Here is a 72,089-nt window from a genome sequence, read left to right on the forward strand (position 1 = left end):
TCTCCACCTCGCAAATGCTCCACAGTGTTCCCAGAAGCCACTTCACCTCATTTGGTGTCATCTGCAAATTTAGAAACTGTGTCTTTGATTCTAAAGGCCGAATTATCATGATTTTCTTGCTTCTCTTTTTGAAGTATCACAACTCAAAAGATTAAAGAGGTGAAGCAGATCAATAGTAAAAAATGCTGTAGCCCCTGTTTTACAAATAATCAAAAAGCTATTGCAGGTAGTTTCTCTGGAACCCACAGAAATTGGGCATCTTGAACAATTGCCAACAATGTTGGATAAACCTTCAAGTGTCCCAACTGATTGATATTGTGCCACAGTTTACATGTAATACATATATATGTCCCATTACTCATGCAGGAATGAGAAAAGGCCATTGAACATGGATATATTGACCCGAAGATTCAATTTCATCTGAATGTATCAAGCCTTCTAAATGATAAAACTCAAAAGAAGTGATGAGGGAATTGGAAAAATTTATTTATCTGTTGTGTCCTCAGTCTCTACTTTGGAACCATTACCTTTTTTATGTTTATTAATGATCAATGCAAAGGAATTCAGGAACAAGAGTAAGCTGTTAATCCCTTCAAGCTGTTAGAGCGCGTATGATCTTGATCTTAATTCTGTCGACCTACTTTGCTTCCATAATCCTTCATGCTCACGAGCATCAAGAATCTAGCGGTCTCAATAGTGAAATTATCAACTGACCTCATCTTCAGCAGTTCTTTAAGGAGAAACTTCCAGACATCACTTTAGGTGCAGAAATGTTTTCTAATGTTAGTCCCTGAAGACTTTATCCCTTATTTTGCTTTTCGCTCACAAGAATTAGACTCCCACCTCTTAATCTTTTATACTGAATACACAGAACAAATTAATACATCACTTTTCATTTAAACTCTTCAGGGTTTGCTTAAAGAAAAATCATTCAGGGGTTGTGGACTGTGCTGACTGGATCAGCATTTGAGAAGGTTGCCTTTGAGAAGGTGAACTGCCTTCAGATTAATTATTCTCGTCAGTTAATGCTATATCCTTTCACAGCTGATATTCTTCCTGAGGATTAGGACCCAGACTGAATGTACATTTGTTACTATTTGTTACTATAACTTCTACCTTTGTTGTATTGAGGTTAACATTTCATTAACCTTTCAAATTATTCTTTTGTACATGTGATTTCTGTGTGTGAACCCCTAAATGTCTGCTGCTCCAGACTCCTAGCTGGGCTTGGTTATTGGGACAATGATTTTACAGTTCATAGGTGGCACTAATCTCAGAACTATAGAAAGCAGTGAGTAGGATAGTATCAGAAACAAACAGAAAAAAAGACCTCAGCAGGTCTGGCAGCATCTGTAGAGAAAGCAGAGTTAACATTTTGACTCCTATGATCCTCCTTCAGAATTTTAAGAAGGGGTCACAGGACTCAAAATGTTAGCTCTGTTTTTCTGTCTCTCCACAGATACTGCCAGACCTGTTGAGATTCTCCAGAACTTTGTTTTTGTTTGTTTCAGATTTCCAGCATCTGCAATTATGTTTTATCTTATCAGACTTTAGTAAGATGAACAAACTGGTGAAATAAGCAGTCATATGGAATATACTCACAAGAAGTCTGAAGTGATACTTCTGGATTTCTATTTCATATGATTCAAACCAACATCATTAAAAACAAATAAATTTCTCATATTTCAGCCCCGCCCAAGCCCCTTTATAGACTCAAATCATTTAATTATCTCAACATTTATTCCATTTTTGCCTGTTCACATTGTTGGCAACACTGAAGATCCTTTGCTATTCTCAACTAGACACCACAATCTGATCAAGTTGCTCTTGATTTCTCACAATATAATCTAACTCTATGTTGTTATTGATATACAGACAAAAACTATACAAAAGAGCAATTATTTGAAAGTGGGACGATGTGGATGACAAAGTGTTTGAGGTATTTGAACAGTGACTATCCAGCATTCTGACAACTCTAACCACTGCTGCAGCCCGGCTATCAACATTCTATGCTTAACTTCCTTATTGTCAATCTCCTACATAGCACTACATCAACAAGCTTGGGTGATAGCTAAGTAAAAAAGAAAACCATGGGGTGCCCTTCAGCCATAAGCTTTGATATTTCCTAATAGCTTAGTTTCTTCACTTTTGCCAGGAGTCATGAATAGGTATAGACAATTGGGATCATGTGAATTTCTTGAAGAATATAAAGGGTGTAGGGGCTTTCTTAGGAGGGCAAAAAGGAACTATGAGATAGTCTTGGCAGATAAGGTTAAGGATAATCCAAAGAGATTCTACAAGTACATTAAGAGCAAAAGAGCATCTAGGGAGAGAATAGAATCCTTTAAAAATCAACAAGGTCATCTATGCATGGAACTATAGGAGGTAGGAGAGATACAAAACAAATATTTCACATCAATTTTTACAGTGGACAAAGAAATGGAGGCTAGGGAACTGGGAAAAATAAATATTTATGTCTTGAAAACAGTCCATATTACAGAAGATGAAGAGCTGGAGATCTTAGAAAAACATGAAGGTGAGTAAATCTCCAGTACCTGATCAAGTGTATCCCAAGATGTTTTGGGAAGTTAGGTAACAAATTGCAGGCTCCAGCAGAGATATTTGTATCATCTACAGTCACAGATGAGGTGCCAGAGGATTGGAAGGTGGCTGATGTTTTGCTTTTATTTAAGAAAGGCTATAAAGGAAAACCTGGAAACTGTAGACTTGTGAGACTGACATCAAGGACAGGCAAGGTGTTGGAGGGATCCTGAGAGAAAGGATTTGCATGCATTTGGAGAGGCAAGGATTAGGGATAGTCAGCAAGTCTTTGTGTGCAGGATATCATGTCTCACAATTTTGATTGAGTTATTTGAGGATGCAACCAAAAAGATTGATGAGGACAAAGTGGTAGATGTTGTCTTCATGGATTTTAGTAAAGCCTTGGACAAGGTTCCGCATGGTAGACTAATTAGTAAAGTTAAATCACATGGGATTTAGGGAAAGCTTGCCAAATGGATGCAAAATTGGCTTGACGGTAGAAACAGAGGCTGGTAGTTGAGGGTTGTTTTCCCGCCTGGAGGTCTTTGACCAGCAGTGTTTTACAGGAATTGGTGATGGGGCAACTTTTGTTTCTAATTTATATAAAGATTTAGATGAGAATTTGGGAGGCATAGTCAGTAAGTTTACAGATGACAGCAACATCGGTGGTACAGTTGACAGTGAAGAAGGTTATCAAAGATTAAAAAGTTAAAAATCACACAACACCAGGTTATAGTCCAATAGGTTTATTTGGAAGCACTAGCTTTCAGAGCATCACTCCTTCATCAGGTGGTTGTGGAGAATAATGTCACTATCACAGAATTTATAGCCAAAGGAGTTCAGTGTCATGGAGATGTGATACATTAAACAATTTCAAATTAAATCTTTCACCTTTTAGAATGTTTCTAAATATTAGAATCTTTTAGAATGTGAATCACCATGCAACAATCACCAGGCAGGAGTGTTCCCTCCCACTCGGGGAACACTTCAGCGGTCCAGGACATTCGTCCTCGGACTTTCGGGTGACCAACCTCCAAGGTGGTCTTTGGGACAAGCAACAACGCAGAGTGGCTGAGTGGAAGCTGATAGCAAAGTTCAGTACCTATGGGAATCGCCTCAATCAGGACTTTCATCCCACTGCACAATACACTCACAAACACACACGCTCCTACGTACTCACACACCCATGCATAAACAAGCTCTCTCATATGCACACACATACACACACCCTCTCAGACACATACCCCATCACACTATCACGTGCACTCACTCTGCCACTCTTAAATGCGCGCATATATATATTTATGTGATGAATTTGTTTTGCAGAATTACATTTATTTTGCTCAAGAACTGCATGAATCCATGTTAAACTATGCAGAGGACTTGTCAGTCTGACTCAACATCGAGACACAGACAGACTTCACACCCATTGTAAGAAAAGCTGAGCTATCTTGAGAATGTAATTTAAAAGAAGCTCTGGGATTTACATATCAAAGAACAGAAAACAGCATATCCTATTCTAAAAGATGAAAGAGTTAATCTGCAATTGTTTAATGTATCACCTCTCCATGACACTGAACTCCTTTGGCTATAAATTCTGTGATCATGAACTTATTCACCACAACCACCTGATGAAGGAGCGGCACTCCGAAAGCTAGTTCCAAATAAATCTGTTGAACTATAACCTGGTCCTGTGTAATTTTTAACTTTGTCCATCCCAATCCAACACTGACTATGTCCTGTGTAATTTTTAACTTTGTCCATCCCAATCCAACACATCCCAATCCAAGTCATAAAGATTACAAAGGAATCTTGATCAATTGGGCCATTGGGCTGTGGAGTGGCGGATGGAGTTTAACTTGGATAAATGCAAGGTTTTGCATTTTGGTAAAACAAACTAGGGCATGACATATATGGTTAATGGTAGAGCCACAGGCAGTGTTGTCGAACAGAGAAACCCAGAGTTCTGGTACATAATTCTTTGAAAATTGATTCACAGATAGAGTAGTTAAAAGAAGACATTTAGCACACTTGCCTTCATTGCTCAGACTAGTATTGGAGTTGGGACATGATGTTGAGGTGGTATAGGATGTTGGTGAGGCCACTTTTGCAGTACTGTGTGCAGTTTTGGTTGCCCTGCCATCAGAAGGATAGTATTGGAGAGGATTCAGAAAGGTTTACCAAGATGTTGCCAGGACTACAGGGATAGAGTTATAAGAATTAGCTGGGACTTTTTTTAACAGGAGTGTAGGAAGTTGGGAGGTGACCTTATAGTGGTTTATAAAATCATAAGGGGCATAGATAAGGTGAATAGCAAAGATCTTTTTCCCAGAGTGGGGGTTCAAAACTTGTGGGCATATTTTTAAGGTGAAAAGAAAAAAATGTAAAAGGAACCTGAGGGGCAATTTGTATGTGGAATGAACCAACAGTGGAAGTAGTAGATGCAGGTACAGTTAAACATTTAAAAGACATTTGGATAGGTGCATGAATAGGAAAGGTTTAGAGGGATATGGGCCAAACATAGGCAAGTGGGACTAGTTTAATTTGGGAAATTTGGTCAGCATCAACAAGTTGGATCAAAGGGTCTGCTTCCGTGCTGTGTGACTCTACAGAATGCCTTTTCTGCAGCCCTCTCACAACCTTTACTAGTGGGACCTTTGACTCTGATTCTGGATCTGATTTAAACTCAGGCTGTCATCCTGGTTACAGCCGGAAATCAGCAAGTTTTAGAAATACCGTCTCCATGATTTCAATACAAACATACGAATTAGGTGCAGGAGTAGGGCATTCGACCTGTCCGGCCTTTCCACTATTCCACATGATCATGGCTGATCTGATTGTGGTCTCAGCATATTCTCGTGTCTCCTTACCCTTAAATTCTTTTTGTGGACAGTCACACAGAACACCAGGTTCTGTCCAACAGGTTTATTTGAAATCATGAGCATTTAGAGCGCTGGTCCTTCGTCAGGTGAAGTGTTATTCTTGACAAAGGAATCAATCTACCTGCACTTTAAAAATATTCATTTTTTTTAATGTCCCTCTCTCTGGGATAGAGTTCAACACCTCCCATTCCTGAGAGATCACTTCTTATACAGGACCTTTTAATTTTAAATTGTACTTCCTGACGAGGAAAAGATCCTCTCAGAATTCACCCAATTAACATCCATCTGAACTGCGACAGATATAGACCCAAGCTTTCCTCATAAAATAACCCCTTCATCCAAAAATCAAGTTAGGTAAAGTTTGTCTGAACCTGCAGTGGCATCTTTCATAGAGTACACAATACTCCAAAAGTGGTTGCACCAGCGCCCTGTAAGTTTCCTATATTTATATTCCATTCCCCTTACAATAAGCGACCTTTGTATTAGCCTTCCAGTACTAAGCTGTGACATCGCTTTCCAATGCCTTTGGAAAAATATGAGGTGGTATTTAATGTACACACAGTGTTCAGCTTTTAGTAAACTAAAATTACATAACGTGAGGTCAGAACTAGGGAGTTAACAGCGGGTTTTGATAAACAAGGCCTTATTTTGCAAGCCGTCCTCGGATTGCTGCACGCGAGCGGGGATGTGACGTCACTGTTGCTAGGCAGACCTTGACCGGTGGGGAGGAGCGGCTGTTCCCGACAGGGGCCTGGCGGGAGGGACTGTCGCCGAGAGGAAGTCGGCAGGGGTCCGGCGGAAGGGGTTGGGGTAACGGTAACTGTTCTTGACAGGGGTCCGGAGGGGCGTCTGCTTCGGGAGTCAGCAGGAGGTAAAGCAGGGCTGTTCACGACCGAGATCCGGCGGGAGGCGGGGCGAAGGGCCGCCGTTTTGGAATCCGGCGGGAGGCGGCTGTTCCCAAGCAGCATCCGGCGGGAGGGACGGCTCTTCCGGCAGCTTGCTGTTGATCCTATCGCAGTCACTGCGGCTTTTCTTTGTTCGCCGACGCTGAGAATCGAACGAAAATGAGAGGATTCGGTGGAGACCGTGACCGCGGTAGAGACCGAGGGAGGTAAGAGGCTGACCAGGACCGCATACTTAACGTGCCGGGTGAAAGGAAGCAATTCACAAGGACCGGTTTGTCAAGGAAAAGGCCTCGCACTTCGGCCAGGCCTGTTTTTCCAGGCCCGTGGCCCCTCCCAGGCCAGGCGGTGAATCGTAGCTTTGCCCGGGTTGCGTGAGCCGCGATCTGTGGCGAGGAAGCATACGACCCTAGCCCGTTTGGCAGCTCCGGGTTTCTTAGAGACCTGGGGTTTGGGATCGGTGATATTCCGGGGCTCTGACCGCCCCTCTGTTGACCGGGGCGCAGAGAGTCTGGGGTTGTGTGCCGTTCCTCAGGGTATGAGGGGACTCTGAGCCCCGGGAGTGGGGGTGGGATGAGTCCGGGAGGGTCTGCGTGACCGGGTAAGGATTTAGGTGCGATGCTTCCGGGGCTGTGCGTCAGGGAGGGGGAGGTGGTGATGACTGTGTGCCGTGGCGGGGGAGAATAAAATGGAGGATTCCGTATGATTGGGAGATGGAGGGGGCCGGGAATGAGGGCGTCGGGGTTGGAAGTGGAGGGGGCCGGGAATGGAGGTGGAGGTTCGCTTCACGCCGGTCGGATTGAGATTCGGTCCCGCCTTCCGGTGGTACTGCGCGCTTATTGGTCGGTGCATGTTTTCTCCACATTTGATTGGGTGGTCTTGGTGTCTGTTTGTGGGCCCAAAGGGTCTTGTGTGACAGATGGTCTGTCCAATCAGTGTGAGTCTGGGAGCGGCCCCGCCTTCCCGTTAGCTAACGTCACTGACCGTGTCCAGTGAGGGGCAGACCTACTGTACTGTGTCTCTCTCCATTACTGTCTGCTTTTGGTTCAGCCATTTTATTGTCAGAGACATAACGCAACCATCCCTGATCTCCCTGAGTCCTCCAATCCCTGTACATCACATCTTTTCAAGCCCCTTTCAGGATCTTACACCTTGGCAATATTTTTTAAAAATGGTTTATATGACATTACTCAGGGTGGCCCAAAGTATTTACCAACTGTACTCATAATAAAATAAATGTCACGTCGGATGTGGGCTTCAAATGCAGACTGCCCTCTGACCTGCAGTTATACCTATTTCTGACTAACCCTCAACCTCCTTTCATAGCAATGGCCCACGGTTTGGTGGAGGGCCGAGCCGTGGGGGTCCTTCCCTTGGGAAAAAATTTGGACAGCCCGGAGAACGCTTGAGGAAGAAGAAGTGGGACCTGGACGAGTTGCCTAAATTTGAGAAAAACTTCTACGTGGAGCACCCCGAAGTGGTTCGATTAAGCCCGGTGGGTATCTGAATATATCTAGTTGAGAAAGGTAATAGTTAACTAAGGTGTCACTAACTTAATTTAATATCAGAATTTTGCTGTAATCCAGGACTTTACAGCAGTGGCCCTATGTTGTATCCAAAAACGCAGAGGGCTGAACGACCTCCTCTAATCATTCTGTAGTGGCTTTGACATTAACCCTGATGCTCCAGAGCTTTCCACAGACACTGGGTTATTTTGAGATAAAGTTGTAATTTTGACTTAATTTGAAAGTACTCCATTTGTGGATGCACATGGAAGTTGAAATTATCTATTAAATGAAAATGGGAGTTGGTTAGGAGGGGAGCACCGAGTAGAGATACATGGCAGAATTTGTTTTGTTGTGAAGATCATGTCAATTGCTCCTGTTAGTAGACTGAACCTGCATTGTGACTCCAAAAGGACAGAGGGCTGAACAATTTTGCTGACATTGCAGAGTTAAGCACAGTAAATCTTCTCAGGCAGTCCTTAAGGACCAATGATAACTTTCTTCTGGTGTGAATGCTGCAATAACTAAACAATCTGAATTATCTGCACACCCTGCCACAAGTGGTGTATGTACCTTCTAATGTTTGTATTTGTCTCGACCTATCTGAGATGGTTGCAACAATTGGCATCTTAGCTGCTTTTCCAGTTCGAGGGGTCTGGGGCCTTGGGCTTGAGATTTCCACAAGTCAGTTGGGATATTGCATTTTTTTTCAGAGAAGCTTCGAAGAAGTACAAATTTTCGTGCATGATTACTTCAATTTTAGTATCTTGGTGGTAATTTCATCTGCACCAAGGTATGGGGTGCTTGGGTTACAGTAGGTCTTAACTGAAGAATCCACATACTGTGAGTGTCAGTTGATGGATTTCCTACAGACTTGCCATTCACCACCTTTTTTTAAAATGCATTGTGTTTATTGTTTGTAGAGCTGCTTTCTCTCCTATTAGTTTTGGTTGTACTTAGAGCTCAGAATCGCTTTGTGTTTGTAATTTAGTAGCTCCTGGTTATTCTCATCGAACCAATCTTGATGTTTCTTGATAGAGTGGCCATGAATGTCATAATCAGTCATTATTACAATTTGATAAATTAATAGCAGAGACTTTGTGAATATGGTAATAGTAATCATTGCAGTATTGTGACTACAGGATGGTCAGAATTGGTAGTTAAATATACCAGATTAGAAGATCTACAGGCAACCAAAGAAGAAAATGAGTAAACATAGTTGAAGAATAAAATTTTAACTGGCTCTTTGAATAAAAACATTGCTGATAAAGTCTGAGATTACTTCCCAACTGTGATTGCTCAAGAAAGTGGTGGTGAGTCAGCTTCCTAGAGCTATTGCTGGCCATTGCGTGGAGTTACATCCAGATAGAACCAGGATTTTAACACTGCAGTCATTGGAGGAACAAATTAAGATAGTCCATATCTTGAAAAGGGACAAAATGCTGAATTTATATGCACTTTGTATGATTACTGAACATCGCAAAGTGCCTTACAACCAATTAAGCACTTCAAAGTGTAGTTACTATTGTATAGTGTAGGAGATGTGGCAGTCCATTTGCACACAGCAAACTCCCACAAACTGCATTAATGACCAGTTCATCTGAGTATTTCCAGCTAAGATAGAATGGAATGTGGTAGAGGTCATAGTTTGAATGGAATCTTAGCAAGTTGCAGTGGTGCCTCTTGCAGTTAGTAAACACTGCAGTTCTGATGAGTCTATACTTGGGGTTCTGAACCTTTTTAAAGTGGTGGATTGAGCAGGTGATGATCATGCTGTGCCCTGATATTGAGATTCTTGAACGTTGTTGGAGCAGCTGTCTTTCAGGTACCTATTACTTGTGCCTCATGGATGGTGGACAGCCACTGGGGAGTTAGGAGATGGGTTGCTCCCTTCAGAATTCCCAGTCTGAGATCTGCTTTTGTCGCCATAATATTTATGGTGTATTCAGTTTGTCAATGGTAAGCCCCAGAATGTTGCTAATGGGGATTTTGAGGATTGTAATGTAATTGAATGTCTGATGCAGTTGTTTAGATTCTCTCTTGTTGGGAGTGCTTATTTTCTAGCTCTTTTGTGGCATAAATTTTACTTTAATCACTTTGGCGATTAAAGTGATTAAAGACTCGAGCAGGCATTGGCAATTTAATTGACAGAATTAAGGAATTGAAAAAGATTCCGCACTATAGGAAATCATCTACAGTACCAATAGTGGAAGAGGTTGCTTGAGTAGGTAGAGATTAGACAAAGACAATGTGCTTAGAATAAGGTTTTTTTAACAGTACCTTATGTGCTGACACTTCTGATAAACTGGCAAAAATTATATACGTCAAACACTCTGAAGATTACTGTAATATTCTGACTATTTATTATAGTTTTATTTACCCTAGTGTAAATGTACTTGTTGAATACAAAAGACCACATGAAATATCAGCTATTTAATTCAATTTTTGAGTCAATTTCTCATCAAATACCACAGTTTTCCACAATGTCTAAGTAGTGCAAGTGAGAAGGCTCTCTGCTGGTAAGTTTTATATATTTAAGGCAAAGTTGCATTAATATTTGAGTTGTGTCTCTAAATAAATTAAAACAGTGATTTATACACCCCCTGCATTAAGTTTCCATTATTTAGTGTATTTTTTCATCTATAATGTGGACATCCTGATTATCCAGAATATTTGATCAATCAGCACACTTTTAGTCTCAAGTGCTAGATAATAAAAGTTAACTGTATTTAAATAAGGAGAAAGTGAGGTCTGCAGATGCTGGAGATCAAAGTTGAAACTTTATTGCTGGAACAGCACAGCAGGTCAGGCAGCATCCAGGGAACAGGAGATTCGACGTTTCGGGCACAGGCCTTTCTTCAGGAATCAAATTCCTGAAGAAGGGCCTGTGCCCGAAACGTCGAATCTCCTGTTCCCTGGATGCTGCCTGACCTGCTGTGGTGTTCCAGCAATAAAGTTTCAACCTGTATTTAAATAAGCAACAAACAGTAGCACGTATTGGAAAGGTAGAGACTTTCCTGTGCTTGGGATTGTTTTCTATAGCAGTATGTACTAGAGCAAACAAGAAGTGATCAATGAGTCCTGATTTAGTTAACGATCGATATTTATCTAATCGTGATCATGATGTGATTGAGTTCAACATGGTTTTAGAAAGGGAAGAATGTAAAATCAGCACTAAGTTTCCAGATTTTATCGTGGTCAGACAGTTTCCCTTGTGAACTGGATAAAATGACAAGTGAGATATTCGGAAGCAAATCTGTTGTGATACGCAACCAAACCCTAAGAAGCAGTAGCTCTGCTAACCAAAATGGATACATACAATTGAAGAAATAAGAGAATATAAAAAAACATAAATGTAGTGAAAAACAACACACACTGGCAAGTGGAAATGATGTGAAAAGTAGTGAGGGGTGTCAAAATAGATAATAAGGAGGAGTGTGAAAAAGAGGGCAACAAGGTTAACTTTGCTTCTTATTTCCCTAATGTGGTTATAATGTGAGCCATTTGAACTGCTGCTCGGCGGATGCTGCCTGAATTGTTGTGCTCTTCCAGCACCACTGATCCAGAATAAAGAGGAACCTCGATTATCCGTATGAGATGGGTGGGCACTATTTTGTTCGGGTAATTAATTGATTTCCTCTGGGGCTCTGAGTTTTATGTGAAGTCTGCTGTTCAGGAGACTAGGCAAAAGCATAATGTGCACGAGACCCCGCTTGCTCGCACGCCCGCAGCCCCAACCCCACCCCTGGCCGACCCATGTTGTTCTTGCCCCCCACAAAATCCCGGGGCAACCGGGCTGTACGGCAACAATAAGACTGCTGCTGCCTTTGTGTGGTAAGTCTCCAAACAGTGCACATAAGTGCGCGCACACAATCTTTTGACAAGTTCCACCTCTGCCCTGTACAGGACAATGTTGGAGAGATTGGGGGGTGGTTAGGGTTCACTCTTTTGTAGAACTCCAGGAAAAGTGTGGTGGGTTGGGGGGTTGAGAGAGAGGGTGAGAGGTCAGTGATTTAGAAACAGTGCCTGGATTGTTCAGAACTGTTCTCGGCAGTATTTCAGTGAGCGGAGTTTGTTTTCAATCATTGTACCTGTAAACAAAAGACACAGTCAGGTTGAAACAGCTCTTTGACATAATGTTTCTATCAAGACCTTGACTTCCCCTTTGGAATCTGATATCTGGATAATTGATATTCAGGAATAATTGAGGTTCCCCTGTATTGTGATTTTGACAGTGAAAATCAGGAAATTAAAGAAAAATACTGGTATACTGGAAATTGCATGTGTTGAATTGGTGTTATGATTAAGAAAACTTGGGAAAACAGCAGTAATGAGAAACTAATGATCAAAGGGAGTGATAAATCCCAGGACCAGTTGGTTTTCAAGTTTTGGTTAACTGACAATGTTGTGTGTCTCTAACTGACGTTTTACAGCTCATAGAATTCCCATGGTGTGGAAACAGGCAATTCGGCTGAACAAGTCCACACCGAGCCTCCAAAGAGCATCCCACCCAGACTCACCACCAAATCAAACCTTTAAATCTTTGGACTGTGGGAGGAAACTGGAGCACCCGGAGAAAACCCATGCTGACATGGGGACAATGTGCAAACTCCACACAGACAGTCACCCGAAGTGGAATTGAATCCGTGTCCCTGGTGCTGCGAGGCAGCAGTGCTAACCACTGAGCTCCCATGCCGTCCCTCTCTTGTTTCAGAACCTTCACTTAAATTGAAAAATTAATGTAGATCACTCTGAAGCTGAAAGGAAAGCCAGAGAATTCTGGACCAGTTAGCCCAACCTTCTATTTGGGAAATTCACAAGAGTTTATTTTTTAAACAATAACAACTTTAAAGCTTTCTGCTGTTCAAATAAGGTCACAAGTGAACAATCATTCATGACTAATGAATATAGGCTGAGTTAAAAGTCAGTTACCTGATGAAGGAGCAGGACTCTGAAAGCTAGTACTTCCACATAAACCTGTTGGACTATAACCTGGTGGTGTGATTTTTAACTTTGTCCACCTCAGTCCAAAACCAGCACTTCCACATCATGAATCACCTACCTTTGTTCATCTTGAGCTTGCTTTGTAGTTCAGACAGATCATGTCCACTCAGTTCTCTCTCTCTGCAATTTTTTTCTCCTTGATATCATCAGTATGCTGAAACCTACCAATTTCTGTCTTGGGTATGTCAGTTGACTGAGTTTCTACTGCCCTCTGGAGTTGGTGATTTGAACTTTTTGAAGAGGTAGTTCAAGTAATGGAAAGGATGTCATTTCCTGTGGGTGTTTATGTGGACTTAAGGCATTTGGTCAAAGTTCTTCAAAACACAGCTAAAGTTGCAGCTTGTGGAATAGAAGAAGATTATTGACCTGGTTAGGAAATGGATTGAGCAGTAAGAGACAAGAGAGTAGGGATAATGGGCAGGATTAATGATATTTTGTAGGAGTGTTGCAGCCTCAGCTATTCACCATCATTGTTAGTGACTCATAATGGGGCAGAAAGTCATATCAGATTTTGCTGATGATGCAGATGTTATGTAAACTGTGTAGATAGTATTACAAAGTAATATAAAAAGGTTAATTGAATAGTCAGAACTAAATTCAATCAAATAAAATTTAATCAAGTGTGAAGTGATTCAATTTGGCCCTAAAATATTTAAATGGGTCACTTTCTCTGGAAGTGGAAAGCTAGAAGCAATGGGATCTAGATCACTAAAATGTCCTGAACAGATCAAGAAAAGCTGATGGGATGTTGACTTTTCTGACTAGAATATAAGGGTTAAAGTGGCACTTCAACTGTACAAAACATGCTTAGACTGCAGCCAAATGCAATGGGCAGTTCTCGGCACTATTTTGGGAAAGTTATCTTCGTGTTCAAGAATGCAGAGAAGAGAGTTACCAAAGTAACATTTTTTTTAAATTAAAAGGCAGAATTACACAGCTTACCTGAAACTAGAGTACAATTACTTACACTCTTAGGAATTTTTAAGTACAGAAATCTGTTTTGTACTTTCTCCCAACCTGGGACTGAAAGTCAGATAAATTTTTAAAATGGTCAATTTTGGTGACAACACCAGGAAAAGCAATGTTTACAGTATGTTACCCCAGTGAATTGTGACAGTATCTAATCCCCTTATAAACTCTCCCTTACATACACTCTGTCACCCATAGGCAGCACGGTGGCTCAGTGATTAGCACTACTGCCTCACAGCGCGAGGGACCCTGGTTTGATTCCAGCCTTGGGCGACTTGTGGAGTTTACACATTCTCCCCGTGTCTGTGTGGGTTTCTTCCCATAGTCCAAAGATATGCAGGTTAGGTGAATTGGCCATACTAAATTGCCCGTAGTCTTCAAGTGCATCAGTCAGGGGTAAATGTAGAGTAATTGGGTGGGTTCCTCTTCGGAGGGTTGGTGTGGACTTGTTGGGCCAAAGGGCTTGTTTCCACACTGTAGGGATTCTATGATTTACATGCACACACGTGTGTGGGATTGGGGAGGGGGAGCCATGGAAAGATGCGAAAGCAGTTCAGTAGTCTCTATTCACAAGATCTGTTGAGTTTGTGCTGGTCAGAAGGTTTCATCTTGATCATCCTTTTCCAAATTGCTTCTGCTGGTTTGCAAGAGGCACAGGATGACTGATTCACTTATAAATAGTCTCTGACTTCCCAATTAAAAGTCGATTTACAGTAACTACTGAATGAAAGGTAAACCAGATTTCTTCAGAGAGCAGAGAGACAGCTCCTGAGCTAGTAGAGATCTGATCACTTCTCTATGTTGTTCACAGCCTTCAAGTACTCAGTTATCCAAGAACCAATCACACAGTTGCGAGTAAGCAAAAGGCCTTTGTCATCAGTCACTGGTCACTAGTCCATAGACCAAAGTTGAATACAGAACTGATTGGATTCAGTTCATCAAAGTCAGCATGGCTTTATGTATGGGAAATCGTGTCTCACTAACTTGGTTTGTTTTTTGAAAAAAGTGATGAAGATGATTGAAGAAGGCAGAGGGGTGGACATTGCCTATATGGATTTGAGTAAGGTATTCAACAAGCTTCCACATGGTAAGCTGATTAGCATGGTTAGATCACATGCAATACAAGGAGAGCTAGCCACTTGGATACAAAATTAGCTCGAAGGTAGGAAACAGAGGGTGGTGACGGAGGGTTGCTTTTCAAACTAGAGGCCTGTGAACAATGGTGTGCTGCAAAAGTTGGTACTGGGTCCACTGCTTTTTGTCATTCATATGAATGATTTGGATGTGAATGTAGGAGGCATTATCAGTAACTTTGCAGATGACACCAAAATTAGAAGGGTGTAGTAGAAGGGCATCTCAGAGTACAAAGAGTCCATGGGCTGTTGAACCAAGGAATGGCAGATGTAGTTTAATTTAAATAAATGTGAGGTGTTGCAGTTTGGTGACACAAATTAGGGTAGGACTTGTATACCTTAATGGTAAGGTCCAAAGAAGTGTCATATTGCCAAACAGAGATGTTAGGATGCAGGTTCATAATTCCTTGAAAGTGGAATCGCAGATTGAAGAAGACATTTGGTGTGCTTGTCTTTATTAGTCAATGCATTGAGTATCAGAGTTGGGAAGTCATGTTGCAGCTATACAGGACATTTTTGAGGCCACTTCTGGAATACTGTGTTCAATTCTGGTCTCCCCGTGACAGGAAGAGTGTTGTGAAATGTGAAAGGGTTCAGAAAAGATAGGATGTTGCTAGGGTTGGAGAAGTTGAGCTTTAAGGGAGTGGCTGAATAGGCTGTTGGCTATTTTCCCTGGAGCATCGGAGGCTTACAAAATCATGTGGGTCATGGGTAGGTGAGAAGCCAAGGTGTTTTCACTGGGGTGGAGTAGTCTGAAACTAGAGGGCATAGAGTCATAACGATGTACAGCATGGAAACAGACCCTTCAGTGCAACTTATCCATGTTGACCTGACCTGACAGAATTAAAAGGGACCTAAGGGCCAACTTTTTCATCCAGGCAGTGGTGCATATATGGAATGAGCTGCCAATGAAGGTGCTGGAGGCTGGTACAAGTACAACATTTAAAAGGCATTTGGATGGGTACATGAATAGGAAGGATTTAGAGGAACATGCTGGATTGATTTATAATATCTGGCCACCTTAGACAAGTTGGACCCAAGTTTCTGTTTCCATGCTGTACATCTCCCTGGTTATCTGTAGCCTTATCTTCAATTACTGCTTCTTCAAGCATGCTTGCAATGTGTGTCAGATTACTTGCTTTTCAAAGTATGCAGCAACTGGGGTTTTTAAAATCGTTTTGTAGTTTGGTCCACAATTCTAAAAAATTAAACTAAAAAGCCTTAGGATAGGGAACCTAGAGCTAGGAGCATAACCTGGAAATTAGATGTGGACCCATGAGAAATTGGAAAATGCTTCTACCCAAAATCTGGTCGAAATTTCTCAGGGTGCAGAATGTTCTCAAAGCGGGGAGAGGCCAGCAGGTCATTGTACACGTTAGAACCAACGACATCTGAAGGGAAAAGGTTGAAATTCTGAAGGGAGATTAGAGAGTTAGGAAGTAATATATCTGGATTCCTCTTGGTGCTACGAACTAGTGAGGGCAGGAATAGGAGGATAGAGGAGATGAATGCATCGGAGGAGGAGCTGGTGTATGGGAGGAGGATTCACATTTTTGGATCATTGGAAGATCTTGGGGTGGAAGTGACCTATACAAGAAGGACAGATTGCACCTAAATTAGAAGAGGACTAACATACTGGCTGGGAGATTTGCTTGAGCTGCTTGAGGATTTAAACAAGTAAGGTGTAGGGGTGTGACCTAGAGAGATAGTAAAAGAGGTCAATCTGACACTGGTACCGTTGAGAAAAGAGACGAGTCAAACAGGCAGGGATAAAGCAGAGAACAAGGTAGGAAAGATCACTTAAACTGCATTTATTTCACTGCAAGAGGCCTAACTGGGAAGGCAGATGAACTCAGGGCATGGTTAGGAACATGGGACTGAGATATCATAGCAATTACAGAAACATGGCTCAGGGATGGACAGCACTGGCAGCTTAATGTTCCAGGATGCAGATGTTACAGGAAGGACAGAAAGAGAGGCGAGAGCAGAGAGAGTTACGTTTTATGATTATGGATAATATTACAGCTGTACTGTGGGAAGATATTCCTGGAAATACATCCAGGGAAGTTATTTGAGTGGCACTGAGAAATAAGAAAAGGATGGTCACCTCATTGGGATTGCATTATAGACACCCCTAATAGTCAGAGAGAAATTGAGTAACAAATTTGTAAGGGTATTTCACTTATCTTACGAATAAAAGGGTGGTTATGTAGGGGTTTTTAACTTTCCAAACATATACTGGGACTGCCATAGTGTTAAGGGTTTAGATTAGATTAGATTACTTAGTGTGGAAACAGGCCTTTCGGCCCAACAAGTCCACACCGCCCCGCCGATGCGCAACCCACCCATACCCCTACATTTACCCCTTACCTAACACTACGGGCAACTTAGCATGGCCAATTCACCTGACCTGCACAGCTTTGTGACTGTGGGAGGAAACCGGAGCACCCGGAGGAAACCCACGCAGACACGGGGAGAATGTGCAAACTCCACACAGTCAGTCGCCTAAGGCGGGAATTGAACCCGGGTCTCTGGCGCTGTGAGGCAGCAGTGCTAACCACTGTGCCACCGTGCCGTTTAGATGGAGATGAATTTGTTAAGCATGTACAAGAAAGTTTTCTGTATGTAAATGTACCTACCAGAGAAGGTGCAAAACTTGACCTACTCTTGTAAAATAAAGCAGGGCAGGTGAATAGTTGCATTTTAAAGTTGTTACTCAGGTGCTGGGTGTAAACCTCACCCATGGTATTGTTATGACACACTGGGATAGCCTGCCTGGAAAAGAAGCTCTGTATTTTGGAGATGTTGCAAAAGTTTAGAGGGTGCTGCTCATGTGGTGGTTTTTGAGCCTGGAAACCTGTATTCACCGGAGTTCCTCCCTTATTGTTTGTAGTTTATAGAACTGACTTTAATGTAGGGGGTTGATCAGTAAGTTTGTGGATGATGCAAAGATGGGTGAGGTGGTAAACAGTGAGAAGGGTAGCCTTTACATTTACAGGAGGATATAGACCTGGTCAAGTGGACTGATCAGTGGCAAATGGAATTCAATCTAAGCATGCGATGATGCACTTGGATAGGACAATCCACACAAGTGAGACTGGAAGGCACTGAGGATCAGTAAGCCTTTGGTATACATGTCCCTTAAGTAGCAGGATAGGTAGATAAAGTAGTCAAGAAAGTATATGGGACTCTTGTCTTTATTCATGGAGACATAGAGTTTAAGAACTGAACTGGAATATGTGCTGGAACTATAAGTAGCATTGGTTAGACCACTGCTAGAGTTTTGCAATGCTAGAATCCATATTAAAGAAGGGATGTGATAGCACTAGTAAGGGTGCAAGGAAGATTTACCACGATGTTGCCCGAGTTGAAGAGTTTCAGTTATGCAGAGATTAGACAGCCCAGGAGCAGAGAAATTTGAGAAAGGGATGTGATTGAGATGCATAACGTTGAGTGGCATAGATAGGAGGAGATTTTCGCCTTGGTGGACAGATCAGTGACCAGGGGCTGTAGATTTAAGGTAAGGGACAGGAGGTTTAGAAAGGATATCAAGATAAGACATTTCACCCAGAGGGTGTTGGGAATCTGGAACTCACTGCTTTATGGGTGTTAGAGGCAGAAACCTTCAAACCATTTGAGTGTTTAAATGTGTACTTGCAGTGCCAAGAGAAACAAGGCTATGAGCCAAGTGCTGGGAAATGGGTTAAGAATATTTAGGTGTTTTCTGACTGGCGCAGACTTGGTGGGCCAAAGGGCCTTTTGTCGGTGTTGTAGTTCTGACACTTCTTTGTCATTTATGTCACATTTAAAACACAAAAATGCATGGTCCTTACAGTATGTTAATTTGAGAGTTTAGCTAGACATTGGCAAACTTTAGAATTTATTTGAAGTGGTAAGTGGGTAATCCAAGATGGAGGATGGGGAACATTTCTGGCTGTAACGGGCTGCTCCTTTTTTTTTTGAGGTAGTTTGTGTTGGAGGTGATTTCCTCAAAATCCAGGAGCAGCAATTACTGTTTTATATGGTGTTGCAATTGTTATGGAACTTTGGGGAAAAAAAGTCAAAACAACAGCACTTTTAAAAGGGGGAAAGACAGACAAAGGCAGCAAGCACATGGTCTGTAAGGGAAAGAGAGAAAGAAATCCGCACTGCTACCTGACACAACAGTGATTCTGCGCAGTTTACGGCCTTTGCTGTTTGAATTCATGTATCGCTGAACATTGGAGTGCGTCTCTGAAGACTTAACAAACAGTGAAATTCACAATTGATCTTGGAGAGATCAGCCAAGTTTCCAGTATCAAGACTGGCTCTAATGTAGTGAGGGGTACTTTTAGATTACATTACAGTGTGGAAACAGGCCCTTCGGCCCAACAAGTCCACACCAACCCGCCGAAGCATAACCCACCCATACCCCTACATTTACCCCTTCACCTAACACTATGGGCAATTTAGCATGGCCAATTCACCTGACCTGCACATCTTTGGACTGTGGGAGGAAACCAGAGCACCCGGAGGAAACTCACGCAGACACTGGGAGAATGTGCAAACTCCACAGTCAGTCGCCTGAGGTGGGAATTGAACCCAGATCTCTGGTACGTTGGGTTCCAAGAGATCAGTTGTGATAGGGGACTCTGTAGTCAGTAGCTCAGACAAATGTTTCTGCAGCCAGCAGTGAAAAATCAGAATAGTATGCTGCCTCCCTGGTGCCAGGATCAAGGATGTCTCCGAGGGTGCAGAACGTTCTCAAGGGGGAGAGAACCCAGCGGGAAGTCATTGTACACATTGGTATCAACGACATAGGAAGGGAAAAGGATGAGATTCTGAAGGGAGAATGTAGAAAGTTAGGCAGGAATTTAAAAAGGAGGTCCTCGAGGGTAGTAATATCTGGATTACTCCCGGTACTACGAGCTAGTGAAGGCAGAAATAGGAGGATAGAGCAGATTAATGCATGGCTGAGGAGCTGGTATATGGGAGGAGGGTTCACATTTTTGGATCATTGGAATCTCTTCTGGGGTAGAAGTGACCTATACCAGAAGGACGGATTGCAACTGAATTGGAAGGTAACTAATATACTGGCTAGGAGATTTGCTAGACCTGTTTGAGATGATTTAAAATAGTGGGGTAGTGAGGGGGGACCCAGAGTGATACTGAGGGAAATGATCAATCTCTGACTGGTACAGTTGAGAAAAGGAGCGAGTCAAACAGGCAGGGACAAAGCAGAAAAGAAGGTAGGACTGATAGATTAAACTGCATTTATTTTGATGCAAGAGGTCGAACAGGGGAAACAGATGAACTCAGGGCATGGTTAGGAACATGGGACTGGGATATCATAGCAGCTACAGAAACATGGCTCAATGATGGACAGCACTAGCAGCTTTATGTTCGAGGATACAAATGCTACAGCAAGGACAGAAAGGGAGGCGGGGGGGTGGCATTTTTGAAAGGGAATAGTATTATAACTGTAATGAGGGAGGATATTCCTGGAAATACATCCAGAGAAGTTAGGTTGAACTCAGAAATAAGAAAGGGATGATTGCCTCATTGGGATTGTATTTTAGACCCCCTAATAGTGAGAGGGAAATTGAGAAACAAGTTTGTAAGGAGATTTCAGTTATCTGTAAGAATAATAGGGTGTTTATGGTAGGAGATTTTAACTTTCCAAATATAGACTGGGACTCCCATAGTTGTTAAGGGTTTAGAAAAAAAATTACAAGAATGTTGCCACGGTTGGAGGATTTGAGCCATAGGGTGAGGCTGAATAGGCTGGAGCTGTGTTCCCTCGAGGGTTGAATTCAGAGGTTTATAAAATCATGAGGGGCGTGGATAGGATAAATAGACCAAGTCTTTCCTAGGGTGGGGGATTCCAGAACTAGTGGGCATAGGTTTAGGGTGAGAGGGGAAAGATGTAAAAGTGACCTAAGGGCAACGTTTTCACGCAGAGTTTAAGAATGTGTATGGAATGAGCTGCAGAGGAAGTAGTGGAGACTGATACAATTGCAACATTTAAAAGGCATCTGGATGGGTAAATGAATAGGAAGGGTTTAGAGGAATATGGGCCAAGTGCTGGCAAATGGGACTAGATGAGGTTGGGATATCTGTTTGGCATGGACGAGTTAGACTGATGGGTCTGTTTCCATGCTGTACATCTCTAATTGGCTAAATTACAGAGGTTTTACCACTGAAAGCTAGGATCTCTCTCTCGCTGCTTGCCATGCGTCTGGGGAACTTGTTAGTAAATCTGAGCTATTTTAATTGAAACTGCTTTTTGACTTTGTTGACAGTATGATGTCGAAGACTTCCGCAGAAAGAAAGAAATTACAACAAAAGGAACAGACTGCCCAAAACCAGTGTTCCAGTTTCACCAAGCAAACTTCCCTTGTGAGTGTCTGTGCGTGCAATGAAGTTTTTCCTCATTGAGGTTTTTCTTGACTGTGATCTTTTGCTTCCTGCTTTATTTTAGTATATTTAAAGTGTGTGTGATATGTGCTTACATATAAAATCTAAATATGTTTGAAGGGAGGCTTTGGACTCTGGATTTAGAATCATGAGTTATCTGTTGTGTCTGACCTTGAAACAGATGAATTATGTAATTAAGATTGTCAGCAAGTGTACAACAATGAGATCACATTAGGTAATGGATTCCACACAGGTGTATTTAAATATTGTGGTTCTAGTTTACTGGAGATCCAAAATCACCATAGATTTGGGGCTTGCTGGGACCCTTTTGTTCACATTATTCCTATAAGACTAATGAATTGCATTCTTTCAAATGGTCACTGGCTGTAATGTTGCACAGACCTAATAGCTATAGTTAAGTGATTTACTAAAGACTGCCTGTGATGGGCTTTTAAACACCAAAATTAGGAAATACAGGCCAGATTTAGCAGCTCTGCATCCCATATTGAACTTCTTCAGAGCTGGAAAGAAATTACAACAGAATTATTTAAAAAGGACTAGAACGCAGAAAGGAGAATAAAACACAGATATACATGTTATCAGAAATATGGTGGAAAATAGGCAATTGTTATATATTTGAAGTGGTATTAATTAGAAAAATAATAACACTTTACGAGGTCTCACAACCACTTGTGTGTTCCCTCTTGTCTGTTCCATTCTTTTTAAGTACTGTTAATCTATAATTATTATCTTCTGACAAAGCTGCCTGAGGGTTTGATTTCCAAGACCTACACTTTTGATGATTGAAAATGTCCTTGTGAATGGTTTTCTTTTCCTAGCCTATGTGATGGATGTTCTGTGTTCACTGAATTTTGTGGAGCCGACACCAATCCAGTGCCAGGGCTTTCCAGTGGCACTTAGTGGGCGTGACATGGTCGGAATTGCACAGACTGGATCTGGCAAAACGCTGGCTGTAAGTATTTGCAATTTTCTTCCATTAAAATGTAATGATTCTTGGGTAGGTTAATTATAACCTATTTAAATTACATCAAGAAAATGTGTTCATTTGAAGTTATTCAGCTTTCATATATATGTTGCCATCTGTGAGAAAACTCCTATTTGGGTATAAAATCCTGCTGGTATTTCTTTCAACATCACTAACTGCCGAAAAGACCAATCTTTTTCTTTTCTCATCAAATTGATCAGATGTGCCAAGGTGTGGCAGATGGAGTTTAATTTAGATAAATGTGAGGTGCTGCATTTTGGGAAGGCAAGTCAGGGCAGAACTTTCATAGGCTTAATGGTGAGGTCCTGGGGAATGTTGCTGAACAAAGAGACCTTGGAGTGCAAGTTCATAGTTTCTTGAAAGTGGAGTTGCAGGTAGATAGGATAGTGAAGAAGGCGTTAGGTATGCTTTCCATTATAGCTTAGTGCATTGAGAATAGGAGTTGAGGGGTCATGTTGCGGCCACTGGTGAGGACATTGGTGAGGCCACTTCTGGAATACTATGTGCAGTTCTCGTCTCCTTCCTATCGAAAAGATTTTGAGAGACTTGAAAGGGTTCAGAAAAGATTTACAAGGATGTTGCCACGGTTGGAAGATTTGAGCAATAGGAAGAGATGAATAGGCTGGGGCTGTTTTCTCTGGAGCATGGGGCATGGATAAGGTAAATAGGCAAACTCTTTTCCCTAGACTGGGGGAGTCTTGAACTAGAGGGCATAGGTTTACGGTGAGGGGAAAGATATAAAAGGGACCTAAGGGGAAAGTTTTTCACGCAGAGGATGGTGCATCTGTGGTTTCAGCTGCCAGAGGAAGTGGTGGAGGCTGGTACAATTACAACATTTAAAAGGTAGCTTGATTGGTATGTGAATAGGAAGGGTTTAGAGGGATATGGGCCAAGTGCTGGCAAATGGGGCTAGGTTAATTTCGGATATCTGTTCGGCATAGATGAGTTCAACCAAAGGGTCTGTTTCTGTGCTGTACATCTCTATGACTTGATAAATGTGTTATTGGCACAGCCAAGGAGAGGTTTTGTTACTCTGGATCTTTGAATTTTTCATTCATGCTTGTCTTTCAGAAGTTTATGCAAGGTTTATACAACTGTATATATATCTGGATTCAGAAAGCGTAGATTCTTTTTAGATATTAATCAGCAAGGCTGTTGGGGAATTAAATGGACAGTTCCCATTTAGGCCAATGCAAGATTTGGGTTAGACATTAAAACTGCCTCCAGAATCGCATTCTTTTCTGACACTTACGTAATTGTCAGAGATTCAGTTTTTCGATCAAGACATTAAAACAGAGTTTTGATTGTTGTCTCAGTATATGTAAAATATGTTATAGTTATTTATAAAGAAAGGCAGGGAATTTTTGGCTGACATTTGTCCCATAACTAAAAATAATTAACTGATCACTCAATTGAGTGCTGCTTATAAAACTGAGACACTGAATAAATACTCACGTTCTCTTTGCTAGTCCAGAATGATCATGTTAGTATAGTTTCACTGGATAATGAAAGGTCCACTGCTGCAAAATGTCATGTGCTGCTGTTGTGCTGGGAGCATTAATTCAGTTAACTGCTTAGATAAAATCACAATGCAGTTTCAGTCCAACTCCCCACAATCATCTTGAGTCTCTGACTAATAGTGCACTCAAATGTTATCAAGAGTTTTTGAGTCATTCATCAAAGGTGTAAAGTAGGACTTAACTCCTGGGCCCTAATAATCTCTCTTGATGCTGCTGCTGTCTCAAAATTCTTTTGCATTCTCATGATGCCACCTTTGCAAGAAATCTCAAATGAATCTAGTGTATTTATCTATTTTGCTTTACTTACAACACAAAATTGAACTTGTTCAGATTGCTTTTGGATAAAGACTCACACATCGGCTGTTGATGAGTAATGAAGCAGATTTATTTAAATAAAACCAAGAACTGCTGATGCTGGAAATCCGAAACAAAAACCAAAATTGCTGGAGAAACTCAGCAGATCTGGCAACATCTGTGGAGAAAACAAAGGGTTAATGTTTTGGGTCCAGTGACCACCTTCAGAACGAAAACTAGTGAGAAAAGGTGTGTGTATGTATGTATATACTGAAGATGAGGGGTAGGCAGGCTAAGGGAGTAAGAGGATGGGTGGAGATAGAACCCAAAGGAAGAGAAAGACAGGCAAACAAAGAGATGGGTATTGGAGGCCAGGAAAGGAGAAAAATTGAAAATGGGGCTCATAAGTGAGAATGGGTTGGCTGTGCTGTGCTGAAATGATGACAAGGCCTGGGCTGTGGGGGTGGGTATAGAACAAGGAAGAAGGTCTTCAGGCCCTAAAGGTATTGAACTCAGTGTTGAGTTATGAAGGTTGCGGGGTCGCCAACGGAAAAGGAGAGCTGTTTTTCCACCTTGCTCTCCCAACACCTCCTCACAATACCTACCCATGCAGTCGTAGAAGGTGTGATACCTGCATGTTTACCCACCTATCCAAAGCAGCAAGACATACCATTCAGATGAAGCAGCAATTTGCCTGCATTTCAATCAGTCTTGTCTACTCTATTTGCTGATCACAATGTGGTCTCCTGCATCAGTGGGATGAAACACAGTTTGGGTGACTTTTTGGAACATCTGCGTTTCTGTCTGCAAAAATGACCGAGGTTGCAGTTACACGTCACTTCAACACAGTGTTCCCTGGCCAACGTTTTTGTCTTGGGCCTGCTGCAGTATTCCATTTGAGGCTTAGCACATAGCACACTCTCTCCATAAATACTGCCATACCTGAGTTTTTCCAGCAATTTCTTACTTTGTTTCTATTCTCACCTACTAATGGTCCCCATTATCAGATTTTCTCCTTCCCTAGCATACCATTATCCATTTCTGGTATGTCTTTCTTTCCCTCTCCTCCTATCACCTTACTCCTTCCCCCACCTTGCTGTCTTCAACATATCTACCACTTTTTCCCAGCTACTACTAGTCTGATGAAGGGTCACTGGATCAAAATATGAATCTTCATTCTCTGCCGAATGCTGCAAGACCTGCTGAGTTTCTCCAGCAATTCCTGTTTTTATTTAAATCTAATATGGCCTGTTCAGTATTGCCCATGTGACTCCAGTATAGGTACTAAGCGATTGTGCTAGAATATCTGAAACATATGGAAGGTGAATCCCATAGTCTATAGAGAAAGAAAACAATGTGGGTGAAAATGGCCAGACGATGGTAAAGGACTTGTTTCAATGCCACCTATTTTCCTTCAGCCTTCTTGACCCCTTCACTACCTAACATCTCACTTCTGCACTTCCCAGTTTCCCACTAGACATGATAGGAATAGTTTAACTTAATATATCTGACAAAGTTGCTGCCTTGCCCTGAACTCCTACTTAGGTGAGACTAACTATGCATCTGCAACTCAGTTTGCCCTCTTTCTTCCAATTTCTTTTAAATGTCCTTCACTGTGTTGAATATCGAATATTGTGAAATGAATACTTGTCTTCGGTCTTCATCCTGGTAAAGGAGACTGTAGGTTTGGAACTCAGTAGAAGGGACTGTGAGGAACTTGCATATTTTGATATAGGAAATAAGGTATTGGAAGTTCTGATGGACTTAAAAATGGACAAATCCTCTGGCCCAGATAAATTGTGTCCCAGGCTGCTGTAGCAGGCGAGGCAAGAAATTAGAGGCTCTGACACAGGGAGATCATGCCTACCAAATCTGTTAGAAATTTTTGAAAAAGTGAGTAAGTGTATGGATGAGGGAATTCAGTTGATGTAAAAGCAAAGCTTTTGACAGAGTATCACATGGATGTTAAAAGCACATGGAATTCAGGGAAACATGAGATGGATCTGAAACCGGCTTAATAATAGGACACAAAGGGTGGTAGTAGAAGGCTGTCTGCATGGCTGGAGACTAGTGTCCAGCAGTGCCACAAGGATCGGTACAGGGATCCTTATTGTTTGTTATATGTGTAAATCATACAGATGAAAATGTGGGAGGAATGTTAAGCAAATTTGAGGATGACACCAAGTTTGTGGTTAATTGTAAAGAAGATGGTTGTAAGTTACAGGAAACTGTAGATGGGTTGGTTGGATGGGCAGATGATAAGTGCAAGGTGATGCAGTTTGGAAGAAGAAACAAGATGAGTGAGTATTTAATGAGTGCCTGGACACTGGGTATCTCAAAGGAATAGAGCGATAGAGTCATAGAGATGTACAACATGGAAACAGACCCTTCGGTCCAACCCATCTATGCCGACCAGCTATCCCAACCCACCACAGATTACTGAAGTCAGCCGAGCACATAAATAGGATAGTTAAGATATGAGACGTGCTTTCATCAGTCATGCCATAAAGTATAACAGCAAAGATGTAATGTTGGGAGTTGTACAGGAAGGATGTTACAGCACTAGAGAGAGTACAGAGGAGGTTCATCAAAATGTTGCATGGGTTGGAGCAATTGAGCGAAAAGGTGAGATGAGATAGTCTTGAATTATTTTCTTTATAGTAGAGAAGGCTGAGGGGGGAGCATGATTAAGGTGTATAAAATTGAGGGTATCATTAGGGATAGTAGGGAGCAGCTGTTACCCTTGGTTGAGGGCTCAGTCAGGAGGGGACATAGTTTTATGGTGAAGGGCAAGAGATTCAGAGGGGATTCAAGAAAACAATTTGCACTCCGAAGATGGTAGGAATCTTAAAGGCACTGTCTGGAAAGGTAATGACGGCTAGAAACTTCACTTTTTAAAAAAAAAAATTTGGATGAACATTTAAAATATCATAACATTCAAGGATCTGGAACAAATGTAGGAAATTGGGATTATCGCACATTTAGTTGTAGTTATTGTCGGTGCATACTTGATGGGCTAAAGGACCTTTCTGCAATAAATAACTCGATGACTCCACTGGAATCTTGGGTTGCTGGCATTTTTTTCATTGTTAGCTGCCTTTGGCATTAATTTGGGCCTCTCTAGCTAACCCACCGTAGGTCTGTGGTCCTGTTTCCCTATCCCCGTATCAGGTTGAAGCAAACACTCAAAGACAGTATGGCTTTACCTCCTCCATCTTTATTCTGGACCCTGGAGGGAGAGAGAACAATCGCCTATGTGCAGAGAGACATGAGTTCTCAGTCTTCTCTTGAACAGCAGATTCTTGAGGAATTATATGGTCACTTACAGGGACCAGCTTCCAAATAAGGCAACATCTATGTTGACTAGGTGACCGTTACAATCAGCGACCATCAACAGTAATGATTAAGCCATCTGGCATTATACAGTGGATGTTCTTAACCTTGTTAACTGGCATTACATAATTGATGATTTTCACCTTTTTAACTGGCTTTACATAATGGATGCCTTTCACCTTGTTAACCAACTAGGAGGAGAAAGTGAGGTCTGCAGATGCTGGAGATCAGAGCTGAAAATGTGTTGCTGGAAAAGCGCAGCAGGTCAGGCAGCATCCACGGAGCAGGAGAATCGAGGTTTCGGGCATAAGTCCTTCTTCCTGAAGAAGGGCTTATGCCCGAAACGTCGATTCTCCTGTTCCCTGGATGCTGCCTGACCTGCTGCGCTTTTCCAGCAACACATTTTCAGCTCTTGTTAACCAACTACCCTTGCCTTCAGCACCTTATTGTTTACTGCAAGTCCTTATCTGGTCAAAGTCATGCTAGCTGAGCCTTTTGTTATACAACTCAAAACTTAACTCTTTCCCTACCTGCTCATACCTTACACACTTTCTCAGGTCAACTGGTTGCACTCTTACCTTGAGTCACAGTTTGAGTCCTAATCCATTCCAGAAACTGAGTGAAGCAGCTACAGATGGTTGCATACACTGCATAGTACTGAGGAAATCAGTGATATCACGTTGTATCAGTAGGCACAGAGCTCTTGATGCCATATGCATTTAAAGTTGCAATGCATCAGTATTAATTAGAAAACCCAACAAATTTATCAATAAAATTGTAAGAAAGGTTGGTTACAGGAATGGACACTGCTAATATATTGTGATCTAAATCTAGATTGTAGCTGCAGAAGTGGGAAAAGAAAACATCAAGACGTTTGTTGTTCATCTGAGTGTTTAACAGTTTTATGAGCAAATGTGTAACATGGTTAGATTGTTGCAAAGAATTGTAACTGAGTTTTTATTTTCCAGTACTTACTGCCAGCCATTGTGCACATCAACCACCAGCCATTCCTGGAGCGTGGCGATGGTCCCATTGTGAGTGCTTTACTTTAAACTCATTAATGTCAAGCCCCACTTTTGTGTTTGAACACATAATCTAGTTTGACAGTGCAGAAGAGCCCTGGGGGAATGTTAGATGTTAAAAGTGTGGTTTTTATCAATGAGAGGTTAATCCAAGATACAGTCCATCTGTTCAAGTGAGGTGAAAGGATTTATCCATTCCTCAATTCAATATTTCCTCGACCAAATCTACAGAAAACAACTTTAGAGGCCATTCTGATTATTTTTTTTTCCCCCTGTAATCTTACACACTTTCTCAGGTCAACTGGTTGCACTCTTACCTTGAGTCACAGTTTGAGTCCTAATCCACTCCAGAAACTGAGTAATCACAGTCACCAAAAAAACAAAAGCTGCACGTTTTTGGATGTGAATGCTTTGCCATTGGAAGCATTGAAAATTCGAAGTATTTTGTTTCAAAAGTGAAAATTAGCTAAATGTTTGAGCCAGAAAATCTAGAACTGCAGGAGATGTTGGTAGAAGACACATTAAGAATTACATTTACAATTAAATTTATTTTTCTTAATGCTGTTTCCCACATCTGTCCTCAACATCCAAATGGCTGATCCCAGTTTAATAGGTGGCCTCCATAATTAATAACATAGAGGAGAAATTACAAAGCTAAAAAGGGTTAATAAAAGTTTTGAGTTTTGAAGGAAAAAATGTTTTAATTTGAATATTATAGAAAAGAAAATGAAATCACTGACACTTACACTTGTTCTATTATTCTGTGCTAAGCCCATCTTTTATCATGTTCTGATTGCTGGGTTTCACTTTTCACAGTGCTTGGTATTGGCACCAACTCGAGAACTAGCACAACAGGTTCAGCTGGTTGCAGAAGACTATGGAAAATCTTCACGTATAAAGAGCACTTGTATTTATGGAGGGGCACCTAAAGGCCCTCAGATTAGGGACCTAGAGAGAGGTATGTGCTAACCCCTTTATTGTGAAAAAAAGTCATAATTGTTGAGAATTTTGAGGTCTCCTCTGTATGTTTACACTGCTAAGATGACTACCCAGTAGATCTTTTTAAAATTTATGAAAATAAATTTTCTGTAGCTAAAGCTTCTCCTGGACATACACGGCTCAGTAGGTTTAAGCAATAAGTAGCTGAGTCATTCAAACAAAGATGATCTCAAATTCTGTCTCTAATCTGTCCTATTTGAACTTAACTGGTATAGTGGTATGGAGTTTTTTAAATCTTGGAAGGAGTGCCTTGACCTGATTTAAGTCCTTTTAGAATTTAGCATATGCAAATACAAGGATTGAGCTCAGCTATTCTACATATCACAAAGCAATAGTCTGCAACTGACAAAAGTAAACAATGTGCTGTTTGTGCCACTAAGGTACTAGGACTGTTTCAGGAACTTGATGCTTCTACATTTCGTCAATCCATATGTACAGACTGCTAATGCAGTGTATTTCTGGCCCAAGAGATTAAAGCACTACCCAAGATTCTAGTGTATTTGTACTCTGCTTCACCCTAGATAGATCAGGTTTACTTGCATTTAGAACTCTGTTACTGTGTTCATCATTTTCCTTTTGTCGCTGCAAAGCTCATTTAAAGTAATCTTGTACTCATTTAATCATGCAAAATAAAACCATAGTTTATTTTTCCTTGTTTTGCAAATATCAAATTCTGTTTGCACAATTTTTATGCAAGTTGGATAGTAATCTTCAAATAACACTTCCATCCTCTCACCCAGTTCACTCCATTTTAATTTTACATGCAAATTTGAACAGCTTAATGTAGGTTTCTGAACCTGGGTTGGAGGTAGGAATTCAAATAAGCATCCGTCTTTCCCACCTATCACTGACTCTTAGATCCCAGAGCAAGCCTCTGAACTGTATTTTCTTCATCAGCTGTTTCTCTGTTTTAGGAGTAGAAGTCTGTATTGCAACCCCAGGCCGTCTAATTGACTTTCTAGAAGCTGGGAAGACAAATCTGCGTCGATGTACTTACCTGGTCCTGGACGAAGCTGACCGCATGTTAGATATGGGGTTTGAACCTCAGATCCGGAAGATTGTGGAGCAGATCCGGGTAAGAATAGTGTCAGTTGAAAGCATTGTGAAAATTGCACTGTCTCTATAAGGCAGTGTAATGCTATTAAAATCAGGCACTAGTTCACACAGCTTGAGAATAAATGCCCTTCATTCTGAACAAAGTAATGCCATCAGTATTTTCATAGTCTGAAACTGAAGTAATTGAAATTGACACTTTGTGGAGATGCATGGTGTGAGAAACTGAATAACTTCTCTTTTGTTCAGCCGGACCGACAAACCCTGATGTGGAGTGCTACTTGGCCTAAAGAGGTGCGGCAGCTAGCAGAGGATTTCCTGCGTGATTATATCCAGATCAATGTTGGAGCCCTGGAGCTGAGTGCGAACCACAATATTCTCCAAATTGTTGATGTGTGTCAGGAGACTGAGAAGGATCTGAAGTGAGTGTGCCTTGATACTTTGTCAGGTGGTACCTCACTCTGTGAGGTGGAGGACTTCTCATAATGATGTCTGTATTTATAGACTCATAGGAAATTTGCACAGAGTGGAACTGCTCAGCCCATTTCAATATCTGTCTAACTCATTCTTAATATTTCTGCAATCAGCTTCCACCATCTTTTGAAGCAGAACAATCCATGTGCCGACCACTCCCAGTGGTTGAATGAGAGTTGAGCATTCTTATCTCCTATATAATAATTTACCAACAATCTTGAATGTTTTTGGTCAGTGGTATAATGTCTTTTTGGAGATGTTCATTACCTGTATTTATGTAGCACTGTTATTTCCAACTGATCAGAACTACTCTAAATACTGCTTGAAATGTTTTTATCTCCTGCTGTCTACTACTTTGTGAAGTTTCATTGCACAACCTATTTCCTACACTAGCATCTAAGAGTAAAATGCCTAAAACTGACTCATTAAAAACACCACCTCTCAGTCTTGAATGTGTGTATTCAATTGTAGATTGCTACATCTGATGGAGGAAATCATGGCAGAGAAAGAAAATAAGACCATCATCTTTGTAGAGACCAAACGTCGCTGTGACGATCTGACTCGGAGAATGCGGAGAGACGGGTAGGTGTTGTTACGGTCCCCAACCCTCAGATTTGAAGGAAGCATTTTTTATTTATAGCTATATCAGGTATATGAAACTTGAATTTTTGATATTTTAGTGAGAGGTTATTAATTGACGCACAGCACTGTAACTTGGATGAATGGATAAGACATACCAGGGTATAGAGACTGTGGAGCAGTTCAACTGTTGTGCTTTCCAGACTGAGTAGCATTTGTGCCAGGGAAACCCAAGAGGGCAAGTGCAGACCTGCTTTCAGAAGGAATTGACTTGTGGGTGGTTCCAGAATATGGTGACAACCTTGTTTTTTGCCTTTTTAAAGCCTTGCTCCTTTTCTTCATTCTTGTAGGTGGCCAGCAATGTGCATTCATGGAGATAAAAGTCAGCCTGAGAGAGACTGGGTCCTAAATGGTAAAAATGGATGTCTTTTTCATGTTACAAGCAAGAGTTTTTTTATGTAATTAATAACTTAGTGTTGTTTTAGTATTATGAATTTCAGTTACTCAAATGAATTGTAGAATTTGGGTTTGTAACCATTTTCGAGCGTTATTAATGAATCCCATTTTCAAGACAGATGGGAACTCCCTAAAGACCATTATAAGAACCGATAACACAAAAAAAGACCTTTGGTTCAACCCATTCTTTCCACAGTTGATTTAGTTTCTTTAACTCCTTGAAGCTACTGTGTAAACACTCCTCAGTCCCTAAAAGGTGGCCAGCAGAGTTTTGAAAGTGCAATCAGCAGCCTCTGGATCTGCTGAATGAAGTTAAGTCATGATTTGCTTGCATTCACTGGCAACAGAGAGTGAGATTGGGGGGGTCGAAGGAGAAAGATACTTTGTGAGTGCAGTGGGGTGGAGGAGGGTTTTATAGATGATCGATTGTATTGTTGCCCAACCTCGTCATCTACTGTAAACTGACTTTCCGTTTTACTTATCCAAATTGTATTCTTTCACACTTTGCCATGCTGATCTCCAGAGGCTATGCTTCTCCCCCCTCAGCATTCAGCCTGTCATCCAAAAGGCCATAACTAAGCATTTTAAGTTTTGTAGAACATAGAACGGTACAGCACAGAACAGGCCCTTCAGCCCACGATGTTGTGCCGACCATTGATCCTCATATGAGGTAAACCTAATGTACAAACTGTCAAATTTCTGTGACCATATACATGTCCAGCAGTCTCTTAAATATCCCCCAATGACCTCGTTTCCACAACTGCTGCTGGCAACGCATTCCATGGCGCTCTCAACTCTGCGTAAAGAACCTGCCTCTGACATCCCCTCTATACTTTCCACCAAGATGCCTGCCTTGAAGAAGTTTTCCTCCTCTCTCTACAAGAATCTCAGGGAGTCCCCCTCCCACTGCAACTCCCAGGTCAAACTTCCAGCGCCGCACTGTCCCCTTGACTTGTCTGCACTTGTCCGACCTGCCTAGCTCCTTTTCCACCTATCCACTCCACCCTCTCCTCCCTGACCTATCACCTTCATCTCCTCCCCCATTCACCTATAGTACTTTCTCCTCTCCCCACCCCCACCCTCCTCTAGCTTATCTTTCCACGCTTCAGGCCCTCTGCCTTTATTCCTGATGAAGGGCTTTTGCCCGAAATGTCGATTTTGCTGCTCGTCGGATGCTGCCTGAATTGCTGTGCTCTTCCAGCACCACTGATCCAGAATCGGGTTTCCAGCATCTGCAGTCATTGTTTTTACCCAGCTTAAAACTATGACCCCTCATGTTAACAATTTCTGCCCTAGGAAAAGTTTCTCGCTATCAACTCTATCTATGCCTCCCATTATCTTGTACACCTCAATTAGGCCCCCTGTCTTGCTGTTTTTTTCCAATGAAAAAAGTCCGAGCTCAGTCAATCTCTCTTCGTAAGAGAGATCTCTCTTCGTAAGTTTACCAGCATCCTGGTAAACCTCCTCTGAACCCTCTCCAAAGCATCCATCTCTTTCCTATAATAGGGCGACCAGAACTGGACACAGTATTCCAAGTGCGGTCTAACCAAAGTTTTATAGAGTTGCAACAAGATCTCACGGCTCTTAAACTGTTAATGAAAACCAAAACACCATATGTTTTCTTAACAACCCTGTCCACCTGGGTGGCAATTTTAAGGGATCTATGTACCTGCACACCAAGATCCCGCTGTTCCTCCACACTGCCAAGAATCCTGTCTTTAATCCTGTACTCAACTTTCAAGTTCGACCTTCCAAAATGCATCACTTTGCATTTATTCAGGTTGAACTCCATCTTCCACCTCTCAGCCCATCTCTGCATCCTGTCAATGTCACGCTGCAGCCGACAACAGTCCTCTATACTGTCAACGACACCTCCAACCTTTGTGTCGTCTGCAAACTTGCTAACCCATCCTTCAATCTCCTCATCCAAGTCATTAATAAAAATTACAAAGAGTAGAGGACAAGGAACAGAGCCCTGTGGAACACCACTCACCACTGACTTCCAGGCAGAATATTTTCCTTCCACTACCACATGCTGTCTTCTGTCGACCAGCCAATTCTTTATCCAGACAGCTAAATTTCCCTGTATCCCATTCCTCCTGACCTTCTGAACGAGCCTACCATGGGGAACCTTATCAAATGCCTTACTGAAGTTCATATACACAACATCCACTACTCGATCCTCATCAACTTGTCTAGTAACTACTTGTTTGTAGTATCTACAAACTTCATAATGCTACTTCCTGCATAATAGTCTACTTCATTTACAAAAGTTGAGAAGAATATGAACTGAAAACTATTCCTTGCATAACACCTTACTATCTGGGGGAAAAAAATTATCCATCTATTTCAATTACTCTACCACTTTCTGATTAACTCCATGTACCTCCATCTATTAATTTCTCGTATGACGTTTTGTTAGATACCTCCTTGAAATCCTATATGTATTTGTACAGCACTGGTCTTTCCTCGACTGTTTTCCCACAAATTGCTAAAGTAGCTGCTGCTTGTAGCTCCCCTATACCAAGAGATCTATTATGCTATGCCACACTCCTCTGTCTTGTGCCATCCTATCATATCTGCAACTGCTTTTTGACATCCATTATCCCAACTATGCTTAGGTTGACACTCTTTCTGCACCCCTTCACGTCCTCTAGAAGAGATTTCTATAGCTTTTTAACTTTGATCAAATGGTCAAACTGGTGACATTTTCTTCTTTGGGTATCACTCTTTTTAAAGTTCTTTTTGCTCTTGCAATTCCTCTTTTGTGAAATTATTTTTGATATGTGTTTTTGAGCTCGTATGGCAGCATACAAGTATTTAACGTTTTCAATTGCTTGTAAATAATTTACACATAAAATGAATTGAGTTAAGCTTCCTGTATATTGAAGGAATGAGAAGAGATGATATGGTTTTACACATAGTGTTTGTAATGAAGTGCTTTTCTCCTATTCCTGCAGAATTCCGATCCGGAAAGGCACCAATCCTTATTGCAACTGATGTTGCATCTCGAGGTCTAGGTTTGTACTCAACTTGTTTGCAGGAAAAAGTATTACAGATCAAGCTATGAAATTGCCTAAACTGAAAGAGGAAAGCGATATTTAAAGTGACGTAGTGTGATTTCCCCACCATCTTGAGCTTTTTAAATAAGTGACTTATTTTTGTTTTTTAAAATGTCTCTTTGTTTTTGTATTAAGGTACAGGCCTGCGGCAAGGCCTAGGCATGACAAAACGAGCACCAAGAGGGAGAGGAGATATCCATCTACCGCCACCTACATAAACCAAGCTTAGCCTTACCGTGTGGGGTCTTAACCCCTATGCACTGGGCTGGCTGTCCCAAATTTGGGGTCTTCGGATAATGTTTACCCCGACTTCTGTTATCCAGCTCGCCCTGGCACTGTCTGGTTCAACCTCTGCAGCGGACTGGTTCGTTAAATAAATAGGGTCTTCAGATAATGTTTTTTCCAACTGACTGAATATCCAGCTTGTCCTGGCCTTGTGGGGTTCAAGCCCTGCTCCAAGCCATCTTATTGGAGAGAATACTTAGGGGACTTCATAGATATTGACTTGCCCATCAAACCAGCATAGCCTAGCAATGAGGCAATAAGGCTCTGTACTACCCGAGTTCACCTATCAACCAGGATACTATACAGGTTCCAGGTAATCTTACCCATCTTAGTCAGATGGTGTACAGTGGGGTCCAGCTGAATTTATGGCTCTGTGCACAGTCTGGGCACATTTAGTTGAGATTTCTGGATACATGTTAAATGTTGCCCCTTACTTGATGAGAGATATTCCAAAAATGGGAACATGTATTCAAGTGTACTTCTGAGAGGTCAGTAGACATAGTACACTTAACCATAAGGCTGTTTAATAGCTGGTGTAAATTTGTTCTGTGACTCCAGAATTCCTTTTGAAAGTGGAGCACTGAACCTTTTGGATACTTTATTTATCAGTATTCACTCTATGAAATCTGGACTTCAATTACAGAAACTTCTATTACTGCTATATTCTGGATTCCACTTGCATAACATCAGCTGTTGCCCTCAGTTATGCTAGAGTTGTTGATGAGGTTTGAGTCATTATTATGATCCAAACAGAAACTATTGTTTTGTGTAATATATGTGAAAGATTGCATGGGTACCTGTTAGAAGTTTGGACCCTGCAGTTGCGTGATCCAGATGCAGGAAAGCCTTGCCTTTTGAAGTATTTTTTTAATGGCAATTGTGTTGTTCAGGTGCTGCATTTGTTTTCCTGGCACATCTAACACTGTGTTAGATTAATAACAAGGGGCAATAGAAATTGTGCTAATGTGCTCCCTGATTGTGCACATGTAGAGTACCCTTATTGCACTAGAAGCACTTAAAGAACCCACACTTGAAAGAGATTAATGTAAACTGCTTTTGAATGTAGCAGTGAGGCAGGCTGAACCCTTGATTTGTGGGCATCCTGATGGCTAATGGGCTTTGAAATCAGTTACAAATAGATTTGTTGTCTAAGGGATACAACTTAATTTTGTGTATCCCCAGCTTGGTCTGAAAGAGCCTGTTTAGCAATTTATCTCTTCAGTTTTCTAACAGCTGGAATTCAGTATAATTTCAGTATTTTACTGACAAAAGTGGCTTTATCTGAAACCCTGTTCATTGAAAACCAGCACAAAAGCCAGTTCCAAGATCAGAAAATTGAAAGCAGAACCAAAATTCCCTGTTAAATTCTGACATTTCCCTTGTATGATCCAAATTTGATTTACTTATAATTGGTTTACTGCTGAAACTAAGGGGCGTGTGGAATTGTCTGCTGATTAGGGGTTTCACACCAAGCACTACATTTACATGGCCGGCCAGTTCTGCACTCAAACTGTTAAGTGCCTCAGAGCTAGAAACAAATCTTTCTAGCTACTAATGGGAACACCATGCATGCACTGACAGTGGCCCACTGTTTCACACTGAGATGGACAGACTGTTCCGAAGTAACTTCCCCTTTAACGGGCACTGGTAATAAACTAGGAATTAATGGCGTATATGTTCTTGGTCTCTTTACTTTAAAGGGTTAGAAGGTTTGTTAAGTATGGCTGTTACAAAATTAGGGCCCCTTAATGGGGAAACTCCAGATGGAACAGTTTGCTCATTCTTAGTTCATACTGCAAAAAGAAACTACTGAATCCCCGCTGGTTAGCAACAATTGCAGCCAACTGATCCATCTGCTGGATTTGTGGCTCTATTGCAATCCCTGGGGTCTGGTTTCTGATGAGAACTGGAGTAACGTGGTGCAAACAGTTTACTCTCAACTACTGTGAAACCCCTACTGCCAAGCATGCCAAGTATCTCCCTCACCTTCACAGGACGTCATGTCGGGGCTTGTCCGGTAACATCTTGGGCCTGTCTGAGTTGCGCTGCCCGAAAAGCGGGTTGCAAAAAAAGTTTTTAAGGTAGGAATGAGTAGATTGCTGTTTCTGCATCTTGCCTAGCCATTGTAGAATTTACTACAAAACGAAGAACTATTTCATGTAGGTTACAGTCTGTTTCTTGTTACCGACTGATTCTACCAGGGTGGGAAAAGTTTTGTTTTGAAACATAATATTGTGGAGAGCCAGTAGACAATAGTTTATAAGGCCAGCTGTGAATATTGTGTTAGGGGCTTGAGGTTTTCTGGTGCAAAGCAAACTTTCTCTGTGGGGAAGTGCTAGTTGCAAGAGAATGAAATATCTGCCATGTGTTTTGATCAAATCATAGGAGCAGCAACATTTCTTAATATTTTTCCCAGTCTGCCATTAATAATGGGCTCTGAGTTTTAAAATCTGCAGTCTATAGTGCACAGCAATCATAGCAGGGTAATATTAAAAAGCAATCAAAATAATTTTAAAGAATTTGGAAAGTCTCAATTTTTATGCTCCACACTTTGTTTCTCTGTCCCTTATTCCTTAACATAGCTTTTCCTGTCTTTTGTTGCCAACTGGGAAAGAATTATCGGAGCTTCTCCATAACTTCAATGTCAGGGACATCACTTAGATCTTTCACTTGGTAATAATTTAAAAGATATAGTACACGAGCCCCTTGCATTGCTTCACATAATGTTAACCTTTTGTCATGGTTTGGGTTTATCATTCTAATACCTTTTACTTCTCCACAATAAAAGGCTGCTGGAAAAAATGCTCCCTCTGGTTAGTTGAGTATGTGCAAGTTATCTGAAAAATACCAACCAACTAGCAGAATACCCTATACGACACTAGAGCTGATAGCTAAGTGTTGGTCATAACTGAGCTCATCCTAGCACACTGTAATACAGTACTGGTGCGGTGCGTAAGATCACTCAGCTTCTTTTCAGTTCAGTTTGCAGTACCTCTAGTGTATAGTTGCAGGCAGCTCACTGACTGGCATTTGGTTATTCAGTAAACCTGTCTTGTGGCTTGCTATTGGTGTTAAGGTGCCCATTTTGGTGATCCACATTCTCCAAGCTATGGAAATAAATGTTAACATTGAAAAGTACTGTCGTCTTGTCACCTGAAGCTGGCAAGTAAGTTTGGCTTCATAAATGCAGCTTTCTGAGATGCAGACCTTTTACAGTTAAACAATGAGATTATAAAATATGGAAAGGTGGCTGTCATTTGTCAATAACTATGGATAGTAGGACACAGGTGATATAAGCTTTTGGCTTTCACTATTGTAATAGATTTTTGTCCTTTAGGATGGGCTGTCATTTAAACCTTGCTACTTGAGATCCATATCTCTGCTGTTTGTCTGCTTCCGTCTCTATTTGATATCAATATGTGCTATAATGATTTGTTTTTCATTTTTCATGTACATTTTTCATATCTGTTTATCTCTTTACTTCTGACTGTCTATTGGGGTGAGTAGTTCAGTCACTGTAATGTTCATCCTTTTTATTTAAAATAGGAAGAGATAGCATAGTGAAACTTGAGCCCATTCTTGTAATGAGAAACAGACTTCAATAATAGTTTGTCAGTAAATTTCAAAGAAAAATATTCTGAAATGTTTAAAAGTAAGTCTGGGATTGGGATACAGCATGGGTTGGGAGTTGCCTTGTTTTTGGAGAGTGGGTTGGAGGACCTAATTTAATGACAAACTGCAGCCCTTTGGTGCCCCCTGAAAGTCGGGCTACAGAAATGTATTCAGCCATCCATCCCAGCGTGTGGGACCTCTCGCTACAAGGGAATGCTCGATGCATGCTCTCCCAGCTCCACTGGTCCCGTGTCGCAGGGCGGAGGTCGAAAGGAGACCACCAGAACCAAAGAAACGGGATTGGCTGCGGCAGTACGATGGAGGGAGTGTGCATCGGACTGGTAAATACTACTCAACACAGCAGGGAGGAAATCTGTTGTCTAGGCATCATCTTCTAAAATGCAGATTGTAAAGGGTTAAGTTATATCATTAATCTGGAATTATCACTGATGTTTAAAATTATCATGCAGTTACTACTACAGTAGGAGCTAACATAGGGCGTGTTGTTGACCTTGATCATTAGAGTCCATGGGTACAGTTAAAATGTTTGTAGAAATCAGTTGCTTAAAAAAACTCAGACTAATTCCCTGCAGAAGGGCTCCTTTATAATTCAGAATCTGAACTGAAAAATGCTTGCTGCTTCAATAATTTCAAGATATTGTTGGCCACTCAGCTTTGTGCCCATTCACTAAAGGCAAGAATAAATTATGGTGATGGCCAGTAGAACGGTGTAGTTTTGGTTTTAGAAGGTTGTCACAAGTAATCAGTAGTTGCACGAAGCCAAATTCCAAACACATTCCAACTCTCAGATTCCAGGGTTGTTATAAGTTAGACATCATTGAGACCCAGTCTTCAGTATGAGATAATGAGTGTTTTGTAGTGTTTTGAAGCATTATAATTCTTGATTATATAAATGTATATGTATACCCATAAATATTATAATCTAGCCAAGAATTTTACTTGAGAATATTGTATAGAAGATTTCTTACGTGATTACTCCATTCAGAATATTGCAGAAGAATCTGACACTTTAGTCTAAATCTAAATATGTCAGTCAATGGTCAGCTAGTCAGTGTTGTGCCAGCATTCTGGAGTACCAGAATAGATTCTAGTGGTCAGATACCAATGATTCGATGATAATTTCTAGCCTTAAAGAGCATTGTGAACTGAAGTTCACGTTACTGCAGCATTTAGGAATTGGAAACTTGAAGTATTTCTTCACAGATCTATATTTGAGACCAGGGTTAAATAATACTTGTTATTTAAGCCAATCAAGCTCTCCGTGGGGCTTTTGGGAAATATTGGTATGTTTTCTTATTTGACAGAGTCAGTAGCTATAACTCGAGCATCACTGTGTGCCTATATACTATGTTCAAAGTAACATCATTTGTAACTTAGCTCTTCCTGTAAACTGTATCTCTGGTAGCACCATTAGCTGTTATTTTGTTTAGTATGGTGCCTGGGGAAGTGTTGTATATGTTGACATTTGGTACTGTAGAGTTATTCTCATTTTATCCTTTATTGCTAAATGACCGGGCTCCTTGTTTTCAGGAGTGCTTTAATCTGTAATTTAAATTTAATTTAATTTTAATTTAATTTAAACTGTACTCTAGTATCAAATAGTACAATAAATCCAAGTTACTGGACTTTCTGTGTAGCAATTTGTTTTTCCCCCAAAGTAAAAGTCTGAGCATATTTGACTGAAGCAAGAGTGAGGAAATCTTTGTTATTCGTATATCCTTCCTGCAAGGGTGTTGGGTTAATCACTTTTCAAAGTTAAGATTGTTTGTTTTTGTTTGAAGGTATTGGTGGTTAATGGCAGGTTAGGATTTTAGTCTGAAGTTTGTGAACTGTTATATTAAAAACTGAGGTTTCAGGGTTTTGTGAGAATGCTAAGATGAGCAAGATATTCAGATCCAGCAAATGTCCACTGTGAGATACGCCCTGCCACATAAGTTCTGTGATTCCGTTGGTACTTAGAGGTCACTTGTTCTTGTGTTGTTTCTTTTATGGCATGAAAGTGGGATGCAGAATAGTACAATTATAACAAGCTTCACCAATATTGGAAATGGATTTGTGCAGGATGGGTCATGTTCCATCTACCTTTGTGGAACTAACTCCCTCTTTCTTGTCTGTCTTTGGATCAGCCACTGTTACGTCTACAGGCTTGTCAAAGCTCAGCTATTTCTTTAACAGTTTTTGTTTGAGCTGTGTCTAAGATACAAGAAGTTGGATAGAGATCAAGTCCTGTAAAAGTTTAAAATACCTTGTTTTTTATTATGTAAAATGGTAATGCACAGCCTTTCTTGATTGAATCGGATTTATCTGCATCTCCTTTAGAAGTTAAAGCTGGTGAAAGGAGCACTTACAGGCGCTGTAAATGTGTTTATAATTGATGTGCAATGATGTCTAGTTTTCCCAAATACATAATCTCTAAGTCAGGAACTTAACTAAAGAGAAGCAATGCGTCCCAGACTGAAACGAATGGTCTGTGTTCTGGAGCAATGTGTTTTGAGAATTCCAGTTGATTTTCTGGTTGGTAGATTGGTGGATCTGCTCTCCTGACAGAGATATGTGCACTATAAGTAGTTCAGAAAAAGCTGTTTTATGTTTGTGCTCCCTGTTCTGCTGTTTGATATGTGAAGTTTCAAAGCATGGTGTGGGTTTTTAAAACTCTGCATGTGATGGGGGATCCATTGCAGTACAGTAACATAAACTGTAAAGGTACTTGTACTCGAATCTTTGTTTTAACTGATCTCTTTCTACCTGGCTGTTGTGGTGTGCTGTTTGTGCTGCTTCAATTTGGCACATTCCCCATCTCTCCACACCACACTGCAACTCTGCTTTTACAGATGTGGAAGACATCAAATTTGTCATCAATTACGACTATCCCAATTCCTCTGAGGACTATGTACATCGCATTGGCCGTACAGCACGCAGTACTAATAAAGGCACGGCCTACACCTTCTTCACACCAGGCAATGTGAAACAAGCTAGGGAGCTGATCAAAGTGCTGGAAGAGGCCAATCAAGCCATTAACCCAAAACTCTTACAACTTGTTGATCATGGGAGAGGAAGCGGAAGAGGTAACTGAATTCTTTAATTTCTCATTTTTCTACTGATTGGGCACTTCACTAGACCAGATCCTGTTAAAAGCTGATTCCTGAACACTAGCTTCCATGTAGCGAACCTGGGATCGGGAACTCGGGTCATTTTAGGAATGTCATTGCTGAGACACTTGTAGAAGGGGCGAATGTCAAGTGTTTATTTCAAAATCATTAATCAGTGTTTAAGATGCTTGCTTGTCTTCCTTTAATAGGCAGTGCCCCTTAGCTAAAACTACCTCATTATCGTGAATGTACACTGTTTTATCCAATCACTGATTACACTCAAGCCAAGATCTGAGCTCTGATTGTTAACACTTTTTCCTGTCATTTCTTGCTCTCAGTCCTTTACCTTGAACACTTTAGCCAAATAGGCAAATGGGTGGCAGGCATGGTAAGCCTTTCTAAATCTGCAAGAGTATTGAAATCAAATCTGGTTACCAAACTTTAAGAAAGATCCTGTGGCCTGGGACAGGGTACAAAAGCAAACGTGCTGGAATGGAACAAAGTTGTGGAATAGTAGTTATTTGGAGGTATTAAAGAATATGGGATTGTTCTGTTAAAAGTAGAAAAGACTGAGACGCTTGAATTGAGGTATTCAAAATAACCAGTAGTTTTGACAGAATAACAAAGTCATAGAACACAGAAATAGGTCCTTTAGCCGATCATGTTTGCGCCCATCAAAAACAATCATCTAACTATTTGCCCCTCATTTTCCAGAATTTGGCCTACAGCTTTGGTATCGCCCGTGAACATCTAATACAACTTAATGTTATGAGGGTTTATCTATCACCCTTTTATAAGCAGTGAGTTCCAAATTCCCACCACCCTCTGTGAGATTTCTTTTTTGCTTCACATCTCCTCTGAACCTTCTGCCCTTACTTAAAACTATGCCCTTTGATTATTGATTCCTCAGTCAAGGAGAAAAGTTTCTTCCTGTCATAATTGCCCCTCATAATTTGAATACATCTCAATCATGTTCCCTTTCCATCTCCTTCTCTGACTGTTAAGAAAACAAACCAATCTCCAGGCCAGGCAACTTTCTGGTAAATCTTCTCTGCACCCTCTCCAGTGCTATCAAATCCCCTCCATAATGTGGATTCTGTATACCACATTCTGTATACACAATACTCCAGCTGTGGTCTAACTAACATTTTATATAATTCCAACATAGGCTCCATGCTCTTAAACTCTAGGGCTTGATTAATAAAGGCAAATATACCATACAGCCTCTTGATTGCTATCTCCATCTGTCCTCCTACCTTAAGAGACATTGACACTAAGGATCCTCTGACACTATGTGCTTCCCAGGATCCTGTTGTTCATCAATATTCCTTGCCTTGTTTGTCTTAGCCAAGTGCTTCACCTCTCATTTCTCCAATTGAATTTCATTGATCAACTATCACCTGATGAAGGAGCGTCGCTACAAAAGCTAGTGTGCTTCCAATTAAACCTGTTGGACTATAACCTGGTGTTGTGTGATTTTTAACATTGATCAACTGGTCAGCCTATCTGACCAACCTGTCTAAAGCTTCCTGTAATCTTAGGCTAGCCTCCTCACTATTTACCACTGCACCAGTTTTTGCATCATCTGCAGACTTGTAACCTTCCAACATTCAAGTCTAAATTATTTATATGAAACACAAATAGCAAGAACCTCAACTTTAATCCCTGTGGGACACCACTGGACACAGAATTCCAGTCAGAAAACACCTTACTCATCACTCTCTGCTTCCTGCCACTTAGCCAGTTGTTGATCCAATTTGTCAAATTCCATTGGATCCCATGGGCTCTTGCCTTTGCTATCAGTCTCGCATACAAAATCTTAACAAGTCCCAAGTAGATGATGTCAAAAGCATTGCCCTCATCTACGAGGTTGGTCACCTCTTAAAAAAAATTAAATCAAGTTGGTCATACATGTCCTCTTAACAAAACCGTACTGACTGTTCTCGATTAATCCCTGACATTCTGTACTCTTCTAGGACTTCTGCTGTTTTGAGCGTTTGATATCTGCCATAAGCCTCTCTCTTCTCACAATTCAATGTAATATTCCTCGATAGCCAATATTCATAAAATTTGATAGTCTTGTGCTTTTTCTTTAAAGGAAGATATTGTCTCTACACTCAGTATTCCTTTCAAGTTGTAACTGGAGGGCACAGAATAAGTGACTAAAATAAAAGGATGTGATTAGATGTTTTACTTGCACCATCAGTTATGATCTGGAACACTACCTGAAGTAGAAGTTATAGCAGAAGTTTTTCTAACGAGCAAATTTGTAAGACCTTGAAATAGAACACACAACATACTGTAGGTGCTTTGAAAGAATCAGCTCTTATGTGAGGATGCTCGTGGCTGCTATGAGATTAGATAACATGAGCCAGAATATCAAGTGGAAGAATACACGTTCAACGGAAATATGCTGCAATTTGCATCAGCAGAACCTAGGTGTTCAAATACTTAACTAAAAGTGTGAATGCAGATAGATGTAACCATCAAATATGTCACATGTTTTATGGAGTTACTATAAGGAGCCCTCTTGTGGCAAAATGGTAGTGGCTCAACAGTTAAGAACATCTCTGAGCAGGTTGAATAAGAATGCAGGTTAAGCAACAGTACAAGTGCTAGAAAGTAACAAATAAATGTCCCTTTGAAGATCATGGATGCAGCAGGACAATGCCAGAGATTGTTAATGAAGGAGGAGTGGCAAGTAGCTAATGTTGTTTCCCTGTTCAAGAAGGGTAATAGGGATAATCCAGGAAAAATTAGACCGGAGAGTCACATTGGTGGTTGGGAAGCTATTGGAGAGTATATGTGCATTTGGAAAAGCATGGCCTAATTAGGGACAGTCAGCATGGCTTTGTGGAAGGCAGGTCATGTCTTACTGATTGTCGTCACCTCAAAAAATACAAAGGTAATCGATGAGGGTAGTGCAGTGGATGTTGTCTACATGGATTATACTTAGGCTTTCGACAAGTCCTTCGTGATATTCTCATCCAGAAGGTTAAGATGCGTGGGATCGAGATGCATAGATTCAGAATTGGCTTGCCGATAGAATACAGAGTATAGTGGTGGAAGGGTGTTTTTTTTCTGGCTGGACATTCGTGATTAGTGGTGTTCAGTAGGGATCTGAACTGGGACCTTTGCCGTTTGTGATATAGATAAATGATTCTGATGAAAATGTAGAGGGGGGGGGGTGAGTGAGTGCCTTTTTAGGCAATATAAAGATTAGGGGGGTTGTGCATAGTGTAGAAGGTTGTCAAAGGATACAGATGTATATAGATCAGATAAGGGTGGAGAAATGGCAGATCGTGATTAATCTGGATAAGTGTGAGGTGCTGAACTTTGGGAGATCAAATGTTAAAGAAACGTATACAGTTAATAGCAGGACCCTGAACAGAGGGATCTTGGGGTTCAAGTCAATAGCTACCTGAAAGTGGCCAGAGCAGTAGATACTATAGTTAAGAAGGCGTATGCTGTGCTGATTCGGGAATTGAGTACAAGAGTCAGGATGTTATGTTGCAGTTTTATAAGATTTTGGTTAGGCCATGCTTAAGAGTATTGCATTCACTTCTGGTTACCACATTACAGGAATAATGTGGAGGCTTTGGTTTACCAAAATGTTGCCTGGTATGATGCTAGAAAAACTCAGGTTGTTTTCTCTTGAGCAGTGGAGGCTGAGGGGAGACTTCATAGAAGTCTATAAAATTGAGATGTGCGGATAGGTAGTCAAATCTTTTTCCCAGAGATGAAATGCCTAATTCTAAGAGGTATGCATTTAAGGTGAGAAGGGGAGAGTTCAAAGGAGGTGTGAGGGGCAAATATTTTACAGTGGTAGGAGTGTATAACACACTGTTAGGGGTAGAGGCAGCTATAATAGGTGTTTAAGGGACGTTTAGATGAGCATGTGAATATGCAAGGAATGGAGGGATATGGACCAAGGACAGGCAGAAGGGATTCGTTTAATTTGGCGTCATGTTAGGCACAACATCGTAGACCAAAGGGTCCATTGATGTTCTGTACTTTTCAGTGTTAAAAGACTGATGTAGAGGTTTTTAATTGTCTAGAATTTTAACAGTACATAAACACCTTCTGGTTGAAGGATCAGTGATGTCCTTAATTATAAATTGTCACTGATGAGAGGAGAATTTTCAAAGCACAAATATTGTTCGGTGAAAGAAGAAAATATTCTTTTGGTTCACATTCTGCCTGTAGCACAATATGGGAGTGGAACTGTTGATGGATTAGTTGTTGCGAGATTGATGGTGTTGAGGTATTGAGTGGGACAGGGCATCATTAATTTGAGATTGCAGCAGAGAGAGGAGGTCAAAAAGGCCTTCTATGCTGTAATATAAATCTCTGGTTCAGTACCTTCCGTCAACAACTTCCGTCTTGCAAGATTTCTCCTTATTTCCAAGGAGACCTGACTAATGTCGGACTGGCAATGATTGTTCAAAATTAAATTCCCTTAACTTTCTCCTCCAAACGTTAGCTGTTGCACTGAGACAGTGAAATGGTTTTGAATAAAAGCTCTTGAAATACTGTTTTGCCCAATTTCAGAAGTGAAAATTTTAATATTTGCAACTTTCTGTAGCTTCAGTTTGACCATAATTTTGGATTTGAAGCCTTTTTTTTTGTCCAGATTATTACAGGATTTTATGAGTAATCTTACATTTGTCCAAACGGTAAAAGGGGGAAGAGCTGTAATACATGGTGCTGTAAATATATAGGACACACACTCCGTTCCCTGCATATGTAGAGTGAGAGGTTCCTCACTGAATGAGATGGGTCTCTATGCTGGACTGCACTCACACAGATTACTATGGCAGCCTGTCAAGAGGTTTGGAGCCTTTCACCTGAATGGTTTATTGTGTGACTTGAGAGAATATGCTTCAGTAGGTGGACAGAGGGGAGAAGAAAGTTACCTACATCTTTATTGTAAATTTGAGGCGAATGTATGTGGTCAAATCTGGTATTTCATTCAGCAACAAGAGATGGAATAATTTTTACCAATGTGGATGTGTTATACAGATGTGCAATTTAATTCTAATTCACTAAGCATGTTTCTATTCCCCCCACTCTAGGAGGCCGCTCTCGTTACCGGCCCACTGGCTCCAACCCTAACACCATGTACAGAGACGATCGTGACAGAGGCCGCAGCCGGGCTTTTAGAGACCTCGATGGGGATCGCAGAGACAGGGGAGATGGGGGCAGGTTCGGGAGCCAGAGAGATACCCGAGACAGTGGCGGTCCATTGAGTAAGCAGAGTTTCCGATCTGCACAGACCAACAGTTTTGGGACCCCTGTGTATGGCCAACAGTCAGTCCAGTATCCAAATTTTACCCAAAGTGGGCTGTACGGGGGGACTAACCAAGGCACATATGGGGCTGTAACTCAAGCAGGATTTGGGAAAACGGGTACCTTCCAAAGTTCAAGTGCAGGGAGCAGTTACAGTACCTCCGGTTATGGTACTGCTGCCCAAAGCACGGCTTATGGTTCAAGTAATTATAGTGCTTCATCCACTGCCACTGCAGGGCGAACCCCACAGTCCTCTGCGCAATTCAGGCAGAATGGGATGGGGCAGCAGCCACAGCCACTGATGTCTCAAACATATCAACAGAGCAACTCACTGTTGAGTTACATGTCCCAGGGGACCTATCAATTTGCACCACCTCCCCCACCACCACCTACATCACAGGGATCAAGCCGAAAATAAATTTGTTTTTGTAAATTTCCACTTTATTTCCCCATTTATAAGACCTAGGCATCAGCTCCATTTTCTACTGATGAGTAAAGTTTAAAGAGGATAAATAATCCAATTGCATTCATGTTGACTTCATTACTATAATAGTGTGCGGGGCAAGAAGCAAACTTCCTGACGCTGATCCCACATGATCAAACATGGGCCATTGTGTCAAATGTTACTCCTGACACCTACTGTAAATCCTCCTGAAGTGTAGGTTGTGTGTTAATGCTTGCAAATCATGGCCCAGTCAACCTGTTGATCACTCACTAAAATGGAAGCATCTATTGGTCAGTGCTTGAACCTTGATTCCTGCTTATCTCCGAATAAGTGTTTGAATCCTGTAGTGCCCTAGGTTCAACCACTCTCCAGAATGTTTTAAAAACCAGCTTGTTCCATTTTCAAGTGTATCCTTTAAAAGGTAGGTTTTTTGTCTGATATTCTTGTAGTGTAATTTTACCAGGATGTTCAGCAATTCTATAATTTGGCTGTAAATTGAAGCTAAAAATTCAGACTGCCCTTTTCACTGTCATAGCAAGTTTCCAGTGCAAATTAGGTTACTGTTTGTGATCTGATAAAAGAAATAAGTTGAGTCAAATGTTCAATTTTTGGAAGTCTCTATACAAACCATCAAAACTCTTTTTCCAATTAATATCGCTTTTATTTTAAGTCTCTTCCAGTTTTAATTGTTTATAAACTCACGATGTGGATAAAAGCTGTTCTTAGGCACCTGTGAAATGAAGAATCAGAAAACTTTTTTGGATTCCCTCCATAACTGCAGTAACACCTCCTTGACTGCAAGATTATCAGATTGATTTGCTTTTTAGAATTCTGATCATTGTGAGAGAGTCTGACTAAATTAGCTATTGGCTGAGAAGTTTTAACATGGTTCTTAACTTGCATAGTTGCAGTGTAGAATGGTGCTGTCTGTGACTGCCAGTTTGGGCATTGAAGACTGTCCATACTTAAATGCAGGGTCACAGTGGGAGTTATTGGGTACTTAATGTATCATAAAGTGCAATCTAAATGAAATTAACATCTATTTGGAACAGCCCATAGCATTCAGAAATAAGAACAGCTTCTCAGTAAAAGAGATTCCAAAACAGTGACAGTGAATTGTCTCTTTCTACTTGCATCCTTTACCCCCAATCTCTTGGGTTTTCACAAAGCTCGCTTCAGTTGCCGAAATGAAGTGAATAGTCATGTCCTTTTCATGCAAGCAATGAGATGTGGTTCATGTCAGTACTTTAACTTGGATTTTAAAATAGAATTGATTTCTGATGGTTTAAATTTAACAGGTAAAATATTGAACTATTACTCAACTACTTTCTTGTGGTCACAAGCTTGTTACTCTGCTATCTACGAGGACTATTGCTTAACAGTAAAAAGGGGAGCTATCCTTCACCAGCTGCCAATACACCAAACAACAGATGACTGGAAGTTGCAGTGTTGTTGGGTGCAATCTGATGCTTTAGGCTACTGTTCAATATTTTCCATACATGGGTAGAAGTGGATTCTTCCTGTTCTGTTGATTTGAGGATTTTTAAAACCAATTTCCTTGTTGTTTAATGATTGGCCAGTTTACATACTGCTTAGTATTCATAACAGTAGGTTTTCTTTCAAATATTTGAGTGCTGGATTATCATTAAAGGTAGGTGTTTCATAAATGAACTAATTAAATGTAAAAGTCAATTTTCTTTCTGAGGCATTGTACAGAATATGTAGCTGATCATTTTAAATTCTCAAACCATGTTTTTATTTGAGGTTCAGTTAGTAGGATTGCAACAGTAAAGCTTCACGATTGCTTTCCTAGGTTTTCCTCAGGTCCAAATGTCATGTCATCACAAACCACACTGTTAATGAGGTACAAACATTTTGGAGCTTTAAGTTGAGACCAACCAAACTGTTTGCCCTGAAAGGGGGAAGTCTTTGTGGTTACCATCAGCTGTAATGCTATGTTCTGTAGCCAAGTTGTTTTTGTAATTTGAATGACCTGTACCATCTCTCAGTGCTTGCATTGTTTTGCACTTGATTAGTAATGTCATTCCAGTTAATAAAACTTGAACTCTCCCCTTTGTTTACTGTGAATCTGTTTTGTTTGATATTGCAGTGCATGTTGTATATATGTTGATTAAAATTGCTGTTGGAATATCTGTCAGTGCTGCTGACCTAATGTGGGGAGCTTGGAGGTTAGATTCAATTCCTGGAATGTGCCTTTTTGTTACTGGTGACATCAGGTTATCAGCTACAGTGTCAAACTGCCAATCATGCAGGTGCTTCAGTTTTTCAGATGCTATTCTTGGCACAGGCATTATAAAGGCTTTCTCTTCTGGGGACAAGGAAGCAGGTGGGGAGACCGTGATGGTAACTTTAATTTCATTGCCAGCAAGTAAAAGAGAAGAGGCAGTCATAATGTTAGCAGTACTTTTAAAAGACATTCTCAGGCAGATTTTCCTAATCAGCAGCTTGTCAACATGAGGGTAACATTATTGCCAGCTGTTCATTAGCCATTTGGAACAAATGTGTGTGGTCTCTCAGTGAGACACCCTTAATTCAATTTTCCCTTTCCTAACCTTCCTAAATGCTGGTCACTTTTTCATAACACCAGTTCTGGCTTTTTGGATCATTTCGTACAACATTATGGATGTAGTTGGGCCTTTTTGCTGAACTATTGATAGCTGACATTGCAACCGCTACAATTACCCTAAACCTAACTCCTGGATGTTTACTTTTGTCTCAATTATAGTTAATATTAATTGCCAACGTAACACTGGGAAAAGAAATAGGTAACAACTGGGCAAGCAGAATCTAGGGATAGTGACAACTTTGCAACTTGCACACTTCATTTAAATGCTTTAGATGTTCTGACAAACATTTTTTTTCTTATTGCCAGGATTTAAGAGTAGTACATAATCTTTGCTTTATTGACAATTGCTCAGAGATTCTGTAAGCTACGTACTTGTTAGCCTGTTTGAACCTTTTTAAATCTAGGGGTCGAGTCTCAGCTTTTAAACAGTAAGAATTCTGCAGCTGGAGAAGAATTGCAGCAGTCCAAACAGATCTTGTAATTCTTCATTGTATGTAAAAGATTTCACCTTTGTGAAGTTGTACCTAGTGTCCGTCTTATTAATGTGCTATTTTGATACTGTACTGGTTTTCTTGTATTTTGTAATTCCAGTAATAAAGAGTTATTTACCAAAGAAATGGTTGCTCTTTTTGATTGGTAACCTGTCTTCATCTGTAAATTTGCTCATAATACAAGTTGGGTATAGAGGTAGGTGAGCAGATTTTGTTGAAGAATTGCAAGCAAAAGGTGTAAAAACTCTATTCAGCTAGGTTTCTCTCAATGGTGACGACCTGCTTCAGTTGGTAGAGGATTTAGTAACACTTCTGAGTCGCTAAAGGGAAGAGGAGATTGTAGGAGTGGATCAAAGGAAGTCTGGATTCATCCTGACTTGCTCCATAATTTGGCCATCGTGAGGAACCATCTGTTACCAATGACAGATCTATCCAGATCAATCTCTAGGATGATGATGACCAGAAGGTGCCTCAGAGATCGCCCACACTGAGAATGGGCACTCATCAACATCACTTTGAAGACTGCGAAATGTTTTTCATCTGATTTCCAAACAGTTCAACCACCACTTCTGTTCCACAACTGAGGACCCATTGAGATGTCAGTAATCTATATTTAATTTTTTAAACGCTGTCCACATTTGAATTGTTTAGTTGCCTGGATATTTAAATTTTCTGCAAACAGTAAACTGTGTGCATTAAGTATAAAATTACTGAGTAACTGACTTTCAGTGAATGAGCAAAACTAGAGTCTCATCGCTAAGAATGAAACTATCGACTTTGGGTCTGAGGAAAGTAAAATGGAGGACATAAAGCTGAAAAGATGCAGCCATACAACTCGTTAAACTGTCATGAACAGGTGCAAAGACAAGTCAAAAATAGGAAGACTGGCTGTCCTGACTCTTGACAACTTTTCCATCGAATCCTGCCACTTCAGATCAGAGGGGTAGCTATGGGCATCCGGATGGGCCCAACTGTTCTTGCCTGTTTGTAGAGTACATGGAACGGTCCATCTTCTGTAGCTACACCGGCACCAACCTCTTTCTCCCCCCCCCCCCCCCCCCCCCCACACACTTTTTAACTCTGCTACATCGATGACTGTATCAGTGCAGTCTCATGCTCCCACAAGTAGGTTGAACGGTTCATCAACTCCTCCAACACTTTCTGTCTTAACCTCAAGTACACATTGACCATCTCCGGCAACCAATTGAACATGGACATCAGTTTCAAATACACTGACTCCCACAGCTACCTTCCTCTCTTTACCCACCTCTTGTAAAAATGTGATCCCATACTCCTAATACCTCTGCCTCCATTGTACCTGTTCCTTGGAGGAGTAATTCCATTCCGGGACATCCTAGATGTCCTATTTTAGGGACCACAGTTTCCCCTCCCATGTGATAACAATGCCCTACAGCACCTCTCTGCTTCCTGCACCTCCACCCTCATATCCCACCTCTCCAACTGCAACAAGGATAGAACCCTGGTCTGCACTTTCCACCCCAGTAACAGCCAGATACAGTGCATTTATCCTCTGTCATTTTTGCCATCTACAGTCAGACCACACCACCAAAGATATATTTCCATCTCTATCAACATTCCACAGATGCAATTCTCTCCATGGCTCTGTTGCTGCCACAAGAGGTGTAAAACTTTTACCTACATCTCCCCCTTCCCCAAAGGATCTATTCATGTCCAGCAAAGACTTTCCTGCACATCCACCCACTTCATTTACTGCATCCGGTGCTCACTATGTGGGCCCCCGCTATATTAGGGAGACAGGAAGCCAACTTGCAGAGTGTTTCAGGGAACATTTCTGGAACACACTCCAAACAACCCTGCTGACCACTTCAACTTACCCCTCCCACTACCCTGACATGCAAGTTCAAGGCTGCCTCCACTGCCAAATCAAAGTCACCCGTCACCTGGAGAAAGAACGCCTCATCTTCTGCCTTGGGAGACTTCAACCTCATTGCATCAACTTCACTAGTTTCCAAATCTCCCCCTCCCCACCTGATCCCAGATCCAACCCTCTAACTGAGCATCACCATTTTGATATGTCCATGTTCCTTCCTTCCTATCCACTCTCCACTATCACAATCATCCCCCACCTACCTTCCTCTCCAACCTCACCTCCCTATTTATATCTGTCCTCTTTTCCCCTGATTATTTAGACTAGATTCTGTACAGTATGGAGACCGGCCCTCTGGTCCAAGTCCATATCAACCCTCCAAAGAGTACCCCACCCAGACTCAATCCCCAACCTGATTTACGCCTGACTAATGCACCTAACACTCTGGGCAGTTTAGCATAGCCAATTCACCTGACGTGCATATCTTTTTTTGGATCGTGGGAAAAATCTGGAGCACCCTGAGGAAACCCACACAGACACGGGTAAAATGTGCAAATTCCATACAGCCCAAGGTAGGAATTAAACCGGAGTCCTTGGTGTTGTGAGGCACCGTGCTGTCCCTGATGTCAATTCTTCTGTTCCTTGGATGCTGCCTGACCTGTACTTTTTCAGCATCACCCTTTTCGACTCTTGATGCTCCAGCATCTGCAGTCCTCACTCTCTCTCCTCAAGGAAATTAGCATACAAAGGGTAGAAATTGTCTCCACTATACAAAGACAATACCTGGAGATTTAGATGTTATGAGTACAATCTTGTCCCTGCAAGACACTTGCATTGGCTCCAATGGAAGCTGTGATCTAACTTTTCACAAAGGGCACATTGTTGCTAGATGGAATTGGCAAGTTGCACCACACTGGAAAAGATGCCAGGCTCTGGCTCAAGCCACTGATCAAGCTGAAGATGGCCTTCTGGAATGGCTCCAGGGTAGTGAGCTAGAGGCTATAATTGTGGGATAGTGATCCACAATAATCAGCATGACTCTATTCTTTCTTCCCAAAACTCCTTGACAGGTAGCATGTGGGAGGTTGATAATTAAGCCATTTGGCTGTGATCTGAGTGCACCTTTGCGTCTGCAGGTCCTTGGGGTGAAGAGACAGTGTTACAAGTGCCAATGGCAGAATTGGGTTAAGTGACGAATTCAGCTTGAATGCTATCAATGACATTACAACACAATGCTGAGTGAAGTCCTTTATTACAGACATTTGATAAATTTATGCCAAATGCAAAGTGAGTATAAAATAAATCAGAACACAGAAGCATTATTAAAGCTTAGTTAGGAAGGAGTCTTAATCCTGGAACTGATGTGAAACAATTCACGGTCAGCTGGTAAAGCAGGGAGACAAGGACCCAGTGGAAACGTCATTAGGTTAGTTAGGCAGAGGCTGAGGACACTGCTCATTACAGAGGTTCAAATCGTGCTCTTGGTCTAGCCTTATCACACACAACAGAACAAAGCTAACCTGCCCAATTACTTTCTACCAGTCTACTTAACACCATTGTTCAGTTTGGATTTCACCAGGGCCATACAGCTTCTCCCTCATTACAATCTTTGTCTAAAGACTAAACAGGTGAGGTGAGAGTGACTGCCGTTAACACCAAAGAGCCGAGCAAGACAAGGGAAATGGAATGGAAGAAAATGCTTGCACCACAAGCGGCAGGCAATAACCATCTCCAACCAGACAAAAATCCAATTACCACACTCACTGATCTTTTCCATTTTCAAAATCCTGGAGGTTAACATTGACCAGAACTGGCTTTGCCAAATCGATAACATGGCTGCAAGAGCAGGTCAGCAACTAGGAATTCTTTTATAAATAGCTCACCATCTTAATCTCCAAAGCCTAAAAAGAGATAAGCCAGGAGAATGCCTGGAATGTGTGCAACTCCAACAACATTCAAAAACTATCTCAGACCAAGTAGCTGCTTGATTGAAACCTCATCCATCACCATTGCACAACAGCAGCAGTGTGTCCCAACTACAAGATGCAGTACAATTACACACCAAAGCTCCTTCCAAAAACACAACCACTGCACGTTTTTCTCCAAGCCACTCACCATTTTGACTTGGAGATACTGTCTTCCTTACAATGTCACTGGACCAAAATCTTGGTACTCCCTCACTAACAACATTGTGGATGGACTGTAGTGATTTAAGAAGATAGGTAACCACCATTTTCTCCTGTGCAATTAAGCGTAGGCAATAAACAGTCACCTAGCCAGCAACACCCACGTCCCTTGAACAAGTGACATGATATTTGGGTATGAGGAGGAGGAATGGGATCTGGTTTCCTCTGTTCCTAATTTGAAAGCATATGTTCTACAAAACAAAGGCAACTAAACTATTAAAAATGTCACAAGAAGTAACTTCAGTTTTAGTTATATTTAAAATAATCTGTCTGAACTGCCCATAACAATTAGCACAATTCACAGACTGTCATCATTAAAACCACATGCTGTGCTTAAGCCATATTATGATTTGGGGGTGGGTGGGTGTGTGTGTGTGTGGAAAATGGACATGTGGAGAAATCCCCACCCAAGTATTCAGGATAGAAGATCTAATCTTTCCATAAGCCTGCTTAATACGGCAGGACCCAATTTCTATCTTCATTCACCTTCAACTCACTCCCCCTCCAAACTAAACCCAAGTCCACCCATCTTTTCCTTCCCAATTCATCCTCTCAACTCATTCTCTTAACTCTCTTTAACCCATCCCTCATTTCCTCATCCAACTCATCCTGTCAATCCTTCCCATTCAGGTCTTCCCTCCTAGGCTTCCTCCAACTCACTCTTCATTCATTGCCTCACTCCCTCATATTCTCCATTCCCCTCCTCCAGTCTGATCTTTTTCACACTCGCCAGTTTGACCATCTCAGAGGGCAGTGACTATTGAGCCTTGTGGATATCAATGATAATTCAAACATCCCAATCCTGTTGTGAGTGAATATGTTGAGGTTTATTGACATTTTTATAGGAGATATTGGCCCATATTTAGGAGAGGAGATCTGTGAACACGAATAAAAGGGGCTAAGGGAGCAGACCTTAAGGTATAGGAGCAGAATTAGGCCGTTGGGCTGATTGACTCTGCTCTACCATTTCTCAACCTCATTCTCCTGCCTTCTCCCCATAACTATTGATAACCTTACTAATCAAGAAGGAAGGTTAACCCAAGCCAGGAATGGACAGAATTACTCAGAAGCAGCTTCCTGATCCCTAGCCTTTGCAACTTTCCAGAGGGAGTGTCAGAAACATAGATCAATCCCTTGTGCCTGTCCCACCGTTCAATGAGATCATGGGGCAGATTACAGGGGGTTATAATCTCCCTTGTGACTGATGTCAATTTTAACACTGGAGAGCAATTGTTACAGATGCTGTCTTCTTTGGTGCAAGTTTACTCTGAGGGAGGCGCAAAAACAAAAGTGAAACCAGAAAGATTATTTAACCAAGAAAGTGGAATTTAATGACCAGGGAAAGAAAATGGCCTTGGGGGAAACAGGGCAGATAGTGGTAAAGTTGAAGGGGAGGGGCTAATGGGAAGAAGGACAGGGGAGGGTGAAGGGGTGATGTGGAAGAAGGATCGGATGGGGGTGGTTGATGTGAAGAGGGATGGAGTGTTGGGGTCAGAAAAACACCTATTATTTCATCAGTTCCTGTGATATTTAAATTTAGTTCCAGTAAAAGCTCATTTATCTTCGAGTTGTACACTGTGTACTTGTGCAATATGGTCGGTTGCAAGGCGTTGCTTGATCTCAGACAGGTAACGGGAGGCTCAGGTTCTTTCCTTTCAAGACTGAGGAGAAGAAACAGATCAAACATTTCAGCAGGAGCAGCAAACTCAGATCCAGATCCAAATCTGAGACCCATGAAGCCCCGGCCTATGCTCCCACCGACTCCGAGCGTTGGCTGCCCCTATCCCAAGAAGGGACAGTTTCTCGGAGCCCCACAGCAAGGCAGTAGCTTCTAGAAGCCCCATTGCAGGGTGGATGGCTTCAAGGAACGCCTATGGCACTGAAAAGTTTCTAGCAGCCCGGTAGTTCGGTGGGCAGCTTCTAGGAGTCCCATGGAAAGGATACAGTTTCTTAGAACCCCAGGTCAGGGCAAGTTGCTTCACGGTCTTACCTTTTGTGACGTAGAGGTAGAAGAAATCACAGTAAAAGATGGTCTGCACGACACCAGCCACAACAGCAATCTGATCAAAGAAGCCTTCTGTGTGGTACCGCCAAATCCAATTGGCTAGATACAGCGCCCGGTAAAGCCCCAGGAAGAAGAGGTAATGGGTGGTGATTGTCTCAGCCTCGCCGGTTTTGGTGATCATGAAGAGCTGGGGCAAAATCGCAACGGATTCCAGATAAATGGAGAAGGTCCAAAGAATCTGGGAAAGACAAAGTGCAGTCACAAATCAGAAACTATGAAATGGGAGGTGACAAGTTCTCCTGAATCTTTTGAAGTCAGAGGGGGAGATGGCAAGGGGGAATAGAGGGATGAAGAGGTGCAAGTGTTGGGTGAGGTGAGGACACGGTCAGGTGAGGCACAGAGGATAAGGCAAAGGACCAGAGTGGGAGGGGTGGATGGCAAGAGAGAGATTTTGGAGAGGGTTCCAGATTACGAGCGATAGTAAACAAGTTGAAGGTACCTAATGGTGGGAAGCAGGAGGAGGATCAACAAGAAATGGGTCAAATGAAGGTGACAAACACAATCTGCAAGAGAAACTCTGCAGACCTGCTAGAGAGAAACAAAATTAATGTTTCGAGTCCAGTTCTTCTTCAGAACAGGAGTCGAAAAGTTAACTCTTTTTCTTCACAGATGTTGCCAGACCTGCTGAGTTTCTCCAGCAATTTTGGTTTTTGTTTCAGATTTCCAGAATCTGCAGTTCTTTGTTTTATTCACATGAAGGTGAATTTGGAGATTGTGGGGAGGGTTAGGTCTTGCAGAGATCTAAATGAGGATTTTAAATCTGAAGCACCAGAGCAGGATTGTGGCAAAGGGACTGACAATAGCAAGAATAAAGATGAATCTGAAGATGACTGCAGCATCAAAAGGGCCCTCAGACTCTCAGGAAACTGCAACATTGGGAGATTGGGCAGTCAGTGGCAACAGAGTGGACCTTGTAAGGAGGCAAGTAGTTAATTACTTGGAGGATGGACAAGACCAAGGTGGGATGAGGCCGGAGATATGAGGGGTTCTAAAGATTAGGCTGAGGTGAGCTAAGGGTAGGGCTGGAGACAGCTAACATACAGATCTGGAACGGAGTGTCAAAAAATGAGCAATGGAGTCAGCTCAAACACTGGGCAGCAAACACTGCCCTAACCCCACAACCAAGCTCCGAGTTCACATCTCAGCAAATAACATGAGCCAGGCCCAGGTCGGAGAGCAAGAGTATCTCCAGCTTCATTTTAACTGCTGCCGATTGTAACTGCAAGACCAGGACAGAGCTTCCAGTGAGCCTGAGGTGAGGACGGAGACAGCCTTACTACCTGATCCCCAAGACTGGCCTCAATCCTAATCTCAATGACAACGTATTGAAGACTAATGCCCAGTTCCTAGACAATGATGCAAATCACTAATTTCGGATCTCAATCAATATTAGGTTCAGATAAAGGTAATCCAAAACAAAGGGATCATTAAAATCGGTCTCACCTCCAATGGAGTGTAGTCATGGTTGACAAGGAAGGAGAGACCAGCGACAGGGACCAGGACAAACTCCACGCGGAATGTGTCATTCTCCCGGTCAAAGGTGGAGCTGTATTTGATGTAGATCAGGTAAACAGTCACGTAGATACAGAGCAGAAATATGATCTGGAAAAGAATTCAAACCAAATTATCACAAGGGGAAAAGAGAGCAGTGCCTGGAAATGAGCTGTGGCTGGCTTTAGCTGAGTGATAATTTCTTGATCCAGTAGTGTCGCTGCATTTTTGACTGGTGCCTTGATATCTTTTCCGCCTTGTCTTCTCCAGAAAAGCAGAACTTCTTGCAATAGTTCTATCATATAGTTCTATCGCACTCTTTCCAGAAGAACCAGCCCCAACTTCCTGGGCTTTGCAATCTTCAAGCCTTCTCTCAACAAGCAGACAGCTTATTAGCTGTTGAATTTACATTTCATCCGCTTCTCTGGGAACCAACTCTGTAATAAAAGCCACAATCTTTCAAAACTCCTTTGGTGCAGGCATCAGGAGCCATTCCAACAACGGGGAGTGGGAGGTGGCAGCATAAACCCAGGAATGAGAGGCTGCCATTCGGATACAAAACTGGCTCAAAGGTAGAAGACAGAGGGTGGTGGTAGAGGGTTGTTTTTCAGATTGGAGACCTGTGACCAGTGCAGTGCCACATGGGTCCACTACTTTTCATCATTTATATAAGAAATTTGGATGTGAGCATAAGAGGTATTTTTAGTAAGTTTGCTGATGACACCAAAATTGAAGGTGTAGTGGACAGCGAAGAGGGTTACCTCAGATTACAACGGGATCTTGATCAGAAGGGCCAATGGGCTGAGAGGTGGCAGATGGAGTTTAATTTAGATAAATGTGAGGTGCTGCATTTTGGGAAAGCAAATCTTAGCAGGACTTATACACTTAATGGTAAGGTTCCAGGGAGTGTTGATGAACAAAGAGACCTTGGAATGCAGGTTCATAGCACCTTGAAAGTGGAGAAGGCATTTGAATCGCTTTCCTTTATTGGTCAGAGTATTGAGTACAGGAGTTGGGAGGTCATGTTGCGACTGTACAGGACATTGTACAGGACATTCCAACAGGCCACTGTTGGAATATTACTTGCAGTTCTGGTCTCCTTCCTATCGGAAAGATGTTGTGAAACTTGAAAGGGTTCAGAAAAGATTTACGAGGATGTTGCCAGGGTTGGAGGATTTGAACTATAAGGAGAGGTTAAACAGGCTGAGGCTGTTTTCCCTGGAGCGTCGGAGGCTGAAGGGTGACCTTATAGAAGTTTATAAAATCATGAAGGGCATGGATAGGGTAAATAGGCAAAGTCTTTTCCCTGGGTGGGGGAGTCCAGAACTAGAGGACATAGGTTTAGGGTGAGAGGGGAAAGCTATAAAAGAGACATACAGGGCAACTTTTTCACACAGAGGGTGGTACGTATATGGAATGAGCTGCCAGAGGAAGTGGTGGAGGCTGGTACAATTGCAACATTTAAAAGCCATCTGGATGGGTATATGAATAGGAAGGGATATGGGCCGGGTGCTGGCAGGTGGGACTAGATTGGGTTGGGATATCTGGTTGGCATGGACGAGTTGGACCGAAGGGTCTGTTTCCATGCTGTACATTTCTATGACTATCAACATAATGCTGGCATTGGGAAAGATTTGAGACAATAATGGAGGACAGTGGAAATCTTTGGAGCGATAAATGAAAACCCACATGGATTTATTAAACATGAATTATGTCTGACAAATGAGTTCTTCAATTAAATAATGAGGAAGTTAAATTTATATGGCATCTTTAACAGGGTCAAATAACATCTGATGTTGAGCTGCAGATGAAGGCAGAATATCGAGAGGCAATGAATGGATCAGTGTTACTTTGGGGAGAAGGGTGGTTCCTATTCCCACCTTTGGTGTGGGGATGATCTTGGCAATCACAGGGTCATCCTTATTCCCACTAACTGCAGCAGTGCCTACAAACTATGCCCTGTTATTCCCAGGATCATGTCAAATGGTAATGCACTTTTTGTTTAAAGTATCAGCTTGCGCACTCTGTCCTTTGTTTGTGGGCGGCACGGTGGCACAATGGTTAGCACTGCTGCCTCACAACGCCAGAGACCAGGGTTCAATTCCCGCCTCAGGCGACTGACTGTGTGGAGTTTGCACGTTCTCCCCGTGTCTGCGTGGGTTTCCTCTGGGTGCTCCGGTTTCCTCCCACAGTCCAAAGATATGCAGGTCAGGTGAATTGGCCATGCTAAATTGCCTGTAGTGTTAGGTAAGGGGTAAATGTAGGGGTATGGGTGGGTTACGCTTCGGCGGGTCGGTGTGGACTTGTTGGGCCGAAGGGCCTGTTTCCACACTGTAATGTAATCTAATCTAATAATTTACATGGTTTTCAGACAAAGTTTGATAGAAAGCAGGACCAGGGTTCTGTACCAACCAAAGATGGTTGTTTTATTATGAGTAATTAGAATGTACATACAGGTAGTGTCACAGTCATGCAGCATTGAAACAGGCCTTTCACCCACCATGCCTATTCTGACCAATAAACACCAAACTACACTAATCCCATTTACCTTGGCATACAAAACATAAGTTTATAAATAAAACTTATAAACTCCCCCTTACACATGCACAGGCATTTAAACAGGGAAAATAGATTCTGAGACGGGAAACATCAAGTCAGTGCTTCCCAGTTCCAATGTTAATTTGATCTTCAATACTAGCATTAGCATTAATCCTTAAACTGGTCTTCAATATCCTGCCTCCAGGTGCCGCTCAACTTCAGATGTTATTTGACCCTGTTAAGTTGCATTTAAATGTAACTTACTGATTAGTTAATTGAAAAACCTCACTTGTCAGGCATAAGTCATATTCAATAAATCCACACAGGTTTTTATTTATTGCTTCAAAATATTCCAATGTCCCCCAATATTTCATACCTTTCATATTCTATGTTGGCCAGCTTCCTGTTTTTCAGATGTCTTTCTCTGGAAGCTTTGACTGGTTTGTAAAATGTACATAACAATTGATTGGTTAGAGAAATTCAAAAATCCAAACATGGGAAGTGGTGAGAGAATGTTCATCGTACAGATAAACAGAAGAGATCTGGCACTCAGAGAACTGTTCACCATATTGAATAATGGAGATCAGGAGGAGAGGTTTAGCAGGAATGAGATCGAGGGAACCAGGCAGTGGATCACATGGAGAAGTCAAACCCAATGAGAGAATAGTGGAAGGTAGGAGAGAACTTAATGACAATATGAATTTAGGGCGAGAGCTGGAGACAGAGTTGGAAGAAGGGAAAGAAAGTGACAGAGATAGATGAACAGGTCTGTTTCAACCTTGTGATAAATAAAGTCATGGGTCTTTAGTGCCTTCTGGAGGAGAAGAGATAGCAAAAGAACTGAAGACAGTTTGTAGTGAAGAAGAAAGAGGAAGGAATTATCTTGGAATTTCAGTGAAGACCTAGAATCCAAATCACAGAGAGGAGAGTGGCAAGGCAAGGAACGGGCCACGTCTGGAATCAAACCCTGATGTGGAGACCGCCTCCAGCCAATCAGAGGCCAGAACTGGATGTAGTACTCCAGCTGAAACTTGTAGTGTTTTATAAATGTTTGGCATAAGTCAGAGATATATAGCTCCGAAAAGGGCCTTTCAGTCTATCAAGTCTGTTCCAGTCTAAAATAACCACCAACTATTCAAATCCTATTTTCCAGCTCTTGGCCCATAGCCTTGAATGTCTTAGCATTGCAGCTGCACGTCAAAATACTTGTGAAATGTTCTGAGTGTTTCTGCCTCTATTACCCTTACAGGCAGTGAGTTCCAGATTCCCACCACACTCAGTGAAAAAAGTTCCTCCCCCTTCTACCCCTTACCTTCAGTCTATAACCCCTGGTCTGTGATCCCTTCAACGGGGGAAGGTTTCTTCCTGTCAACCCTCACTCTGCTCCTCAAATGTTTATACATTTCAATCACATCCCCTCTCAATCCCCTTTTCTAAGGAGAACACTTCCATGAACTGAATTGACAGATTTATCCTTTATGGCAATTCTATTTCTTCTGGTCCAACCTCTTACCTTCATGGTGGTGTTGTAGACTGAGATGAATGTAGTGAATAAATCCAAGTAACGTGTCGTAAACACCAGAGCAAAGAGAAGCTGACTCTTCCCAGAAATACCTAACAAAGTAAATTACAAGGTTAACAATGTGTGTGTAAAAAAATCCAGCAGCAGAAAGCCCTGAACTCTCCTGTCCTCCTCCCTTGCTTCCCATTTAATCTCACTCCTTCGGTTCCTCTCCCTTGTCTCTCCCTGTTCCAGGGAGATTAGCCATCTCCCCAATTCCTTTCTTTCTCTCTCCTTCCCCATCCCCTCTCTTGTGCACTGTAGTAAATTAGAGATTTTGAAAAGATTTATATAGTAATATAAAGCATTAAGCTTGACTGTGTAATAAAGTAAATAGGAGTGTATATGTAACGACAGGAAATGATACATTATCTTGCTCTCTCAGCTTTATGGGAAGATGAAGCCATGGTAAGGTGGTTCCTGGATAAGTTTTCCTTATCTCAGCCAGCTCTAAATATTCTTTAGCAGCAGCATGACAGCAAAAAAATGTTGGCAACAAGTAAAAGAACAAGATGGATAAAGGTTTGGCATATCAAAAAGCTTCAGCAGGTCACAGGGCCCACTGAAACAGATGCAAGGCTGAATTGGCAAATATTTACCAGGTATTGCAGTGTGAAACCATATGGTTCAGTACACTATTGCATACACTGGGGGCTGTGCAGATAATATTCTATTCAGGCATGGGACTGAATAAGAAAAAGGTTGATGCAAAGAAATCATAAAAATACTTAGCTGTGGAAAATGAATTCCGTTACTGGATAGACTGAATTTAACAAGCAGACCTAGTGACAAAGGGAAAATGTTGAAACTTTCATCAGTGATTTGTGTAGACAAGCATAAAAGATGAACTAATCAGGAACAGAATTGTTGTTGGACCGGAAGCAAAGTTAATCAGCAATTTGGGAAGACAGGAAGGACCATATCCAAAAATGATTGACTTGGCAGAAAGATATTAATTTCAAAGCAGTGAGCTGGCTATAAAGAAGCAGAGGAGGTAGAACAGGGCCCATCCATTAGCTACCTCAGTTAACCCTAATTGGTGTCGCTATATTAAAAGAAGCTCATTAGTTACTACACAAGAGTTGTGAAAAGTTTGCAGGTTGTGTTGTTAGTCTCCAAGTGAAGGTAGAGAGAGTTCACAAATCCTTAGCGACACTTTTTAATTTTAAGGAGTTAGCAAAAAAATACCCCCGTGATTCACACGGAGGATAATCAAGTTTGGGACAGCGGATACTTTGTCCCATGTCACAGTAGCAAGGCCTAAACAAGAAGATGGAAACTTTGTTGAAGAGGTGGAACCTACCAAAGACTGAATGGAATTACAGGTGCCCAGAAATCTGACAAAGAACATGTTCAGGTGAGAGAGAAAAATGTCCAAGGCTGACTAGCACAATCCCATTCTCAGGCAATACACAAACAGAGGAGACATCTCATAGATTTAGTGATAACAGATTGGGCCTTTGGGAGTTCAGCCTCAATATGCTCAATGATAATTCTAGACACCTGAACTGAATAAAGATTCGTGCACCTTGTAAAAAAAATACTAGACACCTGGAATGTTGGAGGGACTGAGTGGTTTCTTTTTTTTTCCTGTTTATATATATTTTATTAAACAAATTACAAACAAACAGTTTACAAAAAACATTTACAGCTGTACATAAGAGACAGCAATGTTACAAGGGAGAGGAACAGCAAAGCTAGGCCCCAAACCCTACCATTCAACCATTTTACAGGGAGATGAGGACAAACCTCAAATCCCAGTTCCACTTATGGCAAGACAGTGACAATGACATTTGTACATTAGACAATACTGTTACATACAAAGTGCAGACAATACAACTGAGTGGTTTCTAACATAGTGCAACTATCAGTGATTGGAGTATGGCAATTTGATTGGGAGTTGAGTTAATCTTTTGCTTGAGAATCTAGTACTAATTGATGCTAATTCTTTGAGACATTCAACTGTTTAGACAGTGGGTGGGGATGTAGTAGTTAATTAGGGTTAATGATTAATGTGATTTAAACCAGTTCCTAAAAGGAGGAAGGGAGCAAAAAAAGGTAGGTAGCCAGCATTGTGAGGAGTGTGGCAGTAGCAGACTGAGTCCCAAGAACTGGGAGATTTTCAAGGAATTAGCTGAAAAGCACAGCTATAAGTAAAAGTCAGAGAATAAAAGGAGGCTACTAAGACAAAGGGAGTATATGATTAAATACTTAGAAAAGTTAGCAAGCAAGACTAAATACATCCAACTTTGTTGTGGTGGATGAGGCAGCTTCCTGGACTGAGTGACCTATGTGGAGAAGTCAAGGACCTTAACGGGCAGTATGACCACATGCAGAAAGTGCTTTCAACTACAGACGTGAGCTATTTCAGAGCTCTGGTGGCTGGAGAAACTGTGCCACATCCATGAGGCTGAGAGATACATGGGTTTCATGTCTAAAGCTGCAGCAGACCAAAGTCTGCTCTCTTATGATAGAGAAATGACTAGTAGTGGTTTAACCAGAACATCGCAACACCTCAGGAGTGGCTGAAATGGAGAGTCCTTATGGTAACCTCAGCATATTTGGAGAAGTGTACACATTGTAGGAAAAGGTATTGGAAAAAAGATGGGAATGTGACTACTGTACAGTGGGGGGGAAAAAAAATCAGGTAGGTAGTGCAGGAGACCCCTGGGGTCCTTCTCTCAAATTGGTGTTTCATTTTTGAAAGTTAACAAGAGCACTGATCCCTAAAGGGAGTGCAGATAGAGCCAAACTTCTAGCACAAGTGGCTTGACTGTATATAGGAGGACAAGAAGAAGAAGAAAGCTGGAGTGATAGTGACAGGGGATTCATTAGTTATGCTAGTGAATACAGGAATAAGAGAATGGGCAGATGAATGCATAGCTGAAGAGTTGGTGCAGGAGAGTGGACTCCTGCATCATTGGGACCATTTTTGGGGAAGGTGGGACCTGTCTGCGCAGGACAGTCTGCACCTGAAACAGAATGAGACCCACATCCTTTTTGGGGGGTTTACTCGTGCTGTTGGGAGGACTGTAAACTAGTTCATAGAATCCCTATAGTGTGGAAGGAGGCATTTGGCCCATCGGTTCACACTGACCCTCTTAAGATTATCCCATGCAGACCTACTCTCCTAGCCTATCTATGTAACCCTGCATTTCTCATGGCTAACTCAGTGTGCACATCCCTGGACACTATATATGGGCAATTTAGCATAACAAATCCATTAACCTACACATCTTTGGACTGAGGAATCTGGAGCACTTGGAGGAAACCCATGCAGGCCGGGGGAGAACGTGCAAACTCTACACAATCACCTGAGACTGGAATTGAACCTGGGCACCTGGAACTGAGGCAGCAATGCTAACAACTGCTTTCAGCAAGGAAAGAGGACAAGGGACACTTACTACAATAGTAACACCGCAAACCTTACCAAAGCAGAGTTCAACCACGCTGCTTTTCAGGGGAGTAAGGTGAGGCTGGATAGCTCTTATTTTTAAAGCTTAGAGTATTACCGGCAAGACCAAGGCAGTAAGGGTGAAATTGCAAAGTTCCAGGATCTTCAGGCAGGGTGGGGAGGGTAAAAACAAGGAGATGGTTAGGGAGTCAGTTCCTGCAGTTAGGAGGAACAGTATCCAGACTGGTGCTCAAATGACGCTTTGTGGGTACTGTGTAGGAATAAAAAGGCAGACACTCTGGGAGTGCATTTTGACCCCCAAACAGCCAGTGGGCAATAGCGGAACAGATATGTTAACAATTCACTGAGTATGTAAGAGCAATAATAAAGTTGGGGATTTCAATTATATTCCCCAATTATATATTGGGGGATTTCAATTTCCCCAATATTGGGGAATAGAGGGTTTAGAGGGGACAGATTTCTTGAAGTGAAAGTTTTTGTATCAACCTGTAGATAGTTTTACAAGGGACAGTGCAGTGCTGGACCTAATGCTGGGTATGAAGCTAGACAGGTGATAGAGATGGCAGTCGGAAAGCATTTTGGTGAGAGTGACTGCAATACCATATGCTTTAAATTTGATCCAGATGGTCTGCAAAGTGAGTTTCAGATTTTTTTTGGGGGGGGGGGGGGGGTTGGAGAAAGAGACAGACTTCATTTAAAATAAGGCAGGAGCTGGTCAAAGTAGACTGGGAACAGTTACTCCTGGGTAAATCCACAGCAGAACAGTGTTGAATGTTCTAAATGGAACTAGGGAAAGTAAAGGCCAAACAAAGGTGAAATATAGAAGTAATGAGCTAAGAGGCACAGTGGCTCAGTGGTTAGCACCGCTGCCTCACAGCACCAGGGACCCAGGTTCAATTCCAGCCTCGGGTGACTGTGTGTGTGTGTGTGTGTGTGTGTGGAGTTTGCACGTTCTCCCCGTATCTGTGTGGGTTTCCTCCGGGTGCTCCAGTTTCCTCCCATGCTCCAAAGATGTGCAGGGCAGGTGAATTGGCCACTCTAAATTGCCCATAGTGTAAGGTGCATTAGTCAGGTGTAAATGTAGGGGAATGGATCTGGGTGGGTTACTTTTCGGAGGGCTGGTGTGGACTTGTTGGGCTGAAGGGCCTGTTTCCATACTGTAGGGAATTTAATCTAATCAAGAGAATCCTGGATGACTGAATATTCTGAACTGGATGAAAAGGAAAAGCATATAACAGGTACAGCCAGACATCCAAAATCAATGGAGGCTCTAGTCGATTATAAAATGTGCACAGGGAAATGTAAGAAGGCTATTAAGAGAACATAAGAGAGCAAATATGAAAAAAAAATCACGAGTAAAATTAGAGAGAATCTCAAACCAATGTCCAATTTATTGAATGGGAAGGGACTCTGGAAAATGCTGCCTGGGAGGGGAGTTGAGGCAGTAAACCTCACAACCTTTAATGGCACTTGGCTGAGTACGTGGAAGTGTCAGGACATTCAAAGGTTTGGGCCAAGTGCTGGAAAGTGGGACTAGCGTAGATTTAGTTGTTTCTCTGTTCTTTACTGTACGATTACATGACTCCACTCATAACCAGGACTTTAAAACATTGCAAGAGACAATCTTCTACTGGATTACTGGGTGCCCCTCATTATCAGGAGGCCGGGCAATTGAAATAATTGAGATTTTCTTTCCTAAAGGCATCAATGAACCAAATGGGTTTCAACAGCAGTTAACTTTTATATTCTAGATTTATTTAAATTTAAATTCAAATTTCACCAGTTGAAATTTGAAAGCGTATCCCTGGCTCACAAACTGAAGCCCATGGATCAAGTGATCGAACCACTAACCTTATCTCTCTCTTTATGTACATCAGCCTGCTCCTAAACTGCTCTCACTTTCCCCCCACTCTCTGTCCCATCTCTCGCCTTTATGCCGTTGCTCTCCTATACGCCCCACTTTCTAACCCCAACTCTCTACTGTATTCTTCCCTTCACCTCTCATTTCCCCTTCTGCTTCCTACCTCGCTCACTCTCTATCACCTTCCCTTTCTCCTACCTCTACTCTCCTCTCTCCTTCTTACCTACTCCTGCATACCCATAACTTTCTCTCCCACACCTCCTATATTTTTATTCCCACCTTTTTCTTTCCTCCAGCCCCCGCTCCGTGTCCCCATCTCTTTCTCTCCTAATTCCCCCCCTCCCCCGCTCGCCCGCGGGGTTGTTCTCTCTCACTCACCAGCGCAGGATTTGGATTTCCACATTTTCCCCAGGAGGATAAGAATGGCCAGTAAATGGGACAGGTCCCCGGACAGTCTGAACGCGTTCATCTTTCGCCGATTCCCAACTTTGCAAAATTGCTCAAGTCGGCACCAACTTTGCAGACAGCACTACAGTTAGACTCGGTGACGTGGCTGCAGCTTGCAGTCTGTCCGTTAAAGGGAGCTGTTGTGGGCCGACACAAAATCCCATTAAAGGCATCAGCTCAACAAACAGGGCTGCATTAAAAACAGCAGTTTTTTTAAAAAAACATCAAAATGGAAAGAGAGGAGTTCCCCACTCATGGCCAGATACTCCAACATTCCATTGTCAAAAAGTGACATTAAATTCCTTTAATGTTCAGGGCCTTAAAAAAGTTACTTGACTTCGATTATATACATAGAGACTGCTATACTGTATAATGGGGAGGGGGAATAAAGAGTGGAGCTGGGAAAAGCACTACAGGTCAGGCAGCGTCAGAGGAAGAAAGAGTCAACACTTCATGTTGGAACCTTTCATCAGGACTGGGGGAGGGGATGGGAAAAGGTGGAGGGGATACAGGTAAGAGATGGCTGTGATTGGGCAGTGGGAAGGATGGAATGGATCGGTGGAAGGAAGCTGGACAGTTAGGGTCAGGTTAAGGGGTGGGCCTGGGATGAGGTAGAAATTGGGAGATTTGGAAGCTGATGAATTCTATTTTAGGCCCTGTGATTGTAAGCTCCCGCGGCAGAAGATGAGGTGTTCTTCCTCCAGTTTGTGTGTGCCCTTGTGTTGATGGTGGAGGAGGCCCAGGTTGGACATGTCACTGGGGGAGGCTGAGTTGAAATGGATGGCCGCCAGAAGGTGGGTTGGTTGCTGTGTACGGACCATAAATGGGTTTGTGCTCAGTCTCGCTGATGTATAGGAGACCACATCGAGAGCCCCAGATGCAATAAATCAGGTTGGAGGAAATACAGGTGAATCTCTGCCGGACTTGGAATGATTCTTTGTGGCCTTGGATGGAAGTGAGGGGTGGGGAGTGGAAGGAGGCAGGCTTTGCTGCTTGTGCAGCTGCAAAGGAAAGTTCTGGGGAGGGGGAGCTGTTGGTTTGATGGGAAGTGTAGACATAACAAGAGAGTGAGGGAGTGAAGAATAGTTCCTGTGAAAAGCAGACAGGGTTGGGGAGGAAAATATCATTTTGGTGGTGGGGTCAGTCTGCAGGTGGTGGAAGTGGTGGAGGATTATGTGTTGTACTTGGAAATTAGTGGGGTGGGATGCGAGGACCAGGGGAAATCTAACCTTGTTGTGGTTGGGGTGGGGGTGGTAGTGTTTGAGGGCAGAGATGCAGGAAATGGAGAAGATGTGGTTGAGGGCATTGTTGATCACTGTGGAGGGGAAATTGCAGTCTGAGGTGTCCTGTTGTGGAATTGCTCATCCTGGGAGCAGATACAGCAGAGATGGAGGAATCGGGAGTACAGGATCACTGTTTTGAAGCATGGGTGTGGGGGGTGTGGGAGGAGGTGTAATCCAGGGAGTCAGTGGCTTTGTAATAGATGTTGGTGCTGAGTTGGTTGCTAGAGATGGAAACAGAGAGGTCTAGGAAGGGGAGAGAGATGTCAGAGATGGTCCAGGTGAAATTGAGGTCACGTGGAAGGTGTGGGTGAAGTGAATTAACCATTTGCGCATGAGGCAATGCAGATACAGTCATTGACGTAGCAGAGGAAACTGTGGGAATGGTGTTAGCAGAGCTGCGGAAGGAGGACTGTTTCACATACCGTACAAAGAGGCAGGCATAGCCTGAACACATGCGGGTACCCAAGGCCACTTCTTCAGTTTGTCGGAAATAGGAGGATTGAAAAGAAAAGTTAAGGGTGAAGATCAGTTTTGCCAGGTGGATGAGAGTGTTAGTGGCGGGGGGCTGGTTGGATCTGCTGGAGAGGAAGTGATGTAGGGCCTTGAGGAGATACAGGTGTAGAGAGGCTGGATGTCCATAGGAAAGATAAGATGTTGGGGGCCGGGGAACTGAAAGTTATGGAGAAGGTGGATGGCATGGTTGGTGTCCTGAATGTAGATGGGGAATTCCTGGACCAACAGGGACCAGAATCGAGGTAAGAGGTGATGGGTTCAGTGGCGTGGGAGCAGGCGGAGCTGATCAGTTGGCTGGAGAAGTCAGGTTTATGAATTTTGGCAAGAAAATAGAACCAGGCAGTGTGTGGTTGGGGAACTGAGAGGCTGGGGGCTGTAGGTGGGAGATATTCCAAAGCGATGAGATTGTGGTTGGTCTTGGAGATGATGGTTGGCACTGAGAGGTGGGGTTATGATCATGGGGGAGGTAGGAGGAGGTGTCAGTGAGTTGGTGTGTGTGGCTTTGGTGAGATAAGGTTAGTGCACCATATTATCACCATGCCTCTGTCAGCTGGTTTAATGGTGAGGTTGGGGTTGGAGTGGAGGGAGCGGAGGGCCACCCATTCAGATGGATACAGGAACTGCTATTTACTGTAAGATACTGTCATGATTGGAGCGAGGTTAACCTTGTTGATTGGGATTATTAACCGGGCTAATCAGGAAAACCCTGGCTGACCAATATGAACAGGAGGTGAGGACAAGATAACAAAATCCATTTATTACAACAAATTTCCTGTGCAATATATTAAATTGTCCTGGATGATGGTTGAACCTTAGCAGAACCTGTGCTTGGTTACCCACTTAACATGCTCAGGTATGTGTACCTGAGGTATGTGTCTTGTTCAGTCAACACTTTGTGTATTTGAAGCAAAAAATTCTGACTGTTGTGGGTGCAATAGCTGGTATTGACGCACATGGTATGACAGTGGAATTAGTGGAATTATTTCTCGTTAGGTATAAAATGAAAGTTTTTGCACTTCCTTCATTTGGAATTTAAATGCACTTTTGGCTTGGCAGTTTTTGCTAATTTGGCAGTTTGGCATGCTTCAGTCTTAAACAAAAGTAAACATTGGAGATTTCAAATCTTGGATACGTTGAATCTTGGCCACTGTTAATTCTTTTGTGTTTGAATAAAGTCTCTTGACCCAGCAAAAAACCAAGAGATTTAGAATCTCCTCCGTTCACAGGACTGACTCCGAGCTGGCTGGCTACAGGCTGTGTACTTTACGTAAGTAAATAAAGGTGAGGGACACAGGCTTCTCTGCAGTTATTTCAGTGGTGATGGGAGGAAACAGGACGTGCCTGAAGAACATTCACTTGTACCAGTCATCTTGGAGTTGGGGTAAGCATTTTTGGCATCATGCTTCTATTTGGGAAGTTTAGCCCCTTTGATCCTGCTGTTGAAGACTGGGCCTAGGATGTGGAAAGAATGCAATATTTTTTCCAGGCAAATGACGTTGAGTAGTCCTTCTGACTGTGTGTGGACCTGCAGCATTTTTGGTTATAAGGGGTTTAACATTGCCAGAGGCACCAGACACTAAAACCTTCCAAGAATTGATGAAGTTGGTTAAGGAATATACAACCCCAAAGCTTCTCTGATCCTGAGACGCTGTCGGTTTTATTTGGCTGTTAAAGAATCAGGGGAATCTGTAACAGGATTTTTGATGAGCTTGAGACAACTGGAAGAGGCATGTGATTTTGAGTTAGTCCTGAATGAGATGCTGAGAGACCATTTGGTGTGTGGGATTAATGATGTAACCATGCAGAAGTGTCTACTAGTTGAAGCCCAACTGGACTTCAAACAGGCGCTACAACTGACCTGATCATTAGAGAATGTGGCAAGTGAAGCCTGGGAGCTGTAGGGCATCCCAATGTACGTGGACTCCCTCACC

General features: G+C 42.0%; 2 protein-coding genes across 2 annotated transcripts; one reads left to right on the forward strand and one right to left on the reverse strand.

The window, feature by feature from the left end:
* The first annotated feature begins 6,198 nt into the window (after positions 1-6,198).
* LOC122542344 (putative ATP-dependent RNA helicase DDX17) lies at positions 6,199-49,941 on the forward strand. Its single transcript, XM_043680022.2, has 13 exons — positions 6,199-6,534; positions 7,652-7,820; positions 21,218-21,314; positions 22,172-22,305; positions 28,454-28,519; positions 29,324-29,465; positions 30,421-30,581; positions 30,809-30,981; positions 31,505-31,615; positions 31,963-32,024; positions 35,029-35,088; positions 41,880-42,113; positions 47,213-49,941. Exons 1-13 carry the CDS (start codon positions 6,488-6,490, stop codon positions 47,842-47,844), a joined length of 2,088 nt encoding a protein of 695 aa, XP_043535957.2. The 5' UTR covers positions 6,199-6,487; the 3' UTR covers positions 47,845-49,941.
* Positions 49,942-54,033: 4,092 nt separating this feature from the next.
* Positions 54,034-68,449, reverse strand: LOC122542345 (ER lumen protein-retaining receptor 3). The gene is made up of 5 exons (XM_043680024.2): positions 68,294-68,449; positions 62,592-62,692; positions 58,493-58,651; positions 56,975-57,227; positions 54,034-56,645 (listed from the first exon to the last, which is right to left on the reverse strand). Exons 1-5 carry the CDS (start codon positions 68,382-68,384, stop codon positions 56,605-56,607), a joined length of 645 nt encoding a protein of 214 aa, XP_043535959.1. The 5' UTR covers positions 68,385-68,449; the 3' UTR covers positions 54,034-56,604.
* Positions 68,450-72,089: the final 3,640 nt, after the last annotated feature.

Source organism: Chiloscyllium plagiosum, unplaced genomic scaffold (genome assembly GCF_037043375.1).
Source record: "Chiloscyllium plagiosum isolate Xiang-an unplaced genomic scaffold, Cpla_swu_hap1 HiC_scaffold_33, whole genome shotgun sequence".
NCBI lineage: Eukaryota > Metazoa > Chordata > Chondrichthyes > Orectolobiformes > Hemiscylliidae > Chiloscyllium > Chiloscyllium plagiosum.

What these genes read in the sequence shown, in the direction of transcription:
- LOC122542344 (XM_043680022.2), top strand. Translation starts at nt 6,488, where the DNA reads ATGAGAGGATTCGGTGGAGACCGTGACCGCGGTAGAGACCGAGGGAG. An exon ending in AAGTGGTTCGATTAAGCCCG is followed by an intron (nt 7,821 to 21,217) that starts GTGGGTATCTGA and finishes CTTTGTTGACAG; the next exon opens with TATGATGTCGAAGACTTCCG. An exon ending in TGGGAGAGGAAGCGGAAGAG is followed by an intron (nt 42,114 to 47,212) that starts GTAACTGAATTC and finishes CCCCCACTCTAG; the next exon opens with GAGGCCGCTCTCGTTACCGG.
- LOC122542345 (XM_043680024.2), bottom strand. Translation starts at nt 68,384, where the DNA reads ATGAACGCGTTCAGACTGTCCGGGGACCTGTCCCATTTACTGGCCATT. An exon ending in GAAATCCAAATCCTGCGCTG is followed by an intron (nt 62,693 to 68,293) that starts GTGAGTGAGAGA and finishes TTACTTTGTTAG; the next exon opens with GTATTTCTGGGAAGAGTCAG. An exon ending in TCTACAACACCACCATGAAG is followed by an intron (nt 58,652 to 62,591) that starts GTAAGAGGTTGG and finishes ATTCTTTTCCAG; the next exon opens with ATCATATTTCTGCTCTGTAT.